Below are 58691 nucleotides of genomic sequence, written 5' to 3'. Positions count from 1 at the left end.
GTCTATGGCTTCCAGCAAGGTGGGGCAGTATAAGGATTCACTGTCACAGTCACCAACTTGCCAGGTCATCATTTGACTTACTGAGTTGAGGAGGAACCAAGGGTTCTTTTTTTTCATCATTTGCATGTTGTGACCCCTGAACTGAGAGTCTCTAGCCACTGAGCTAGAGGCTACTTGGGTATTATCCAGTAATGAGCTCTATTTACTTCGTGTGTCACTGACAGGGGTAAAATGAAATATAAAGGAGTCTATTATTTAAAAATTGCAATATCAATGTTCTTTGAAGGAACTCAGGAATGTACTTATTAATGAGATTAGAATGTAGATTAAAAGAACGTCTGTATATCCATCCAAGGAACATGTGTTAATCCCTTGAAGCATTGCTGTGGAAGGATTTAACAGGATCATCTTTGTAACCCACTTTACTTCAGAGGCAAGAAAGATCACTCTATGTTACAACAAGCAAACCTTTCCCTCCTCACCCCAGCCTGGCTCCGCCCGCAGTCTGAGCGCTCTGAAGCCAGTTCTTGGCTGGTTCTGTTGGCCTGGGAGAGGCAGGTATGGTCAGTTTGCCCTGTGGGTATGGAGTGTGCAGGGAGGGAAGAGAGAGAAGAGCCACCCAAGCTCTGATGGCTGCAGAGAGATCCAAAGCCCGGTGACACTAGAACTTTTGCTTCTTAGAATTTTTTTAGAGAAAAAGGCAAAGTTATGTGTTTTTATAAACTTTTTCTTATATTATAGATTTCGAAACTTTTATACATTTTGTTACCAAAGATTTTTAGTTCAGTGCTTCAACTTTTCTTACATGAATTTTTTTTTTTATAATTTTATTTATTTATTTAGTTTTTTCCCCCAAAGCCGCAGTAGATAGTTGCATGTCATAGCTGCACATCCTTCCAGCTGCTGTATGTGGGACATGGCCTCAGCCTGGCCGGAGAAGCGGTGCGTCGGTGCGCGCCTGGGATCCGAACCCGGGCCACCAGCAGCGGAGCGCACGCACCTAACCGCCAAGCCATGGGGCCGGCCCTCTTACATGAATTTTTAAATATGAAAAAATTTAAACATTAAAAAATAGAATGAATGGTACATTGAACCCTTGTGTACTGATCACCCAGATTTAACAATTACCAAGATTTTGCCTCAGTTACTTTATGTAATCCCGTTTCCTTTTTTTTTTGGCTAAAGTATTTAAGAGAAAATTCAAGATAGCATGTCATTTTAGCCCTATATCCTTTGGTAAACATCTCTAGAAAATATGGTCATTTTCTTTCTTTTTTTTTTTTCTGAGGAGATCAGCCCTGTGCTAACATCTGCCAATCCTCCTCTTTTTTTGCTGAGGAAGACTGGCCCTGGGCTAACATCCATGCCCATCTTCCTCCACTTTATATGGGATGCCGCCACAGCATGGCTTGCCAAGCGGTGCCTCGGTGTGTGCCTGGGATCCGAACCGGCGAACCCCGGGCCGCTGCAGCGGAACGCGTGCGCACTTAACCACTTGCACCACCGGGCTAGCCCTGGTCATTTTCTTGTATAAACCAGAATACCATTATCACACCTAACAAAATAAACCATGATTCCTTGGTATCACCTAATACTCGGGCAAAATCAGATTGCCCTGAAGGTCAAGAATGTCTCTGGACAGTAATTTTGTTCTAATCAGCATCTACATGAAGTCCACCCATCACATCTGGTTGCCATGTCTCTTTAATCTTTCAATCTAGAGCAAGCAAGCTCCCCTCACCTCCCCCCTTTTCCCCATGTCATTGAATTATTGTAATAACTGGGTCAAGTGTCCTGTAGAGTATTCCACCTTCAGGATCTGTTTGTTTGCTCCCTTGTGGTGTCATTTAACTTGTTTCACTGTATCTTGAATGGAACCTTTCCCCCTACTTTGAATGTAAGTCTGAGAGGCTAAACTTGTTGGCTGTTCACATATACCACATGTAGCACAGAGGAGAAAGCAGAACATGGCTTGTAATTGCAGTGGTGAAGACCTGAGAATGCCGCTACTAATTAGCATCTACATGAGGGTTTGACGTAAGGTCCATGTGAAGGGGTGTTGCATCTGCTGGAACTCACAGACTTTACTATAGAGAATCAGAGATCCCATATCAGAAGTCTATGGAAGTACTCATTGTGGTAAATTCCAACAGAATGAATTCCCAAACTTGTTTCAAGCAACTGACATTTCAACTTAAAAGAGGCATTGTCAAAGTTGGAGGCCTCCAAATTCCCTGCTGTTCTAAATCTTTGCGTGATGAAAGTGGTTGCTCTGATGTGGTAAGCTTCGGTTTCCCTCCATTTTCTTTCTAAGTGGTCACTGGAGTAGAGAGGAGTTAAATGTACATGACCTATGACCCCTTGCATGATGTCTGTAGATAACAAACCAGGGCCACACATTTCAGTGTCTTTTTCTAAAATGAAGTTGATGAAAGTTCTGAAAATGATGGTTACTTTCTGACATTGATAGGATTTAGGAAATATTTAGATAAATAGAATAAGCATGGTTCTTTAAGTTTTTGCTCTAGACAAAAAGCAGCAGCATATATGTTGTATTTGGACACGAACCTGACCTCCATTAGTGTATGAAGTATTGGACTACTTGTGTTAGTATGGAGCAGTCTATATACTTTCTAATCCAGCATTCAAAAAGTACTAGTTGAACTCTATAACTTTCAGTTTTGTAAAATTTCCTGCAAAAAAGCAAGAGCTGTAATAGGGTTTGGCTATAATATATGAGTTTTGTGTTTCAGTGCCAGTTACTTGGGACTAGTAAGGGAATGACACTTGGCCAGAAGACCTGAGCCACCAAGCTGCCGTGCTGCTGACTGCTGACTTTCCCTGGCTGTGTGCGGCTGAGGTAGTGCTGCCCAAGTTGGGCAGTGTGAGTTGCGGCTGAAAGGGCAGAAGAGGTGGCGCTTTGGCTTCTCATCCCAGGATGCCTGTCCTGCCCACCTGTCCATGAGAAGATATGGATGATTTCAGTAGGTCCTGGATAAGCTCGTCACCTCTGATTCCACTCACCAGATGGACTTCCATTCCCAGTCTAGATGTCTTCATCAGTGACTTCAGAAACCACATTACCTGTGGTTGGCTGTGCTGATATAGTACACTAAGAACAACTGGGCTCTTCTCTGCTGCTTCCAACTGGCCATCTTTCCTCATCCCTTATGCATCAGGAAAGGATTCTTTGCATTCTTAATCTCCTCTCCATTTCTCCCCGAAAGCATACTTTGGTGCTTAAAAAGGGAAGGCATAGATGTGTACTGCTTGGTTTCCTGGAGGTGGAATCCCACTATGCTTGCTACTTGAGTGAGCATAAGGATCCCTAATGCCATTCATTTATATATTCATATAGCACTTCTATATGCCCCAACGGGATTAGGCACATTGGTCTATTGGGGCAGGTGGAAACAGAGATGTAGAACTGATTCAGACTCTCTCTGAGCAGCTCCTCCAGGAGGCCACTGTGGAGATGTTGGGCGGGAGCTCAGAAGGCATTGGGGGGCATATGACCAGAGGAGGCAGTAGGAGGTATAGGAGAGGCTGATCCCTGAAGGGGAGAATGTAGAGTGAGAAGATGAGGCTAAAGTTTGAATCTTGGGGACATTAATCAAAGTGATGCTTAAAGCTTTGCTGTTGATGATTTTAAATGGAGAAATTGAGTAAATAAGATATTTCCCGGGTCGGTATATTGGTTGCCTAAAGAGTATTTTCTCACCAGGAATGGTCATATACACTTGTTTTAGAATACCAGGGACTGCGGAGGTGGTGGGATGGTTACCTCTTTTTCTTAGGGCCTAAGAACTTAAGTTTCCAGGAATTGGACCAATTTAGCTACTAAACGAAATTCAACACGGGGCTACCCAGATCCTTCTGTTTTGATTTGCCTTGAAAGCTAAAGAGTTTAGGAAAAGGAGAGTGAGGAGACTATATTAATCCCAGGAATTGAACAGAGCAAAAATCTCTGTTGCTCTTGTACTTAAAACATCTCTACCACATGGGCTTATCCTTTACACTCTATTTAGGGGTTCATATGTGCAAACATTCCCTGCCCCCAGTTAGCCAGTGCTGGGGTGGGTAACCTTCTCTGCTCCTCCTGTTTCTTGTATTCTAGCACCACACTCATCAAAATCATTCCTTGTTGGGGGCTGGCCCAGTGGCGCAGTGGTTAAGTTCGCGTGCTCCACTCCCGTGGCCCGGGGTTTGCAGGTTCCGATCCTGGGTGTAGGTGTGTGCACCACTTATCAAACCATACTGTGGCGGCGTCCCATATAAAGTAGAGGAATATGAGCACGGATGTTAGCCCAAGGCCAGTCTTCCTCAGCAAAAAAAAGAGGATAATTAGCAACAGATGTTAGCTCAGGGCTGATCTGCCTCCCCCCCCCCCCCCCCAAAATCTTTCCTTGTCCTTCCGGGTGTTTCCAGCGCTGTGACCTGGATGTGCGCTCTTGCTCTTAGAACCCCAGGGAACTTTGCTTTCCCCTCTTCTATGACCCTTAGCTTATTCTAACACATTATTATGGGCCTTTATCTGTCAGATGGGGATACTTCTTGAAGAAGGCTTTTGTCTGGCCTGTCGCTGGTGTCTCCCAGCTTTACCTGGAGCTTCATAATTGCTGGTGCTCCTAGCACTTGCGGAACTGGGGTGCTCAGTCTCCTTGGAGAGAGAGGATCTTCGGATAGACTAGCTGAGGAACTCTCCCCTCAGGGGCCTAAAGGCCAGTAACGTACTGGAATGTCCAGGAGTGACCTCATAAAGCAAGGATTCTCTTCGTGGACACTGCTCTGCAGCCTCTTGGAATCTAGTTGCCCAAGAAATCCCTAAGCAGAGATTTTCTGTTGGATGATAAAAGCAAGGAATAAAAGTTGAACATTTGGAAAATGTCTCAACACTTTCATCACCAGAACCAAACGAGAGTCATTTCTAGTTCGCTGTTAGATAATGCATCGGAGATGTTCTGTGCAAGATTCAGGAAACTTCAGTAAATATTCTCTATTTCTATTGCTTGTTAAGAAATGTGAAAGTGGCAGTTTGGGGGCAGGGTGCCAGTGTTCTCTTAGCCTCCTCCCACAAGTTCTCATCCACTTCCCAGAACAGGGTGCACATCCTTGATAATCTAGTTTCTCTGACTAATGAGGTTGGTGAAGCCTCAGCCGAACATTTTGCTTCTTCAGCTTTAATATCACGACTGACTGGTTAAATCAGACATTCAGACATGCTGCTATGTGACCTGTAGACTGAGTGACTAGATTGACTCCATTTTGTCCTTTTTGATTAGCCACTGTGTGAGATCATTTGAAGGCTTTTTTTTTTTGATAATAGATCCCATCTCAAATCAGATAATGAAAATTACACATCTTGTTTTTATGGATTATAAAAGTATATACATTCTGTATTTTTTTACTGTTATGAGAATATGTTCATTTGTTACATATAATGGAAAAAAAGTTATACATACTCTGAGAAACATTGCAAAACATAAATATAAATAAACAGGAAAAAGAATCACCTATAACCTCACCATCCATAGGGAGACACTTATCAACAGTTTGGCAAATTTTCTGCCGAGTTTTTTCCTACCCGTTTTTGCACAGTTGAGATAATTTTGAGTTGAGAATTTTGTATCTTGTTTTGTTTTTATGTTTTGCTCTCCGGTGGATCATAAACATTTTTCTAAATCATGAAAGATGCATAGACATATTTTAGTATCTATATAATATTCCATAAGATGGATATACCGTAATTTATTTAACCAGTCCTTTTTGTTAGATTTTTAAATTGTTTCCAAGTTCTCACTCTGTAAATAATCTGGATAAACATGTTTGGCCAAAGTCACATTTCAGATTGTATTCTCTTGGGGTAGATTCCTTGGGTCAGAGGATATGAACAGTTTTAAGGCTTTTCAGAAAAGTTGGTCAATTTACATTCTCCAGGCAGTTTATGAGAATGCCCTGTCATACTACACTTTTGCCAGCATTAAATATTGTAATGTGTAAGTCTTTGCTAATTATATAAGCAAAAATAATGGTTTTACTTAATTTGCATCTTCCTGATTCATACTGCTACTGAACATTTTGGGGGAAGTTCATTGCTGTTTGTGTTTCTTTCATGAGTTGACTGTGTGTTTGCCCATTTTTTCTTAGGGTGTTCAGTTTTTTATCATTCATTTGTAAGAACATGTATGGGTGATTACTTGATTATTATCAGTTTTCCTTACTAGGGTGACAATATAGTCATGTGCTACATAATGATGTTTTGTTCAGTATGGACCGCATATATGATGGTGGTCCCGTAAGATTAGTACCATATAGCCTAGGTGTGTAGTAGGCTATGCCACCTAGATTTGTGTAAGTACTGTAGGGGAGGAAGAAATTTTCCTCTACCCTTCTAGTTTCTTCTTGCTGGTTTAAGAATTAAATTGACATGAGACAGATTAACAGGAGAAAAACAAAAGTCTAATAATGTGTATACATGGGAGAAACCCAGGAAAACCAAGTAACTTGACAACATGGCCGAAGCCCTCACCTTAAATACTATCCTCAGCTAAAGACGAAAGAAGATGGTTGGGGTGGGGAGAGTCAGGAACTTCAAAGGGAAGGTAGGCAATTCACAGGTGGGTGAAAAGGAGCAAACGTTTGGAAAACAAATGTTTGGCCACACAGAGGCAGAAGAACACAGAAGGGAGCCCAACAAACAGGCTTTTCTAGGTTCCTCCCTGTCTACCACCTAGTTCATGTTATGCTAAAGTGATAGCTCACTTCCTGAGGCAGGTTTCTTTTTAATCTGAATTCATTTAGGCAGTCAAGGGGGACATAAAACAAACTTTCTCAGTCTTTGTTTCTTAAAAATAATCGGCCTAAAATAATTCTTATGTTAAAGAGATACATTTTAGAGTGGCAAATTTTGTTCCTTTTCAGTACACTCTGTGATGTTTGCACAACAACGAAATTGCTTAAGGCTGCATTTCTTAGAACGTATCCCTGTCCTTAAGTGACGCATGACTATATTTAGTTTTGCTCACATTATATCCCCAGTGCTTACTGTATTGCCCAGCATGTAGTAGACGCTCAGTAAAAACTTGTTGAATGAGTATATGAGTTGACTAGTAGTCACTTAAAAATTTGTTGAATGAGTAACTGAAGATGATGCTTTGTTTTGCTTATGAAAACAAAGTGGTGACTATTTTTCAGAGGCCTAGGGAGAAGGACCAGTAACTGAGTGGGGACAGACCATCAGTGATCACCATAAATATTTCAGTGGTCATTTAGTTAGCATTTCATTGCAATTTTAAAGTATATGTACATTCACAGGAGGGGGAAAGCAGACCTTAGTCCCTACAAAAAAATACACATTGTTTTGGGATCTAGCTGTGTTGTAAGATAATCATACCTCTTATTCAACTTTTCGACAGGAGGAAAGATACTCAGTGTCAGGCATTTGTGAAGAGAATCGTAATGAGCCGTCTCTTTAAGATAATTATGATTAGCACTATTTCAATGAATGCGTTTTCTCTGGTCTTGTGGACTGATTATAAAACAAGATACAAATTGTTCACACTTTATGAGGTAAGTAGACAAAACAGGTCCATTTTCTTCTGTTTCATCTGTTTTGTTTCTGAAAATGTTATAAGATTTTCAAGGCATTTTGTTCAAGAAAGTTTTCTGTAGAAAAATTCTAAAGACTTTTAAAATATACTCTTAAAATCTGAGAAGATGGCGGCAGCAGTAGCAGTGGTGACTTGGGTTTTCTTTTTCTTTTTTTTTTGTGATGTGTTTTTCTTTTCTTTTTTTGGGGAAGATCAGCCCTGAGCTAACATCTGCCAATCCTCCTCTTTTTGCTGAGGAAGACTGGCCCTGGGCTAACATCCGTGCCCATCTTCCTCCACTTTATATGGGACACCGCCACAGCATGGCTTGACAAGTGGTGCATCGGTGCGCGCCCGGGATCCGAACTGGTGAACCTGGGCCGCCGCAGTGGAGCGAGCGCACTTAACCGCTTGCGCCACCGGGCCAGCCCCGTGTGACATGTTTTTTTAATCTCCCTGAATCCCCTCTTAAAAAAAGACAGAGCAACTAGATAGCAAAACCAAAAACCTGTGGGCAGCATTCACGTCAAAACTAGTTAACAAGGTATCCTTACTGACAGCCACAACTGCGTAGTATTAGCCTCTGTGGGAGAGGAAGCAAAGGGAAGTCAACAGCTATTCACTGGAAAGTATGATGGGCTGATGTGAGAACAGCAGTTGATACCGGGAAGGGTGTTGCCTAATACTGGGTTAGTGCAAGAGGGTCCTGGTAGTTTCTGAAGAGGCTAGAATAGTCCAGACCCTATGAACTTTCAGAACTGGTTAGCTAGGGCTCCCTTCAAGGACGAGGCCTCACACTTAGGAGAAGTACTAGAAGTGGAATAAAAATTGAGCAGGTTTGAGACCCAGGGATGAAGAAAGAGAAAGTCCAGATAAAATTAGAGAAGGGAAACAGAGCCAAGAAACCTCAAAAATCAAGCTACTGGATTTTAAAACACAACACAGAAACAGAAGAGGGAGTTATGTGAAGTTAGAACCACACTTTCTAAAAGTTCAGGAAAACTAATTTCAAATAAAAAAAAGTACAATAGAAAAAGAGTATAAGAAAAAAAGAGAATAACGTGGAGAATAATATCCCTGGTAGATAATGAAAGCCCACCACAAAGAGATGTCCAATAAACAGATAAAAACTGTAGCATATTATTTCAATACAAAGTAAATGTTTACGAGAATGATACAAGATAGGAAAGAACAGAAGTGAGATGACAAAATTCAGGAAAGAATTAAAAGAAAAATCATTTGAAAAATGGAGACTAAACTAGACTAAGAGCAATTAAATAGAACAGATAATAGCTTATGAGAAATATAGGATTAAATGAGGAAATTTTAAAACATTAATAAGAAATGAAGAGATAAAAAGGATTCAAGAGAAAATTATGAATATTGAAGATGAGGAAAAAAGATCCAACGTAAGGATAATAGGAGTCCCTGAATTGGAAACAAAAACAAAGTAAAGGAACAGAACAAAACTCTAAAATATATAATCTAAGAAAAGTTACCTGAAATAAAAGTACTGAAATGATATATTGAAAGAGCACACGTTACATACCTGAAAATATGGACTTAGAGCAACAAACACCAAAACATATTCTGGTCAAATTATTAGACTTAAAAGGAAAGAGGGATGGATGAAACTGTAAGCATCTAGGCAAAGTGGCTTATAAGGAAAAGAAAATTAGTTATTATCAGACTTTTCTATGGAAATGCTTTATGCTAAAAGAAAATGGGGTAACATTTTTAAGATACTTCAGGAAAGAAAATGTGAACCAAAAATTCTAGATCCAGCAAAACTGACTTTCAAGTATAAAGGGCAAAGGCAAACTGTCATCAACACTAAAAAACTTGGGTAATATTGTTCCCATGAGCCCTTTTTAGGAATCTAGTGAAGACTAAGTTTCAGCCAACCAAAATGACTAGAGAAGCATCAACATTAGGACTGATGATGAGCATTAAAAATGTAATTATTTGTAGAACTAATACTAATTTTGGGTTAACAAGGAGAGCATATAGCATATAATGAATATATCCTCTGAAAAAGAAGATAGAGTATGACTAAAAAATGGAGAATGAGGAAAGTCAAGGAAAAAAGTTTTTAAACCATTTTCAGAAATCAGTGTAGTAATGATACTATTAGTAGTGTAATTCTGAGACTGTTGTGTGTGTAGTACAGGATAAAGCAGATATGGGTACTATGGGACAGTTTAATTCTGTTCTCTTCTGTGTTCTTGAGAACCAGGATACTCATGGAAGAAAGGAGATATAGAGGTAATATAGACAAAGTTAAGTAAAAAACCCTGTAGTTCTGCATTTAAATTGCAAGTATCAGTAAACTACTAAGATATTTTATCTTTATCCATTGAAAGACCTAGAACATTGACCAACTTAGCAATTATTCATTCTTAATGCCCATAATGTTGAAATACCATTTCTCACTAAAAGAAAACTAGAGATTCTTAGAGAAATGGCTTATTGCAGGTCTAGGGCAGAAAATATACCAGATGAGCCAGGAATATCTTCTCATACACATAGCAAGGAAGCTACCAAAGACTGGGGTCATGTGAAAAAGACATAGGAGACAACTTGAAGAGGCTCCTACTGGCCAAAGATTGGACAGTTTCAGCTTCAATAAGGATAATAATTACAGTGGATTGAAACTCATCAAGTAATCCATAAGTTTATAATGATACCAAAAAATGACACTAGTTGATCACTTTTGGAAGGCGAAAAGAAACTAATCCTTTATCTCAAAACCTGCTGAATTAAAGGAAAGAATCAAGCATTACTGACCTTTCTTATATGAACTGTATTACTGAGTAACCACATAGTAGGTAAGGGGAAACATCTCTATTGAAGTGTCCCAGTTAATAAATGAAAAAGCAGTGATAGAATTAGAATATCACCATTTTTTAATCCCCAGTGAATTACTGGATCTAGGCTTTGAGCATCAATGGCTGCTACCATCATAAAAAGAGAGACAACCAGACATTGTGTGCCTCCCATGAAAGAACAGAACCTGTAATCTTGCCAAGGAGATCAAACCTGAATCTGATCAAGTCTTTAGATCCAGCTGCCTATTTCTAGGAAATAGAAGACAGAGGAACACGCTGAGCTGCACCATGAGTGTGCAGTCAACAGAATTCAGACTGGGAAATTCTACAAGTCAAACTGCCTGAATTCATCAACAAATAAATTGTAAGGAAAGAATAAAAGGCATGGGAGATTTAAAAGACGTATCAAAAAATATATTATAAAAGTTCAAGACTAAAATATTAGTTCTAGGGATGCATACATGGGTTTCTATCTTTAGAGAAATGAAAGGAAGTGATTATTACAAAAGTCAGGATAGGGGTTAATTTTGGAGAAAGGGAGGGAGTTGTGATTGGGATAGGGCACATGGACGGGCTTCTAGAATAGCTGATAAAGTTCTTCTTGACCTAGGTGGGAATTACAGGGATGTTGGCCTTATAACAATTCATTAGGCTATATATTTGTTTGTGTGGCTGTATAAGTGTATTTTATTGTACAATAAAAGGGTTTAAAATGTACTCTGTCTTCATTCAAAAAATTTCCTTCTGGGTGGCGAAAAGGTTTGGCATCAACAAAATGTGTGTCAGAGGTGGTGGAGGTGGTGAATATCCTAATCAATGCCTGAAATGTGCAAAGTCCAATTGGCATCACTGCTGTAAACATGGTGGTATAGCAGTGCATTCCACACCAGCATTCTGCAGAGTTTGGTCATGGACTGTAAAACATCATGTTAGGTATAGAACTTGCTAGGACTCAGGGAAAGAGACAGGTTGAGAAATCTGAATCTTCTGATTGCCCTCCAGAGGCTAAGTGGGTCCCTAAACATGCCTCCTGTAAGGACACTGGTTTGCAAGCCTGGGGGAAGTTCTGTGCTATGGAAAGACTTTAGTGTCATGCAGTTCAAGCTCCAGTTCTCCTACCTTCTTACTAGCTGTGAGAGTTTGGGCAAGTTGCTTAACCTCTATGTGGTTCAGCAGCAACATTGTAAAATGATGTTATTAATATACACCTTACAGGGTGGCTGTGAGGTCATTGAAAATATACATATGAGAGCCCCTGGATGACTATGAAACTCTGAGAAATTATTAACACTTGTGGGGATCCCAGTGAAGGTACCAGGAAAGACTGGAGAAGGCCCTGATCTCTCACCTCCTTTTAACCTTGAGGCTCTGTGAAAGCAGGAAGTGAAGGCTAAGGCAGACTTGTAAAGTGCTGAAGCATTAAACACATGCCTCAACACACACAGCCCCTTGGCAAAGGCTGGGAGGCTTATTGGTTTCAGGCATTTAAGGAAATATCTGTCTAATCATTAACAGACCATTAAGCTACCTGAGCAGAAACTTTGGTGGCCACACTTGAGAAAGAATACAGACTTTACTGAATTCATTCAGGAAAATCACTTAAAAAAAAAAAAATGGCAACAACAACAAAACCCTGGGCGGTGTGTGTGTGTGTGTGTGTGTGTGTGTGTCAGGATCTGACTTCCAGAGTTCCAATGTTACATAATTAAAAAAAAATTTTTTTAATTTGTTTATTTTTCCCCCCAAAGCCCCAGTAGATAGTTGTATGTCATAGTTGCACACCCTTCTAGTTGCTGTATGTGGGACGCGGCCTCAGCATGGCCGGAGAAGCGATGCGTCGGTGCGCGCCCGGGATCCGAACCCGGGCCACCAGTAGCGGAGCGCATGCACTTACCCGCTAAGCCACGGGGCTGGCCCTTATATAATTTTAAATGTCTAGTTTTCAACAAAAAAAAAATTCATGAGATGTGCAAAGAAACAAGAACATATGGCCCCTACACAAGAAAAAAAGCCATCAATAGGAACTGGCTCTGAGGAAGCCTATCTGTTGGACTTAATAGACAAAGATTTTAAACCAGCTATTATAAATATGTTCAAAGAACTAAAGAAAATCATATCTAAACAACTAAAAGAAAGTATGAGAACAATGTCTCACCACATAGAGAATATGAAAAAAGAGAAATTATTTAAAAGAGCCAAATAGACATTCTGTAGTTGAAAAGTAAAATAATTGGAATGAAAAAAAAAATCTACTAGAGGAATTCAACAGCAGATTTGAGCTAGTGGAAGAAAGAATCAATGAACAGGAAGATAGGTCAATTGAGATTCTCCAGTGTGAGGAACAGAAAGAAAAAAGAATAAATAAAAATGAACAGAGACTTGTGGGACATCATCAAACATACAAACATGCATGTAAGAGGTATCCCAGAAGGAGAGAAGAGAAAGGGCAGAAAGAATATGTGGAGATATAATGGCCAAAATCTCCTCAAATTTGATGAAAAACATTAATCTGCACATCCAAGGAGATCAATGAACTCTAAGTAGGATAAACTCAGAGATCTGCACCTAGAAACATCATAACAAAACTACTGAAAGAGAAAGAGAGAATTTGAGAGTACCAATAGGGAAGCATTTCATCACATACAAGGGACCCTCAATAAAATTAACAGCTGATTTCTCACCAGAAACCACAGGGGCCAGAAGGCAGTGGGATGTCATATTCCAAGTGCTGAAAGAAAAAGACTGTCAACCAAGAATTTTACGTCCAGAAAATTTATCGTTAATAAATGAAGGAGAGGAGTGATGTCAGTGAAAATGGCAGAGTAGGTAGCTACAAGTGTTCATCCGTCCACAGAAACACCCAAAAAAGGGGCAAAAACAGTCAGAACTCTGGAAAATAGCCAAAGGTTTACAGTAACTGAGTGAACACTGGATCAAGAAAGAGACAACTTTAAAAAGATAGGAAAGTTTTGCAGCAATTTTACTTGCTCTTGACCCACCTGCCTCCCCAGCATGGTGATGGTCCTGAAGACAGCAGCCCACATTCCCAGTGTGGGACCCTGGTCCCTGGGTCCAGAAGCAGCAGAGCAGACCTTGTTCTTAAAGAATTGTGTTTATCTGTTTTGACCTGTCTGAGGGCTGCTTGAAGGACTGATTCAAGGCTATTGTCTTTGTCTTGCCTAACTTGGAACTTTCTCAGGGCAGAAAGATGGCTACACAGAGGGCATTTCTCAAAAATATTGAAAGGCAAATGAATAACCCATTGGCACCTGGGGCAAAAAAAAAAAAAAAAAAAAAAAGTTGAGGCAAACAATAGAAATGCTGAAAGACTAGGAGGAAAAGCCAGGGAGAGAGATGCTTTGGAAAATGAGGGCACTTAAGAGCTCCCATGTATATGGGAGGATTTAGAAAGCAGTACATTCCCACGGCAGGACACATGCTTAGAAAAGACCTGAGAAGATCCCAAGCTTTCATCTCTGGCTGATCTTTAGGCTCAGTGCAAGCAGGAAGTAAAGGCTAAGGTAGAGTTGTAAACGGCCTGGCTAAGCATTGAAAGACTACCCCAACACAAAGCCAATCTCCAAAGACTAGGAGAGTTTTTCTTCCCCCCCGCCTCCACTTACTCCCTGTCTCCTTTCTTTTTGCTTGAGGCATTTAGGAAAATGTCAAAACACTAGCTGACCAAAAACTAAAAGAAAAGAGACTTCAGAGACCACACTTGACAACGAATACAGTCTTTACAAAAATAATTCTGAGAAGTCACTAAACAAACAAACAAACTACTACTAACCACAGAAAGCAACAAAAACAAATCCTGAGGAGAGGGAAGAATCTGATTTCCAGAGTTACCACATTATAGTATTTTAAATGTCCAGTTTTCAAAAAAATATTATGAAGCATGCAAAGAAATAAGAGAGTATGGCTTTTACACAGGAGAAATGAACAGAAACTGTCTCTGAGGAAGCACAGACATTGGAATTACTAGACAAGGACTTTAAGTCAGCTGTCTTAAAATACTTAGACAGCTAAAGGAAACCATGGGCAAAGAGCTAAAGGAAACCAGAAGAACAATGTCTTAACAAACAATAAAGTGATAAAAATTATAAAAAGGAACCAAACAGAAATTCTGGAGCTGAAAATGCAATAACTGAAATGAAAAATTCACTAGAGGCTTCAAGAGCAGATTTGAGCAGGCAGAAGAAATAATCAGTAACTTGAGGATAGATCAACTGAATCCATTTAGTCTGAGGAGCAGAAATGAAAAAGAATGAAGAAAAATAAAGAGTCAGAGACCTGTGAGACACCATTAAGTGTATCAACATACACATAATAGGACTTCTAGAAGGAGAGGAGAGAGAGAGAAAGAGGCAAAAAGATATTTGAAGAAATAATGGCCCCAAACTTCCTAAATTTGATAAAGAATATACACATCCAAGAATCTCAGTGAACTCTAAGAAGGAGAAACATAAAGAGATCCACACTGAGACACACTATAATCAAGCTGTCAAAAGCCAAAGGTAAAGAGAGAATCTTGAAAGCAGCAAGAAAGAAGCAACTTGTCACATACAAGGAATCCTCAATAAGATTAGCAGCTGATTTCTCCTCAGAAACTGTGGGGAATAGAAGGCAGTGAAATGACATATTTAAAGTACTGAAAGAAAAATACCATCAACTAAGAATTCTATATTCAGCAAAAGTACCCTTCAAAAATGAAGGAGAAATTAACATATTCCCAGATAAACAAAAGCTGAAAGAGTCTGCAGCTAGTAGACCTGCCTTACCGGAAATGCTAAAGATAGTCTTTTAAGTGGAAATGAAACTAGATGGTAACTTGAAGCCATATGAAGAAATAAAGAACCCTAATAAGAGTAACTACGTAGGTAAATATAAAAGCCAATACTATCGTATTTTTCTTGTGTAACTCCTTTTTTTCTATATGGTTTAAAATACAAATGCATGAAACAATAATTAGAGATAGTTAATGGGCATTCAATGTATAAAGATGTATTTTGTGAAAACAAAAACATAAAAGGGGAGGGATGGAGCTATTTAGGGGCAGAATTGTTATATACTGTTGAAGCTAAAGTTGTATTAATTAAAAATAGATTACTGTAAATTTAAGAGGTTAATTGTAATCCCAAGGGTAACTACCAAGAAAATAACTAGAAAATATACAGAAAAAGAAATACGAAAGAAATCAAAATGGTACACTACAAAAAAATCAAACACAAAAGAAAGCAGTAATGGAAGAATTAAGGAATGAAAAAAATGTGACATGTAAAAAACAGATAGTGGGGCTGGACCGGTGACGTAGTGGTTAAATGCGCGTGCTCCACTTTGGCAGCCCGGGGTTCTCAGGTTTGGATCCTGGGCACACACCAACACACTGCTTGTCAAGCCATGCTGTGGTGGTGTCCCATATAAAGTAGAGGAAGATGAAGATGGGCACAGATGTTAGCCCAGGGCCAATCTTCCTCAGCAAAAAAAAAAAAAAAAAAGATTATTGGCATCAGATGTTAGCTCAGGGCTAATCTTTCTCACCAAAAAAACAAACAAAAAAACCCCCAAAACAAATAGCAAAATGGCAGAAGTATTTTCTTCCTTATCATTAATTACTTTAAAGGTAAATGGATTAAACTCTCCAATTAAGATAGAAAGGATTATTAAAAAAATCCAAATATATGCTGTCTATAAGAGATTTGCTTTAGATCCAAAAATACAAATAAGTTGAAAGTGAAAGAATGGAAAAAGATATTCCATGCAAATAGAAACCAAAGGAGAGCTGGGGTGGCTATACTAATATCAGACAAAATAGACATTAAGGCTAAAACTGTTACAAGGACAAAGAAGGACGTTATATGTTGACACAAGAGTCATCAAGAAGAAATAATAGTTTTTATCAAGTGCATATAGAGCTTTCTCCAGGATAGACCATATGTTAGGCCACAAAACAAGTCTCAACAAATTAAGAAATATTGGAATCATACAAAGTATCTTTGACAATAATGGAATGAAACTAGAAATCAATAACAGCAGGAAAATTGGAAAAATTTCAAATATATGGAAATTAAACAACACACTCTTAAACAATAAAAGAAGAAATCACAAGGGAGATTAGAAAATACTTTAAGACAAATGAAAATGAAAATACAACATAATAAAACATAGGACGCAGCAGAAGCAGTGCTCAGAGGGAAATTTATACCTATAAATGCCTGCATTAGAAAAAAAGAAAGATCTCAAATTAATAATCTAACTTGACACCTTAAGGAACTAGAAAAAGCAGATAAAACTAAACCTAAAGTTAGCAGAAGGAAGGAAATAAAAAAGATTAGAATGAGATAAACAAAATATATAATACAGAAACAATGGAGAAAATCAACAAAATCAAAATTTTGTTCTTCGAAAAGATCAACAAAATTGACAAGTCTTTAGCTAGATTGATTAAGAAAAATAAGAGAAGACTCAAATGATTAATACCAGAAATGAAAGTTGGGACATTACTACAGACCTTATAGAAATAAAACGGGTTATAGGAGAATACTATAAACAATTGTAGGCCAACAAATTAGATAACCTAGATGAAATGGACAAATTCGTAGAAACACACCAACTACCAAACTGACTCAGGAAGAAATAGAAAACAGACCTATTGGAACAGACCTATAACAAGTAAAGAGATTGAATCACTAATCAAAAACCTCCCAACAAAGAAATGCCAGGGACCAGATGGCTTCACTGGTTAATTCTAAAAGAAGAATGAACAACAATCCTTCTCAAACTCTTCCGAAAAATGGAAGAGGAGGCAATACTTTAGAATTCATTCCGTGAGGCCAGCATTACCCTGAAACCAAAGCCAGACAAAGACATCGCAAGAAAAGAAAACCACAAATAATCCTTATGAGTATAGATGCAAAAATCCTCATTGAGATACTAACAAACCGAATCCAGCAGCATACTTAAAAGGATTATCCACCATGACCAAGTGGGATTTATCCCGGGAATGCAAGGGTGGTTCAACATATGAAAATCAATCAATGTAACACACCGATAGAATGAAGGAAAAAATCTACACAATTGCCTCGGTTGATGCTGAAAAAGCATTTGACAAAATCCAACACTCTTTCATGATTAAAAAAGAAAACAAACTAGAAATAGAAGGGAAATTCTTTAGCCTGATAAAGGATATTTATGAAAAAATCCACAGCTAACATCATACTCAATGGTGAAAGACTAAAAGTCTTTCCCCTACGATCAGGAACAAGACAAAGATGCCTGCTTTCACCATTATTCAACATTGTACTGGAAGTTCTAGCCAGAGCAATTAGTCAAGAAAAAGAAATAAAAGCTATGCAAATTAGAATGGAAGAAGTGAAATGATCTTTATTTGCAGATGACTTGATCTTATATACACACAAAATCCTAAAGAATACACACACACACACACACACACACACACAAAACTATTATAGCTATTAAACAAATTCAGCAAAGTTGCAGGATACAAGATCAACAACAAAAATCAGTTGTATTTTTATACACTAACAATGAACAACCTGAAATGGAAACTAAGAAAATTCTGTTTACAATAGCATCCAAAGTAATATTATACCTAGGAATAAATTTAACTAAGGAGATGAAAGATGTGTATGCTGAAAATTATAAAACATTGCTGAAAGAAATTAAGTAAGACCTAAATAAATGGAAAGACATCCTGTATTCCTGGATTAGAAGACTTGTTAAGAAGACTTTCCGAAGAGATCTACAAATTCAATGGAATCCCTATCAAAATTTCAACAGGGCTGGTCCCATGGCTTAGCGGTTAGGTGCGCACGCTCTGCTGCTGGCGGCCCGGGTTCAGATCCCGGGCACGCACCGACGCACCGCTTCTCTGGTCATGCTGAGGCCGTGTCCCACATACAGCAACTAGAAGGATGTGCAGCTATGACTACAACTACCTACTGGGGCTTTGGGGGAAAAAAAAATAAAATTTAAAAAAAAAAAATTTCAACAGCCTTTTTTTTTTTTTTTTTAAGAAATTGAAAAGCAGAGCCTCAACTTCATTTAGGTGTGCAAAGGGCTGTGACTAGCCAAAACAATATTGAAAATGAAGAACAAAGTTGGAGAACTTGCACTTTCTGACTTACAAGTTACCCCAAAGATACAGTAATCAAAACTGTGGTACTAGCATAAGGATAGACGTAGACCTATGGAATAGAATTGAAACTCTAGAGATAAATCCAAATGTCTATAGCCAATTGATTTTTGACAAGGGTGCAAAGACAATTCAGTAGGGGAAATAATAATCTCTTCATCAAATAGTGCTGGGACAACTTTATATCCACATGCAAAAGAGTTCAAGTTGGACCCCTACCTCACACCATATACAAAAATTAACTCAAAATGGATCAACATCCTAAATATAGAAGCTAGAACTGTTAGAAGAATACATAGGGGTAAATCTTCATGACTTTGGGTTTGGCAATAGATTCTTAGATATGATACCCAAAGCACAAGCAACAAAAGAAAAAATAGATAAATTGGACTTCATCAAAATTAAAAACATTTGTGAATAAGGACACTATAAAGAGAGTGAAAAGATCACCCACACAATGGGAGAAAATATTTGCAAATCATTTATCTGATAAGGGATAAGTATCTGGACTACACAAAGAACTTCTACAACTCAACAACAAAACAAACAACCCAATTCGAACATGGGAAAAGGACTTGAATAGACATTTCTGCAAAGAAGATATACAAATAACTAATAAGCACATGAAAAGTTGTTCAACATCACTAGTTATTATAATGAGAAATACAAATCAAAACCACAATGAGATACAATTTCACACCCATTAGGATAGCTACTATAAAAACAAAAAACCATAAAATGGAAAATAACAAGTGTGGGTGAAGATGTGGAGAAATTAGAACACTTGTGTATTGCTGGTGGGAATGTAAAATCATGCAGCTACTGTAGAAAACAGTTTGGCAGCTCCTCAAAAAGTTAAACATAGAATTACCATACGATCCAGCAGTTCCACTTCCGGGTGTATACCCAAAAGAATTGAAAGCAGGGACTCAGATACTTGTATATCCATGTTCATAGCAGCATTATTCACAATAGCCAAAAGGTGGAAGCAACCCAAGTGTCCCTTGACAGATGAATAGATAAAGAAAATGTGGTATATACCTAAAATAGAATATTATTTGGCCTTAAAAAAGAAAGAAATTCTGGGGCTGGCCGGTGGTGTAGCAGTTAAGTGTGCATGCTCTGCTTCAGCGGCCCAGGGTTCATGGGTTCAGATCCCGGGCACACACTGATGCACTGCTTGTCAAGCCATGCTGTGGCAGCATCCCATATAAAGTAGAGGGAGATGGGCACAGATTTTAGCCCAGGGCCAGTCTTCCTCAGAAAGAAGAGGAGGATTGGCATCGGATGTTGGCTTAGGGCTAAACTTCCACACCAAAAAAAAAAAAAAAAAAAAAAAGAATGAAATTCTGATACATGCTATAATGTGGAGGAACCTTGAAAACATTAGGCTAAGTGAAATAAACCAGACACAAAGGGCAAATATTGTATATTTTCACTTATATGAAGTACCTAGAATAGGCAAATTCATACAGACAGAAAGTAGAATAGAGTTTACTAGGAGCTGGGGGGAGAGAAGAATGGGAAGTTATTGTTTATTGAGTAGAGTTTCCGTTAGGGATGATGCAATAGTTCTGGAAATGGATAGTGGTGATGGGTGCACAATATTGTGAATGTACTTAATTCCACTGAATTAATTGTACGCCTAAAAATGATTAAAATGATAAATTTTATGTTATGTATATTTTACCACAATAAAAAAAACAAAGGTAATAAATACTAAAAACTAAAAAATCCACTACGGAATTCTGTAATTTAAAATGATGAATTTTATGGTATGTGAATTATATTTCAATTAAAAAAATTGACGTTTTGGAAAAGAGCAATAGAATAAAATCAAAAAGAGGGAAAAAGGAAGGAAAAGAAGGAAAATATAAAGAAGGAAATAGTAAAGATAAGAGCAAAAATTAATGAAATAGAAAACAAAGATTCAATAGAAAGAATCGAAAAGCCCAGAGTTAGATCTTAGAAAATAATTATAAAATAACTTTCTTCATGAGACAATCAGGATAAATAGAAGCCCTGAATCATGTTAGGACTTAAAAAGAGAAATTACAGATACAGTAGATATCAGAAATCTAATATTTTTATGCCAATAAATTTGAAAACCTAGCTGAAATAAGATAATTTTCTAGGAAAAAAATTCACAAAACTGACTCTTAATAAAAAAGCAAAAACCTGAAATAATCTTTGTATGTCCATATATAATGGCTATGAAGTCCATATATAATGGCTATTGTGAAAATGGCGTTAATGGCTACAAAGTGTTGATCTAGTAGTTAAAAATTTCTATCTCCCCAAACAAAGAAGCCTGGACTAGATGGTTTTATATTTGTGGAAGATATATTTCTAGACATATAAAATGCTTCCAGTGATTAGATAAATGTGTATATCTGCCCTGCCCACAGACAGTTCATTTTGTGAAGCTAGTATAACTTTTCTGCCAAAACTAGACAAGGACAGTATGAAAAAGCAAAATTACACCCAACTTTATGAACTTGGACACAAAAATCCCAAAGAGAATATTAGGAAACCAAATTTAAAAACATATGAAAAAGATAATATACCATTGCCAAGTTGGGTTTTTCTAGGAATGCAAGTATTTGAAAAGTCTGCACATTTTATTAACCAGCTTAAAATATTAAAGAAGAAAAAACCCCACAAGATCATTTCAAGAGATGCAGGAAAAAAAAGTTTATCATGAATACCCTTCATGTTAAAAACTTAGCAAACTAGGAATAGAAGGATTTATTTTTAACCTGATTAAGGGTATCTATGGAAAACCTATATCAAAATTCACGCTCGGTAGTGAAACTTGAGCAGTATTCACTTTACAGTAGTATTCCAATTATTATTGATAAGATTTGTATTTGTGTCTTAGCCAAGGTATAATAGCAGAAAAAGAAATAAAAAGCATTAAGAATTAGAAAGAAAGTTTTAAAAAACTGTCATTATTCACAAGTAATATAATTTCTGCATAGAAATCTCAAAAAAATCTGAAAAAATTATTAATAAAGTTAATACTAATTAATAAAGTTAACAAAAATAATTAAGTCCAGCAAGTTTGCTGGATATTTGATTAATAAATGAAATTAATTGTATTTACTATATCAGCAACAAAAATGATAGCACTTCTTGGGGCCGGCCCCGTGGCTTAGCGGTTAAATGCGTGCGCTCCACTGCTGGCAGACCAGGTTTGGATCCCAGGCGCGCACCGACGCACTGCTTGTCCGGCCATGCTGAGGTGGCGTCCCACATAAGCAACTAGCAGGATGTGCAACTATGACATACAACTATCTGCTGGGGCTTTGGGGAGAAAAAGGGGAAAAAGAAAGGAGGAGGATTGGCAATAGATGTTAGCTCAGAGCCGGTCTTCCTCAGCAAAAGCGGAGGATTGGCATGGATGTTAGCTCAGGGCTGATCTTCCTCACACACACACAAAAAAGCACTTCTAATAACAAAATATAAAAAGTACTTAGAGGCAAATCTAATAAAAGATTTGTTTGATCTTTAAGGAGAAAAAAAGATGTGTAAAAGTCATTAAAGAGGACATAAAGAAATGGAAAGATATATCAGATCATGAATAGAAAGGCTCAGTGTCTTAAAGATGCAATCTCCCCCAATTAATCTATAAAATCAATGCAATTCCAATAAGAAGTTTGGCAGGATTTTTTATGGGTTGTCAAAAGCTGATGCTAAAACTTAGATAAAAGAATGAAAGACAGGGGGCCGGCCCGGTGGCATAGTGGTTGGGTGCGCGCACTCTGCTGCGGGGGCCCGAGGGTTCACAGTTTCAGATCCTGGGCGTGCACCGACTCACCGCTTGTCAAGCCATGCTGTGGCAGCGTCCCATATAAAGTAGAGGAAGATGGGCACGGATGTTGGCTGGCAGCCGGTCTTCCTCAGCAGAAAGAGGAGGATTGGCATCTGATGTTAGCTCAGGGCTGATCTTCCTCACAAAAAAAAAAAAAAAAAAAGAATGAAAGAGAAAAATCAAGATAATTTTGAAAGTTAATAGGGGAGAAGACTTGATTTACCAGATAATAAGACTTTCCATGAAGCTCTAATGATTAAGGCAGGATGATGATGCATGGATAGACAGACAGACCAATGGAACAGGATAGAGTGCTCAGACACAGACCCTGGCTTGTATGGAACCCTGGTGCATGTCAGATGAGTGGTGAAAGGGTAGATTCTTTATTAAATGCTACTAGGACGACTGGTTGTGCAACTGAGAAAAAATACAGTTGGATCTCTACCTCACAGTGTGCACAGCTGGATTAACGACCTAACTGAAAAGGTGAAACTTTAAAATGTTTAGAAGAAAATATAGAATATATGATCTCAGGAGGGAAAGGTTTCTTAAGATACAAAAATACATAAACTATGAGGAAAAAGTTTGGTTAATTTGATTCCATTAAAATTTTTAACTTCTATTCATCAAAAGATCATTAAAGGGGCCGGCCTGGTGGCGCAGGGGTTGAGCACGCCTGCTCTGCTGTGGCGGCCCGGGGTTCGCAGGTTCGGATCCCTGGCGTGCACTGACTCACTGCTTGTTAAGCCATGCTGTGGCGGCATCCCATATAAAGTAGAGGAAGATGGGCACGGATGTTAGCCCAGGGGCAGTCTTCCTCAAGAAAAAAGGAGAGGATTGGCATCGGATGTTAGCTCAGGGCTAGTCCTCCTCACAAAAAAATTTAAAAAAAAGGTCATTAAAGAGATGAAAAGATAAATCAGTGTAGGAGAAGATATTTGCAACACATATCGCAGGTAAAGGATTAAGGTTCAAAATATTTGAAATATCGATTGCCTTCCAAATCAATAAGAAAAACACAAACAATTCAGCAGAAAATTTGGCAATTTACAATTTAAACATATAAGATGCCCAACTTCATTAATAATTCAAGAAATGACAATTAAAATTAAAAATAAGATGATACAATTTCATATTCATCAGACTGACAAAAATTAAGCCCGACAGTAGGAAGTGTTGGTAAGGATGTAACACAATAGGAACAGGACTGATCTTAAAGTAAACTGGTACAATAGCTTCAGAAAACAATTTGGCAATATCCAATGAAGTTGAAGATGCTCATATCTCACAACCCAGTAATTCCACTCCTACGTATATAATAGAGAAACTTTACACGTGCACAAGAAAACACAAGAATTGTTCAAACGTTTTGTATTATTATACTGTTTGCAGTAGTAAAAAATTATAAACAAACTAAATATCACTCAACAGGTAACTGAATAAACTGTAGTATTTTCATAAGTGGAATTGCTCAATAGTGGTGAAAACAATAGACTAAGTTTGCACATATCAACGTGGATGAATATCATAGACATAATTTTAAATGAAACAACAAATTGCTGAAGAATACTTTAGTGTATATACTATTTATGTAATGTGTAAAAAATGCAAAACAATACCATGTATTTTTAGGGATCCATATGTGATAAAAATATAAAATACATGAGAGTGACATACTCTAGATTTATAATAGGATTACCTTTGTGGCAAGGGAAGGAGATTCGACTCTGCCTGTCATGGTAATATTTTATTTCTTAAACTGGGTAGTAGTATATGATTGTTTATTTTATTATTCTTTGTGCCTTTTTGTGTATCTTAGATGTTACATAGTAGTTAAAAAAATAGAAGTGTATGTAAATGATTGCCTTGTGGAGAACACAAATATAACTATACAGGACAAATAAAAACACCAGCTGCGCTAACGTTATCTAAAAGGATAAATGTGGCTTGAGTTACAATTTCTAGTGACAGCATCTGACATATATTTAAAAGGTGGTGTATGTATCTCAAAAGCCTTTCTATTTCCCTCCAGAAACTCTCTCTAGCCCTCCTTCAACCCAGCCCAAACTCATCTCAGTTAAAGGCACCACGGTTTACCCAGTTGCTCTGCCTGAAACACTAGAGTCTTCCTTGCCTTCTCTCTTCCCTATGCATCCTGAGTCTATCAGCAAGTCCTGTCATCACTGCCTACAAAATACATCCGGAATCTGGCCTCTTCTCTTCAACTCCACACTACTCTCCAATCCAATCCAATCTAACCTCATCTCTTGCCTGGATGACTGCTAGAAATAATTCTACTACTATTGCCTTCTCCTCTGTAACCAGCCTCCAGGTTGCTATTCTTGCTAGCTTCCCCACAGTCTCTTTTTCCACCAAGATCTCTTAAAAATGTAAATCAGTTCATGTCACTCCCTGGCTCAGAATCCTCCAACACTGAGGTTAAAATTCAAAGCTCTCACCAGGCTGCAAGCCCCTCCCTACAAGGCCCACCTCTCTAGCTACATCTCCTGCCCTGCTCTCCCCTGCTGTCTAGCCATGCTGACTTTGCGGTTCTTTGAGCAACCCCTTTCTTGCTGTAGGGCCATTGGACTTGCCATTGGGAAGCATTCTCCCAGTTTATTATGGCTCCATTCACCACCTTTCCTAAAATAGCTGCCACGACTGCCCCTCCCCCACCAGACCAGTCCCTATGGCCCCTTTAACTGTTTCATTTTCCTTCCTATTAGATGTTATGTTATATATGTATTTGTTTAAGCATGTATTTCTGTCTCCTCTACAGATTGTAAGCTTCCTGGGAGCCGAGCATTTTCTGTCTTATTCATTGTTGCATTTCCCAGGGCTTAAAATGGTGCTTGCTTGGCGCTTGGTAGATGGTGAATCAAAGCTTCTTCAATGAATGAATGCATTGATGATAAGGAAAACTTAGATGACTCAAAAGTAGCTTTTGGTAAAAACAAAGCCACTGGAGTTGTAGATGCATGAGAAGAATTTGAATAAGATTGTTTCATAAGGTATAAAAATGGAAAAACAGCAGAATATTCTTCAGAAACAGATTAGTTAACGGATTTTAAGTGTATGTGATTAATAGAGTAAATATAGGTAGTTATTTGAGTATTTAATCTATATTCCTAAAAGTGTGGATATTCAGGTTGGCCAGAAAACTCTTGGGATCTTCTATTGGGAAAACATATGTTGAGTTGCCTTATACTGGGGCCTAGATAGTCATTCTGTCAGTCAGTCAGTCAGTCATTCCCAAGCACTCTGGGTCAAACCTAGCCCCAGGCTTAGGGCCACAGGGTAGGGAAGACACAGAAGGAGAAGGGAATCAGGCACGCTGTGTGTCCGCTGTGTGCCAGGGACTCTGCCTGATTTGTCTCTCAGGTGGGTGACTTAGGAACACTCTCCCCCCAATAATACGCACACCTGATTGAGTGGCCCAGGCAGGGAGAGGGCCAGGACTATAGGGCTCTGCAGCTTGATCTGACCCTCCAAACCTTGCCACCCCTGCAGGTCTCAGAGCTCATTTTTGTGTCCATCTATAGCTCCGAGTTCTGCATGAAGCTCTACGTGGACCCCATCAACTACTGGAAGGATGGCTACAACCTGCTAGATGTGATCATTATCATCACTGTCTTCATTCCCTACAGTCTCCACAAGATCAAGGGCAAGCACTACCCCTACCTCCACATTGCTGATGGCATACAGTCCCTGCGCATTCTCAAGCTCATCACCTATAGCCGTGGCATCCGGGTGAGGAACCTGGGGGTGTTCTGGTGCTGGTGCAGGCGATGGGGCCCATCTGCCCACCAGCCCCTGATGAAATAATAATTCTCCTACTATCATCCAGTTATTGAGTTCTACTGTGTAGCAGGTTGATCTTTACCAATATTATCTCATTTAATCTTAAAACAGTCGTAGGAAAGTATTATTAGCTCCATTTTATGGATGAAGAAATTGAGACCCAAGGTCACTTGGCAGTTAGATGCCAGAGCTGAGATTTGAAAGGTGTGTCCGACTCCAGGGGCCATCTGAAATTTTCCTCTGTTCTGTGCTGCAAAGTGACTGATTTTCTTATGGCACAGACTCTTTGAAATACATGCCCAGGAGTCTCCAGCTTTTTGGTGGCCCTGGCCACTCACTGCTTTCCCTAAACAGCTAAATATCTGCTGCTCCTCTGGATGGAAATAGTCTCATTACTTTGTTCAGGCAGCTCTGGGAATACTGCTCCTGCTGAGAAGTCTTCCTGGGTTGCTGGAATTCATGGGGTTACGAACCTCAGAGCTGACCCAACTGTGCCCCGAGCATTCATCCTGGACACAGTATGTTTGCCCTGGCTCTGCACCCAGTATCCATGCTTCTCCAGGAAGGGGTTGGTTTGGATTTATTTGACCAGTCAGGGTGTGTCAGCCTGTTCTGTTGAGAGACTGCCCTTAGCCCGCCTGCGTATCTGTCTGTCTAGGGCCTAGGCCTGACACTCAGGGAGCCCCAGTCCTGGGTGGAGAAGATAAGGAGAATGTTAAAGAGCTCCCCCTGCCACAGACCCCATTCATTTATTTCTTGCTGTCATGTAGTCACATACCTGTGTGTGTGTCCCCTCCCAGTAGTCCAGCCTTCGTTCTCCTTTTCTTCATGACGAGGCTCCTGGAAAGAGATGTCTGTACTCTCGGTCCCCCTTCCTTATCTGTCATGTGTACCCTGGCTTCTTCTCTCTACTCCAAAGTAATTAGCCTCTCTGAGGTTGCCAACAGCCCCCTTGTCACCAAGTCCACTGGCCATTTCCCTCGGTACCCTTGTCACTGCTTTCTCCTGGTTTTCCTCCGGCCTCTTGTGCGTGCTTTCTCTGGTGCGTGTTTTCTATGCCTGGCCCATAAGTGTTGTTTTCTCAGGACTATGTCCTGAGTTCTCTTCTCTTCTCTTCTCGCTCTGCATATTTTCGTTGGGTGATCTTTCTACTTTTCAGGGGTCTTTACCGGCCACGTCTCTCTCTTTCACCTTCAGACCCAACTGCCTCCTGGACATCTCATGTGCTCCTCAAACTCAACATATCTCAACTGGAAGTCATCACTCTCCCCACCCCCACCCTCAAATCCCCAAACCTGACTCCTCCTCCTATATTTTGTCTTTGGTGAAGACCCCCACCCCCATTCAACTGCCAAGTGATAAATTGGAGTGTCAGCTTTGACTCCTCTTTCTCAAAGTCCTATTGCATGGCCTCCTAAATAGTTATTGACTTGTCCACATGTTTTCACCCCCCACAGCTATCATCTTTTTTCCATCACCATCCACCTGTATGTGGATTCCCGCAATGGCTTCCCACGCTACTGAGAGCCCTGGAGCAGAAATACCTCAGCAGCTGGGAGGAATCTCTAAAGTGTCCATCAAATCATGGCACCCTTCATTTTAAAGTTGAAAGTGGCTCCCCTTGTTTGTAGGCTAGAGACAGACCCTATAATGTTTCTAGAAGGGAGGAAGGGGAGTGTCTGAGGTGCTGGGCATTGGAGTTGATGTTAGAGAGGGATGAGAGGAAGGCAGGTGGACAGGAAAGAAGACTGGAGGTCCCTGGGAGGTACGTGCCAGGTGGCGGGTACCTCAGAGTGAGGGAGTGATCAGATGGTGGAAAGTGTAGCTTAGTTTTTCCAGGTGTTTGGCACCAAGGGAACAGGGGCCTAAAGTGGTGCAAGGGTCACTGGAGATGAGGAAGTCAAGGGATGAAGAGGCCTAGGGGACGGTCAGTATTCCATAGAGATACTGAAGGCCCCCAGGATAATAGCAGGATGGGGTGGAGCCCAGAAGCAGAGATTCCAAGATGTGAGGAGGAGTGGGAAGCTGGAAGGTTAGCCCTGCCCAGAAACAGGGGCTTTTGCCCGTAGAGGCAGGGACTTCGAGGATAAGGCAGAGAGTGGCCTCCTGAATCAGGTCAAGGGGATAGACAGCCTCCCTTGAGACGGCTGCTGAGGAGTGATATCCTCAGTCAAGAAACGATGTTCAGGTGAGGCCAGGAGAGGGATCACCATGGAATGAACCTGCACGAAACCTGTGGAAGTCATGCAAGGAAGGAGGTGATGGCAGTGGGCTGAAGGAAAGGAAGCCCAGGGCTGTGCAGGGAGGAGGGAAGCAGAAAGGATTGGTGGCAGGAGGGTTTTCCATCTTGGGAGTAAGGGGAAGGGTGGTGACCCGGAATGGCGCCTTGTGAGGCTGAGGGCACTAGTTGCCTGCTGAGTGCTCATCTTGGCATGTCGTGGCAGCCTGGTCAAAGGCTAAGGCCTGAAGGTGCCTGAGGCTTAGGGCTTGGCAGGGAGAGCCCATCCTTCCAGCCCAGGGATCCAGTGAAGGGAGCACAGCCCTCCCCACTGGCCAAGGTCTATCCCAGAGCTCAGCCTGGCTTTGCTTGGTGACTGCAGGCCTCTGCCCAGCCTTTGGTCCTTGTAGACATGCACAGGGACCCATGGGCATGCAGACACAATGTGCGTCTAGACATGTGTCCTATGTTTGACCTCAGTTTTCTGTCATTAAGCAGACTCTTGTATCCAAAAGTTGTTCCCTGGGGACCACCAGGCCCTCTGGCTGTGGCTCTTCTGTAGCCTTTGAGATGTCATTGGACCCCAGATCCCTAGGGGCACAAAAGTGACTCTGGGTTACACGCCCTCTGGATACTGGCCTGCCCAGCTGGCCAGGGAGGGCTGGAGGTGCCAAAGGTGGGCACCTGTACCTCTGTACTAATTTATACTTGTTGAGTCTAAATGAGGGTTTAACAGAGCAAGCAGCCTCAGTGCCCAGAGCTGGGACTCTGGCACATTCTTGGCTCCCACCTCCCGATGAATTAAAATGACACTCTGTCTTCTACCTTGTGGCCATAAACCTGCACCTCAATGAGGAAATCATCCCTTGTTGTTTTGCACACAGAGAAGTTCTATTAGCTGGGCACCTGAGGGCCACACTGCCCCTGTTCATCTGCCTTTCAGCCTGAAGAACGACCTTCAGATGCTAGGCTGTAGTGGGAGCACCAGCCTCGCCCTTCTCTCTGCCTCCCCCTCCTTGGGGCTCATTACTTTCTCACATCAGAGCAGCTAGGCTTGGCACCTGCCCTGCCTGGAGGTCCTCTCTATACCCAGAATGCCCCAGGGCCAGGAGGACAGCTGTGGTTTGACCCAGAGCCCAGGAGAGCTGAACTGGGGTTAGGAATTGCTTTCCCAAGGAATTTGGGAGTTCAAAGTCAGGCACCTACTTGGGGCCAGGCTGTAGACCTGGAAAGCCCAGGACTTCCTCAGGAAAGGAGCTACCGGCCTATGGGGATCTGGGCAACCACCCTGGGGACTGGATTTCTGCACCTTCCAGACTCTAGACTAATGGGGCCTGCCTGGCTTGTGCTTGAAGAATGTGGCCAAGGCCAGCGGTAGGGAGTCAGGCCCACATGGGCTTTTGGAGAGTGTGACCTCTTCTCCACTGCTGTTCTCAAGGCTGCTCAGCTTTGACCGTAGGTAGCGCTGGGCCTGCAGGCTGGCCTGGAAGTGGGAGACCCAGCCTAGGCTGCTCCCCCACTCTTCTGCAGTGCCTCAGGTTCCAGCACTCAGCGCTTCCCCCTTCCCCACCTCACCTGCAGACTGCATCCCATTGCAGCATTTCTCGTGAGGACTTACCTCTTCAGTCTCAGTAGTTCTTGAGAAAGAAGTTCTGTCCCTGTCTCACAGGGAGGGAAGGCAGTTTTTTACATTTTAGCCCTTTTGGAATTAATTTCAAAACACTGATTTTCTTCCTCCATGGAGAGGAGGGAGGCATCTGGCATGCACTCACCCCTGCACGCAGCTGCCCAAGCAGTCCACATGCAGGGCAGCCCCAGTGCTCTTGGGTTGTCTCTCTGCTCCCCAAATTACCCCAAACTGCCAAAACCTCGCTGTCCTCTGTCCCAGCTCTTTCCTAGTGTTAAGCCAATAAATGGTTTCTTGGCTTAGAAACAGGGACTTCAGTGGTTGAGGGTGGTGGCACAAGGGAAAGGACTTGGGAGTTGGTCCCAGCTCTGCCATTGTACTAGAGTGTGAACCTGCCAAGCCATTCTGCTTCTCTGAGCCTCTGATCCCTCATCTTGAAATGGGAAGAATGATCACACTTACCTACCTTGAAGTTACATCTATGACAGCATCGAGGTAGGCGAACAGGTATTGAGCACCTACTACATGCAAGACTCCAGGGCATGAAGAATGAACAATGAGGAGCCATTCACTGTGCTCCCCAGGAGTGGGCAATGCAATGGGAGATAAGACAAAAGCCCATTTCACAGGGCGGAGACTGAGGTCTCAAAATGGAGACTTGCCTGTGAAACAGGGCCCAGAAACAATGGGAAGCCACATTCCTCTCAGCCCTCTTCATTTCCACTCCCAGGGTGGCTCCCCTTCTCCTCCTGGGCCTAGAAGAGCATTCAGGGCTGGCCCTCAGCTGAGAAGCAGGAGCAGGGGCACCTTGGGACAATTACAAAGCCAGGCTGGGATTCAAGTGGAGTGCTTAGTGGTGCTGATGGGGAGACTGCCCCAGACCTAAGGCAGCAAGCACCATCTGACCATAGGTGACTGAGAGTGGAGGCCAGGCATTGGTATTATTAAACTTGTCCAGCCCTCAATCTGGGCCAGATCTCCTCCTCTCATCTCCCCTCCTTCCTTTCTCCAACTATTTATTGAGCATCCACCACGTGCCAGGCATGGCACTGGATGCTGGGGACAGCTGTGGTCTGGGTAGACTGGACTCTGTCCTTTGAGCCCCACCGGTCTGGCAGGCTTGCGTAGCTCCAGTGCCTCTGCCTTGCAGACGCTCATCACTGCCGTGGGGCAGACAGCCTACACCGTGGCCTCCGTACTCATCCTGCTCTTCGTCCTGATGTACATCTTCGCTATCTTGGGCTTCTGCCTATTTGGAGCTCCAGACAGGGGTGACCTGAATAACTGGGGGAACCTGGCTGTGGCCTTCTTTACTCTCTTCAGCTTGGCCACGGTACTGTGTTTGGGAACAGTGGTGGGGGAAGGGGCCTTAAGAAGGGACTGCCAGCTGGAGTGAGTGTGTGGACATGCTGGGCCTCACATGGGGCCTTCCCCGTGTTCATTTACTTAGCTGTGCCAGGGAAGCTGAGGGCTGGCCTCCCAGGACTAAGCAGAGGCCAGTGCCCTGGCCAGGGGTCTGTCTCTGCCTTTAATTTTGTGACTCCCTAGAGCATTTCCATTTGTCCAACAGGGTTATAAAAATTTCAAGAGTTCTCAAAAGATAATTCATTTGGATTAAGTTTAATTCAGAAGTGAAACCCGTGTCACAAAGCCTTTTTGGGAACAGGCTGTCACAAATCCACCCAGAATAAGTCAGCAAAGCCCAAGGCTAGAAATATAGACTCTGTTGGACGCTAGAAAGACTGGGGTCTTTCCAAAGGAGGGCCTAGCAGAGAGGCAGTGTCTTGTTGGGGAGGATGGGAGGCCTTTTGGAGAAGAGTCCCCAGGGCACCTTGGCCAGAAGTACCCCCACCCAGTGGTGCCCTTCATCCCCAGGCCCCCATGTATGGACTGGAGTCAGTGGATTGGGGAGTGTTGGGGGGCTGATGTGAAGGCAGAGCCAGCTTTCTCCTCAGTGAGATTGGGGCTCCCCTAGGGTAGGTGAGAAGGAGACCTATCCCACAGGGCCTTGGCACTTGCCTTACCCTCCCCTGCCCAAGCAGGTTGATGGCTGGACAGATCTGCAGCAGCAGCTGGACGACCGGAATTTTGCTCTGAGCCGGACATTCACCATCATCTTCATCTTGCTTGCCTCCTTCGTCTTCCTCAGCATGTTCGTGGGTGTGATGATCATCCACACTGAGGTGAAGCTGCGCTTGTAAGGATCGGGGTCGGGTTAGGTGTGGTAGGTGGAGCTGTGGGCCAAGTCTCCAGGGAGGACCCTGAGCTCTGCCTCTCCTAAAGTGGAGGGGAGGTGGCCAGATGGGACCATCCCTACCCCAGACCAACTCTTCTCTCTGAGCCGGTGCATTTCCCTGCCTCATGTTGGTGGCGAGCATGACAGGGCCTTGGGATGTCACTGTAGCTTCAGTTGGCAGCTTGAGTTGGGGGCTGGCCCTGTGTGTGGGGTGTGGTCCTCCTGCTAAGGGGCTTGAGCAGCAGTGCAAGGCTAGCGAAGATGGATGTGCAGTGAGAGCCCACACCTTACCTCCATCCTCCCACCCTCTAGGACTCCATCAAAAAGTTTAAGCGGGAGCTGATGGTGGAGAGGCACGTGACACTCATGGAAGAGAAGCAGGTGATTCTGAAGCGGCAACAGGAGGAGGTCAGCAGGCTGATGCAGACACGGGTAGGTGATCTCGGCAGGCAGGTGGACCAGCAGATAGATGGACAGTCAGGGCTGAAGGAATGGCCGGGAAGAAGAGCCTTGGGGCCCATGTAGAGGACAGGTGCCTCAGGCATCTGTGGCCTTAGGTAAGGTAGGTACCTACCCCCTGTATTTTCCAGGCAGGCTTTATTCTGTGCATTTTTGTGTTTCTCCAGACCTCTCAGAGTATTGAGTGCTGTGATTATAATATCTGCCTCCTTCATGGGCAAAACTCCACTGCCGGGCCCTTTGCCTGGAGCACTCTTGTTACTGAGCCCTCACTGGGTGCCAGGCAGGCACGGCCCCCATCCACTGCATGGGTGAGGCCAGAGAGGCCCTGACAGGTGTTGCTAACCTCAGGTTTCCTAAACTGGAACAAGAATGAGCACAACAGGCTGGAGATTTTCTGTCAAGTATGATACAACTGTGACGGCCTGGGGGAGAGTCTGCTCTTTTTCGTCTAAGTGCTCTGAGCTCCCCGGGCCAAGTCCTGAACCGCTGCCCCTCTCTCCCCATGCGGTCGATACATCCTTCCTCAGCCTCTTCTCTGAGGTGGAGACATCTGTCTGTCTTGACTGTGCCCCAGGTTTGTCCAAGGCAGGGTGAGGCTACGCTGAGCCATGCTCAGGCTCTCACCAGATCCTTCCTGTGTCACCTGTCCTCATGTGAGTGATGGTGGCTCACAAGGCTGCCTCAGTCAGGGGGTTCCAGGCTCAGCAAGGGTCAGGGTGAACCTGTGATTAGGCTCAGGACTCATCCTGGGGCCAGGGTCAGCCTCTGCCTGGGCCCCTTGTGGAGGGTCCCCAGGCATCTGTGCATCTTGGGTGTCACCTTCTCCTCATCCTTTCTCTCTTTATGCTTCCCTCTCTAGAAAAATGTTGACTACAAAAGTTTCAGTGAGCTGGTGGAGATTTTCAAGAAGACCCTGCGGCACACTGACCCCATGGTCTTGGATGATTTTGGCACTAGCCTACCCTTCATCGACGTCTACTTGTCCACTCTAGACAACCAGGACACTACGATCTACAAGTCAGTCCCAGCCCCGCCAACCCTGGCCCAAAATAGACCAGGCCCTTCCTAGTCCCTGGGCTTCCTCGAGGGTGGGACCATGTCCGGTGCTCTGGGAGAGTAAGGGGGGCGACGGGCGATGTGCAGAGTGGGTAGAGCAAGGCCCTTCTTGGGGGTGCAGGATTCCACATATGCACAGAGGCTGGGCTGCTGTGTGGACATGCCTGTGGCTGGGGAGACTCTGCTCCCCTGTCCCTCCCCAGCCCACCCTGACTCGTATTTAAATCCTGACTCTTTCGACTCACCAGGCCCCTCCGCACTGACGCCTTTTCAGAGGGCAGAGGAAAGAGCACTGGCTGGCGAGTCAGGAGCTGAGGCTCCTGGTCTGATTCTGCCACTACCTTCCTCTGTGACTCTGGGCAAATCTCTGCTCCTTTCCCCTCTGACACCTGAGGGGCTGCTGAGCTGATTCTGTGAAAATAATGTATGTGAAGCTCTGAGCTTGGCCTGGGCCAGGGCTGTGCTCAGTGTAAGTTCGCTGGGTTATAACTGGCCATTACCGAGCAGGAAGGGGAGGCGCGTGGGCACTAAGGAGCCACAGTGGTCTCTTGAACAAGGAAGGATATGATCAGCCTGGCTTCTCGACAGAACCCCCCTGGAGGGCTTCATGACTGGAGGAACTAAAAGGAGGGGATCACAGAAAGCCCACTTTTGGCCTAAGAGTGGGCCAGGCAGTGTCTGGGCCCCTCCACACAGTCACCCACTCAGAGCCCGGAAGTTTGTTGTCTCCAACCTGACACATGCGGTGAAATAACTGACTCCAGGGGCCACAGGTAGAGTGGCAGACCTGGATTCTAGCCCAGCCTGATCTGGCTCTGAAGCCCTTCCTCTTCCTTGACCCCACACCTGCCAGATGTGGTGAATGCGCAGGTGCCAGTGTGCAGTGGGCAGGGCCAGGGTGGCTCGGAGCCCAGTCCTGAGCTCAGGCCCCTCTGCTCCACTTCCAGGCTTCAAGAGCTGTACTACGAGATCGTGCATGTGCTGAGCCTGATGCTCGAAGACTTGCCCCAGAAGGAGCAGTCCCAGTCCTCAGAAAAGGTCGATGAGAAGTAGCTGGACATGGGTATCCAGGCATTGAGAGCCTTGCAGACTGTGACAGGCCCCCCCAATAAACGCAGGCTTTCTGAGTTGGCTTTACATGGTCACTGTGATTGTGGCGTTTTCCCACCTTTGGGGGTTGGGCCTAGGTGGGTGCCTGTGAAGTCTGATTCCCCTGACACCCTCCCCACTCCACCACATGACACAGCCAGACCTGGGGAGTGGGGAGAGGGAGGCTCAAGACTCACCCTGGCCAGAGGCCACATCCAGGGGCCACACTGTCTCTCTCCTCCCTTGATCCCAGCGGCAAGGACCCACTGGGCTCCTGGGGAAGCCACATGAGGACTCCAGACCATCAGGCCTCCAGCATTCCCATCAGAGTGTATGGCTCCTTTGAGCTGGTGTGGCCTACTTCCCTCTTGGAGCCTCTGGTGGGCTCATCTATGGGGGTGTCCCCACGCCTGGCAGAGCCACATCTGTCTCTGTGGGCCCACTGCTGTGGGGACCCCACTTTGGAAGTCTACTCTGCTTTCCCCTGGGCTCACAGTGGTCATGGTGCCCCAAGAGGTGCAGCAAGGATTCTGGTGGGCTGGTCTGGAGGAGTGGCCTCCTGGCAATGCCCGGGCACCTCATATGGGGGCCAGAGGAGGGGCAGCATCAGGTGCTTGGGGCTGCTTCCCCACCCTTACAGTTAGTCAGCACTCTTCACTTAAAAGGTGGCATTTTCTGTGTCGTTTCTGGCCAGATGACTGCCAGAGGTGCCAACGTCCTGGCACCACCCGGGTCTAGCCATGATGGAGCCATCTGAAGGCCTAGGTAGGGTAGGGTGGCTGACACCCCTTGCTCCCAATTGTCCAGGCCAGAGGCCCTGCAGTGCCCCTCGGCTCCCATTGCTGGGAAGTATTCTTGAGGCCTGTCACCTTGGTGGCGCCGTCTCAGAGAGAGAGGGGAGGTCTGGGTTGAGATGGGATGGGAGACAGCACCTATAGCTGAGTGCAGAAAGGCCCCAGACCCGCACTGGGAGTCAGGCCAGCAGAGTACACACGAGGTAGAGTTGAGAGTGGCTGGACAGAAGGGTCCCATGGGTGGGCCCATTGGCTCCAGGCCTGGGTGACGGCACCCCTGAGGCCACAGGACAAGGGCAGGTGGAAGCCTTTACTCATGGTTTCATTCATAAATTCAACTATTTACTGAGCTCTGCTGTGCACTAGGGGTTCTGTGATGAGAAACCCACAGTCCAGTCCTGGCCCTCTGGGTGCTCATGGTTGTGTAGGCAAGAGAGTAATCCAGCCAGACTGGATGAGAGAAAATTTCCTTAAGGAAGTGACAATAATTGAATGCAGAGAGCACGTGTCTTCTAAGATACTCAAATCATTTCCATTTGCAAATGTTCACACTCTCAGGACCAAATTGAGAATTATGTAGACAATGCCAAGAAGGATTGCTCTGGAGAGTAGACCCATTGCCATGCTGTGGGGGAGCCCTCTGAGGGCAGGGCATGTAGCCTAGCTGCTTTGTGGAGTGAGTGGAGAGAACTTTGTGCTGATGCCCTCGGAGGTGGGACTGAAGTAAGCAGGGTGTCTGTGCCCTTTATAGCAGGGGGAGAAGCTCAGGGCCTTGTGTATCCAGTGCCTATCCATGAAGGTTGGGGGCTTCCAGGGTTGCTCTGGTGGGTGCAGCCCAGTCAGCAGGGCAGGCAGGCTGGCCTTAGGCAACGGCTCCAATTCAAGGTTGGCGCAAAGCAGACGTTGCCATCGGCTCACACCACGCGTGCCAGCATTGCTCAGGGGAATAGGGAAACACATTTGCTTCTTGCACCAGGAGTCTTGGGAATCGCTCTAGGCATTTAGGAGTGAACAAAAGATTTTAAAATTTGCCTCAGGGAGGCAAGTTAGAAAGTACCATGGTTTTGGAGTGAGGAGACCTGAATTCCTTCATCAGGTGACTGTGGGCAAGGTGTCCATCTTTCAAAAACCTCGGTTATTTCCTCTGAGAAATAGGCTGATAAAACTGACCAGCTATAAGGATCAAATAAAATACACAATGAGAGTGTGAAAAAAGATGTAGTCAACTTATGGTTTGTGCTTCCTGGCTGTCAGCTCTACCTCTGCTGGGCGGCCAGCTGCAGTGGCCTGTGTCACTGTCTCACCCATCAGCAGGTCAGGGGTGAGAGGGACTGGACCAACGTCAAGGTAGTGGGGAGGATGGTATGGAGCTGAGGACAGGAAGCAGAGATCCGTAACCTGCAAGGAAGTGGGCGGTGAAGGGGTCTCCAGGTGAAGCTGGTGCAGGATGGGCAGACAGCGTGTTGGACCTGGAAGGCCTGAGTCCCAGGCCCAGCAGGGAAGCCCCTGGTGTGGGCCACTGGGCTGTGGTGTGAGAGGGCAAGCTGCCTTTAAGGGTATAAGCAGAAGGCTGTCACAGAGCAGAGTACTGGGAGAGGGTGACGTGTAGAGGGCTGGCCCGGCACCGCTGGCAGAACAAGCCAATGGATATTTGGCGCAAAGTCCCAGAGCAGCGTTTCTATTTGGCTCTATTTGCCTGCAGAGCAAACACTGGCAGATTGGAATTCCCACTTGGGCTCTCACCAAGTCAAACAGGCTTGGCCAAGACTTTCAATTGATTTGCTTGGGACAGAAGTGGCTCTGCTTGCCCAGGCCTGGCTGTGGACAGCAGGACCCTTCTCCTGACGCCCCAACCCTGGGATCCTGCAGAACTGTCCCCAGATGGCTCACTCATCTCCATGCTGCCAGCCTGGTAGTTTGAGGGCTGCAGGGGACCTGGGCCTAAGTCTTCTGGTCACACCCAGCCCCCCCCAGCTCTTGTGGGAAGGATCTGGAATGGGAGGCTGAAGGTGTTTGGAAGGTGGTGGATTTTTTTTTAACTGCTTGTTGATTCCTCCAGCAGGAAGCTGTCCCTGTATTATGGTGATCCAGGCAGCAACTGAGACCATCAGCTCTCCTATTTACTCCAACAGCCCCTGGAAGTCCAGTACTGAGACGCTGGATACTGCACACTTTGATTTTTCTTCAAATGTGGGTGAGACAGGACACCTCCTGAAACAAACTGCCCTTCACAGGTCAGGCTCTGCTCTCAGCGGTGTCTCTACCTGTTTTAGTCTCTGTCCCTGGCCCCCAACTCCCTGGGCCTGCTCCCACAGACTCTCAAGAGAGAAGATGGCTTTGAGTTCCTCACGAGGCTCCTCAGGAAGGAGAGGGGATTGTTGCTAAGTCTAGTCACAGGGGTTGGGAAATGGGGAGAAAGGAGTTAAATGTGATGGAGCAGATGTACCAACACATGAGTGCCCCCTTCTTCCCCATTCTCTGCCACCACGAATTTTGTCTGTGTGTGATCGGCCACACGCCTCCCCTTCCCCGAGTTCTAACTTTGGTTTGACTTTAGGCTTCATGGGATGCGGCACGGGGAGACGGGGGAAAGCCAGGACTAGAGAGCTGGAAGGAAGGGGAGCATTCGTGCTCTCTTGGCGGGGTGGAAAATTAGGGTAATGGGCAAACAGAGAGAAAACTGCGAGACCAGCAAGGCCTGCTGATCCCCACAGCAAGGAGTCGGACGGGGGCTGAGGGAGTGAAAGCTGAGGGCCGGAATCAGAGGCTTCTGGACTGAGGCTCTGACACAGCCGGAGTGTGAGGCCTGGAAGAGGGAGAGATGGGGACGACCAGTGTGCCTGTGGGGGAGAACTGGATCCTCGCTGACGTTCTTCGAGAGAGGCAACTAATGACGGGAATTATTTAAAGATGATTTTCTTTTTTTTTTTTATTGCTGAACCTTGCCTTTTAAAGATGGAACCCCATGAATAGATTCAACCACGTGGAGTCTGGATTATATTTGGGTGACATAAAGATCATCCTGTGTAACAGACACCTCTCAGGCTAAAACTGGGAAATGTTAAGACGGCCTTACAAACCATTGACCGAGCCCCCAGCTGGGATTGGAGGCCTCTAGGTGAAGGACTAGAGGGTCGTGGCACCAAGTGTGACTGGCTTTTTGTAAAATGACACTGAAGTCTCAAAAGGAAGTGTGGCAGATGCCGGGGGGATGAAGAGTCTGTTCTAAAACTCTTGGGCAACTGGGGATTGACCCCAACCTGCCCCACAGTTCAGCACAACTGGCTCTTGACTCCCACCTTCCCGGGTGGGGCCTTGATGCCTGGGACTGGGGCCTGAGATAAAAAGCCCTCTCCAAAACTTGCTGCTGGATCAGACAAGGAGGAGTCCAAGCAGAAGTCAGGCCCAGGCTCCAAAGGGATAGATTGCTCTCTTTCCTGACTGTGGAAATACCGCTTTCTGTTTCATCAGTATTTCTGTTTACAAGGTTCTTGCACATACATGATTTGAATCTCATAACAGCACTCAGGTATTTTCATTATTCCCATTAAACAGGTGGTAAAACTGAGGTTCAAAGAGTTGATGTAACCTACCCCAGGCTGTACAACTAAGGGGGAGGGACCAGGATTCACCACCAAGAGTATCTGGCACTTTAACTGCTCTGCTATAATGTTGTGCAACAATCTTCTAAGGAATTGTTATCCCCATTTTATAGGTGGGCAAGCCGGCACTCAGAGAGACTGTCACTGGGCCAAGATTGTCATTAAAGAGCAGAGTCAGTATTTGAATGCAGGCCACACACGTATTCCTCTGCTCTACTGCCTCACAGCAACCTTGTTGTTTCTTCGCAAAGCTATTTTTTTAACGTTAAAAATCAAGCCATGATTCTTTTCTGAGCAGGGCCTGACTCTGGGAGGAGGAAGGGTGGTCCTGCAGACAGGCCTCGGTTTCCCGGTTCCCTGGCACTTGCTTGCTGCCTGGTTGAGCCTCTGAAGTCTGCTGGCCCAGAGTCTCCTGGCTTGGCCCTGGGAGCCCTGGGAGCTCCAGAAATGGAGAGGATGGCAGGAAGCAATCAGTGTGTGTGATGGGGTGGTGCCTGTGGTGCCTAATTAGGAAATTACAGCCTGGGCAGAAGAGGGGTTTGGCTTAGAGGTCACCCTTCCCTGGGTTTCAGTAAAGCAGGCCCACAGAGAGGCTTGGCCGGCAGAGGGGATGTGCTGTGCAGGCGTGAGCTCAGCAGGCAGGATGAGCCAGCCTTGTCAGTGCTGTGCAGAGCTGTCCTCGCACCCAGAAGGTTGTCCTCTTGGGTGGTGATGTCGTAGTCCATCATTTCTGGCCCTCTGCCTGCTCCTGCACCCACTGACAACTCAGCAGCGAGGGTGGAGGCTGTGGGCATCCCGAGGGGGCACTTGGGATGCTCTTGGCTCAGGTAGGTGGCTTTTTACCTGACTCTTGAATGAGCAGGTGGAAAAGGAGTGAAAGGCTTGTCAGGTGGGAAAAGCCAGCTGCAGAACTGTGCAGACATGACAACATCTGTATTAAAAGAAAAAAGGAGAAATAAATAAAACCACACACACAAAGTGGCAGTGAGATATTTTTTCTGTTTCAGGTGGCAAAGATGATAGACAAAACCTAGTATTGGCCAGGGTATGGAGAATGGCACCCTTGTCCACTTCTGGCAGTGCAAAGAGGTGTGGCCTTCTCATATGGCAATGTGGAGTAAGTTTCATGTACCTGTTCCTCTGGCCCAGCGGTTCTGCTTCTTGAAATTATCCTAAGGAGCCAAAGGACAAATGCACCAAGATGCATGGATAAGGATGTGGCCTCTTATATAGAAACTGTGGCCTCTTATAGTAGAAACACAACAAAAGAAAACAGGGAATTACCTAAATGCCTGTGGGTGAGGAAACTGGTGAAATTATTATGAATCCATACATGTGGTGCTTAAAAATAGTGATTTGTTGATAAGAATAGATGTTCTTGATATTATATTGAGTGAAAAAAGCGGCTTCTAGGGCAACGTGTGATGTGATGCTCATTATGTACTAGTGAATGAGCATGTATAATGTATGTGCACATACACACGTGTGTGCTGAGAGATGCTTGCAAGGATAATCATATAAACAGTGTTTGGTCGTCTTGACTTTCGTCCTCACACTTTTCTGAACTTTTTGATTTTTAAGAATGAATATGTATTTTATAATCAGGAAAAACAACACAATTTTCACCATGAAGAAAACGTTAAGCAGTGTGTGTATGCGCGCACCTGCACCTGTGGTGGGTGGAAGGGCATTGCAGGCAGAAGGAACCACATGCACCAAGGAAAGAGGGCAGGAGCTTGCAGAGGGTTTAGGGAGCGCTGAGAAGTTGCTGTGGCTCCAGCTTGCAGTGTGGGGTGGGCCATGGGGGGATTGGGGATGTAGATTGGGGCCAGATCCCGAGGACCTGGAGTGCTCAGATTGGCAGTTTGGAAGCAGGGCAGTGACCTAGCCAGGTTTGATTCCTGCTGCCTCTCTGAGAGTGGCTGTATCCCCCTCACCTGGCATTTAAGGCCCCCCAATATATCTCACCCTATATCTCCCAGGGCTCCCCTTTGCCTGGCTCAGTCTCATCTCCACTCCTGCACACCCATTCCAAACCTGCTTGTTCTTCAAGGCTCAGTGCCAGGCCCCCTCTAACAGGAAGCCTTCCCAGATTGCTCTGGTTAGCTTTGATTTCTCCTTTCTCCTCCTCTCATCTTTGACTTTTCATACCTGACTTTAAATCAGACCTTAATTCCTCTACCCATAGATATTTCTTCTCCCAGCATCATCTGGGGAGGGCCGTGGACTGAGAAGTCATGCTCTAACACCTGGATGCCAGTGCTGGACTGCCTGAGACATGCCAGCTTTAGAGTCCTGATGGGGGAGGGAGCAAGTGAGCAGCAGAGACCCAGGAGTTATTTTGAGCCTATTATGTCACAGGCACAGGGCCAAACACTGTATCTATCTCTTCACATTTCTCCCTGTTTTACAGATGTGGAAATGGAAGCTCAGAGGGGTTATGTGGCACTCAGTGGGGGTGGCGCTGTGAGTTGACCCAGGTTCTGTCTAACTCCAAAGCCCATGCCCTTAACCTCTGTGATCTACTCATCTTGGGCCCTCATCCTCCTGAACGTTGGCTGGGCTGGGCCTGCGGTGGGAACTTCCTGTGCCTTGCTGCCCCAGGCCCAGTGGAAATGGACTTCAGGGTGGGCAGGCGATACCATCTCACTCACCCAGTGGTAGCTCCTGACCCAGTGGAGGGTGTGGGGCAGTGTAGCATCCCTGCTGAGGCCTGGGAGTGCCATTATCCCCAGTGAAGTAAAGTGAGATATTTCCCTGTGGGGCCAGCTGGAAGGGGCACTGTGGGGGAACCTGGAGGGAAGGGAGGCTGGGCAGGTTGACCAAGAAAGAGCTTCCCCACTCAGAGATTCTCCAGCGATAGGAGGTCAGTGAGAGGATAAAGGGCAATTTTGCACCTCTGAAGCACCAGCTCACCTGAAAACCTTACACACTGGTCACATCCAGGATCTCTTCAAACCCTGACAGCAAACCCTGAGGGGCAAGCTGGCAGGTCCAGTGTCTATCTGACAGAGGGGAAACTCGGGATCCGTGAAGAAAAGGCCAGGCCCCAGGGAGGAGCCCAGCCCAGGGGTGAGAATCCAGAGGGGCCCTGGCCTCCCCCAGGCACCTCCGCCAGCCTAACTCCATGGGTGTCACTGCCTTGATGGGCTGGGCGAGTCTCTGTGAGCCTGGGGGCTGCTGGGGGTGGCCTCAGTGGCCCCACGCTGGGCCCTGGACTGTGGGAGAGTCGAGAAGCTTTGGAGGAGTGGGCACCAAGCTTGGGAGAAGCCAAGAGTTCCCCATGAATTGTGTGTCCCATACTCAGTACCAGCCTTAGTGACTCAATAGGAGTGCCAGCTTGGGGGATGGAGGAGGGGTCCTTGACCACACTGTGTGTGTGTTTGTATCTTTTGTGTAAATGTATGCTTTATTAGATCAGGTTTACCCAAAGGGGGAGAGAGGTGTGTGCATGAAAAGGCTGGAGTAAGGGTGGGGATGAGCATCCATCCCAGTGTGTCCTGGAAAGTTCCCAGATAGGCCACAGGCGGGAACAGTTTGGGGAAACCCTTGTCGGGCCCGCCACAGTCTGGCAAGCAGCAAAGTGGCCAGGCGCTTTGTGGCTGCAATGTCTTGGAGGCTTTGCCAAGCACTTTCCGTGAAGTCACTGGGACGTTAAGCCCTTGGTTCAATTAAATGGGTTAATATGCTTTGTCTGATTCTGATGAATAATAATAATATAATGTGATAATAGCAATAATGGTGCTATTAGCTGTGATTATCACACGTGCCTGCACTGTTCCAGGCACGGAGGGGAGGTGCCGCACACATTCCCGCACACTCGGGCCTCATTTTCCACTCATAAAACCCCATTCTTCAAAGCCTTTCCAGCCCAACTCCCTATATCCATTTTCAGGACAAATTACTAACACTTAAAAAAATTGGTCCATTTTGCATGAAGGCCAAGTCCAAATTACTGTTACTTTCTCCTTTATGTTCTGAAATTTGATAAAGGGTAGGGGTGGAGAGCTGAGGGGGACACGGGGGATGGAGAGAAGAGGAGAGAAGGGACAGGGGGAAGGGAGAAAACAGTGTGAACGAAGAAGAAAAAACAAGCCTTGTTTCAGTAAAAATGTATTTCTGGAATGATGTTTCAGTTTACTCAAGCAGAAAAATTAGAAATGGTGTGCTTATTAAACAGGCTAAGTAAGCATGGTTATTTTTAGTAGTGTAGTAAAACCTCGGTAATTTGGACCTCTTTAATAAAGATTCCATGATCACGCTGGCTGGCAGGCACACTGCGTGCATGTGTGTGTGCGTGCGCGCGTGTGTGTGAAGGCAAGGTAGGAGTGCAAATGGGTTGCTGAGTTGGAGGACTGGGAGGGAGGGGAGGGGGTGGCACAGCGAAGGGACTAGGGGAAGAGGGAGGGACTCCCTGCTCATGACAGCTGTTTTTAAACTCTGAGCTCTCTTTGCTCAGCAATAAAAGATTATTACCAATTATTCTTCTCTCTGAACATTCCTCTTGGCTACTAATTTGACATTTGATTAAAGAAGAATGTATTTGAAAACAAAAATTTCATTTCTGTAAAAGTTTACTTGACACCTGTCACACTGGCCTGCCCCCCAATGAGGCTGAATCCGGAGGGCTGACCCATCATCCCAGGCAGGTGGTGACTGACACCTCTGGGGTGAGGACAGGGACCTGGGCGAAGGCCACTCCCTGTCCTGCAGATCACAGTCTTTGTAGTTTTAAAATAATATTTATTGTTTCATTTCATCATTACTAAAGTAATACAGCGTCAGTGCAAAAAACTTGGAAAAGATATGAAAAAAATCCCTCATTTCCACCCTACAAAGGTAGCTGGTGTTAACACTTTGTGCACATCCAGAAATTTATCTGTGCGTATATAAGATCAGAAATGGCACTGCGCTTATATACTGCTTTGTAGCCTGCCTCATTTAGTTTTTTGACAGAGAAGCTCAGTTAAAGAAAAAAAAAAAGGCAGTGGCAAACCTGTTATTTAATTTTATGCTAACCGCCCAGTCGCTCTGCCTTGGCCACAGAGTAGACACTCAGTAGGGGAAGTGTCCTTAATGGGGTCCCACTGCTATGCTTCACTGAGGGGTGGAGAATGGGGTGAGGGCCACGTAGGGGTCAGCTGTCCCTGAGGCCTCAAAGGGGCTGTCAGTTGAAGAAGGCTGCAGGGAAAGGTTTTCCAACAAGCAGCAGACCAGCTCTGGTCGTGGGCTCAGCACTGGGCCCTGGGCACCAGGCTCTGAATGCCTCTCTGGATAAGGTAGGGGCTTAAACACAGATACACTTTTTAAAAAAAGTTGTGGCAAAATACATATAACACGAAAGCTACCATTTTACCCTTTTTAAAGCATATAGTTCAATGACGTTAAGTATATTCACATTGTTGTGCAACCATCACCACCATCCATCTCCAGAACTTTTTCGTCATCCCAAAATAAAGCTCTGTACCCGTTAAAGAATAACTCCCTATTTCCCTCTCCCCCCTGCTGCTGGCAACCACCATCCTATTTTCTGTCTATATGAATTTGCCTATTCTAGGTATTTCATGTAAGTGGAATCACCATAGTTGTCCTTTTGTGTCTGGCTTATTTCATTTAGTATAATGTCTTCAAGGTTCATCCAAGTTGTAGCCTGTGTCAGAACCCCCTTCCGTTTTAAGGCTGAATAGTATTCCATTGGACATATGCCACATTTTGTTTATTCATCTGTTGGTGGACACTTGAGTTGCTCCCACCTTCTGGCTATTGTGAATAATGCTGCTATGAACATGGGTGTACAAATATCTGTTCAAGTCCCTGCTTTTGTTTCTTTTGGGTATATACCCAGAAATGGAATTTCTGGATCATATAGTAATTCTAAGTTTAATTTTTTAGGAATTACCATACTGTTTTCCACAGCGCTGCACCATTTTACATTCCTACCAGCAACGCACAAGTGTTCCAATTTCTCCACATCTTCACCAACATTGCTATTTTCTGTTTTTTTGGTAACAGCCATCCTAGTGGGTGTGTAGTGGTATCTCATTGTGGTTTTGATTTGCATTCCCTAATGACTAGTGATGCTGAGCATCTTTTCATGTGCTTATTGGCCATTTGTGTCTCTTTGGAGAAATGTCTGTTCAAGTCCTTTGCCCATTTTTGAATGGGTTTTGTTGTTGTTGTTGTTGTTCCGATACACTTTTAAAAGCAGTGCCAAGAGCTGCCTGTGCTGAGAGGGAGGAGTGAGTGAGTAAAGAAGGAAGAGAGAGGAGAGAAAGGAGTGGGGAGAGGGAGGAAGGGCCAAGACATGTTTCGTGGAGTGAGGGGTAAGGGAAGGCAGCCCCTCAATTCTTTTATTCAGCAAATATTTATAGAGCACCAACTGTGTGCAGACACTTCTCCAGGTGTTGCTGTCTACACCTGTTTGCCTCTACGTTCTGGCTCTCTGTCACCGCAGCGACCCTGCCCAGCTGCCAGTGCCAGGCCCTCTCACAGTAGTTAAGCCGCCAGCTCTGCAGTCAGACAGGCTAGGATCTGAGTCCCTAAAGCTGTGTGCCTTTGGACAGGTTGCACGATGTCCCTGAGCCTTAGCATCCTCATCTATAAAATGAGGCTAATAAGAGAAATAAAACATGCGTGGTGGGCCGGCCCCGTGGCTTAGCGGTTAAGTGCGTGCGCTCCGCTGTTGGCGGCCCGGGTTCGGATCCCGGGCGAGCACCGACACACTGCTTCTCCGGCCATGCTGAGGCTGCGTCCCACATACAGCAACTAGAATGGATGTGCAACTATGACATACAACTATCTACTGGGGCTTTGGGGGAAAAATAAATAAATAAAATCTTTAAAAAAAAAAAATGCGTGGTGCACAGCAGTGGATGGCACAGAGTGGGACATGTGACCACGTGACCAAGATAGCCAGAGCGGCTGTCATCCTCCACGAAGGCTGTCCTGCCCTCTGCCTCCACCTCACTCCCAATACAGCTTCCTGCCCCTTGACCTGCTCCTCTGCAGTGTCCTGATTCATGGGAATGCAGGCCCTCCAACCTGGCTGGGCTCTGGTGGCTGCATCTCCTGGGTGCCCTATAGTCACTCGATAGGTGGACACCTACTCTGGGCAACACCAGCCAAGTGGGAGACAAGGTCCAGGGCTCTGCAAAGCCCATACAGGATTGTGAAGAATGGGGTTCCCGTGGTGAGGGGGCCAAGAAGGCAGGGCAGCAAGGGCTGGGAGGAGGCCTGGGAGGGTTTCTGGAGGGAGGCAGGCTGGAAGCACCTATCTAGGAAATGAGAAGCTTGTAACACTGAATGAGACAGGAGTTCGGCTTTAATGGTTTGATATTCTAGGGCCCTGCCTTTACCAGAAAGCTTCTCTGTGCCCCTGTCTGCCCACCCCATTTTGCTGCACCCACCCCAGGGCTTCCTCCATCCCCGCTGTCACCCCTGCCCTCTGCTGCTCTCCCACACAGCCGAGTGAGCTCGGTGAGACATATCCCGGGGCCTGGGGCCTCTTCTTTCTCTCTCCCAGAGCACAGCTGAGCCCAGCCAGTTGGAACGATTAAAATTGTTTATTTCCTCGCTCCCACTTCCCCACCCCCACCCAAATCAAATGTGATTGACATCAGGAGAGTGTATAGTGCAGTGGATGGAAGCGTGGGCCCTGGTCAGAGGGCCTGAGTGCAGTGTGCCATCTCGGGCGAGCCGCGATTCTCTCTTCTCTCTGAGCTTCAGTTTCTTCCAGAGTAAGAATAACAAGCCCCTCCCTTCTGTGAGGAGCAAAAGCCATAATTCTTATAAAATGCTTGCGTGGGGCCTAGCGCTCAGTAAGGACCTGATATTAGCTATTGATAAGAAGATATAAAAAAAAGGGTTCAGGCTTCTTCATCCCATGTTTCAGGGAGCCCTCAGAGGAGAATTCTGGGATGAGTGCCCCCTCTGCTCCCGTTGCTCATCTCTCAGAATACTGATGGCCCTTCTGCCTCTCCCCAGGCCCAGCGGACAGCAGGGATTGGGCCCGATTCCTCTGGGTCTTCCAGGATCTGGACCACAGAACAACAGTTTGGGTTACTGAGGGCCCCTGGTTCCCGGGGTGGGATGGACTGGGGAAGGTTGGGCGCAGTGGGGAAGTCAGTAGGACTGTCAATCACGACACATTCATAACGCCCAGCAAAGCTGGAGGGAAAACCAAGTTGGGTCCCAAATGACATTTTCAGAAATACCTGTTGGGAAACTTAGAGAAGCCCTATTAATGCAGAATGTGGGATACAGGGCCCTCAAGAGGAGAGGCAGGACATCCCACTTTGATAATAATACTGTCAATAATAACCATTCATCGAGCACTTACTATATGCCAGCACCGCCACTAACACTTTATGTGCATGATCTCATTTAATCCTTTAAACAACTGTGTGAGGTGATTCTTGTTATTTCCTTTTTCAGAAGAGGAAACAGAGGCTCAGAGACGCTAATTAAGTCTCTTGCCCAAGGCAACTCAGAGATGGAGCCAGAACTCAAACCCTTGCTCTCAAAGACCACAGCAGAAGGTTCCAGTGGATGCCAGAGCCACATAACTGGCCCAGGAGATGGGGAGGTCTTTGGGCATAAAACGCTCACTCTCATTTCCCAGACTGGCCCTCTCGGTGACTGAGGCCCCGCTGCTATCTCAAGAGGGAGCAGCAGGCTGAAGCCTGTGGAGCTGAAGGGCCACACACCGCCACCTCCAGGGCCTAGACTCCCTGGGCAGCGCCCCTGCGGAGGCAGATCTTCCAGCTGTGACTCCCCCTCCCCCTCCAGATGACTCTGGTAGCCGGGCTCAGGGATGCTGTGGCCCAGAGGGAGGCCTGAGCTGGGCTGGGGCCATAAAGCTAGGAGAGGTGACTCAGTTCCTCCCCCTCGATGACCAGACCCCCCAGGGGTTGTGCACAGTGGCTCATCTCACTTTCCCCTCGTGCCCCACAGTGCCTGTAAAGTGCTGGGCACCAGCCTCTTGCCCACCTGTCCCTAATTCATGGCCTCTCTAAACACAGAGCAGCCCATTAGGGTTCACTTCGTCAGGACCAGGTAAGAACAAATCTGCTCTTTTATTTCCTGGGGGCTAGTCCTGTGTTATCCGGCAGAAATTATGATCTCTTCAAGGTCAAAACCACCCCCCTCCCGTTGTCCATGGTGCTTGGCATGGGGCAGGCCGGTGCATAAGGTAGAGAGTAGGCACTGACTGGGTTTGAATCCCCTCCGTCACTTGTACTGTGTGACCTTGGGCAAGTGATCTGACCTCTTTAAGCCTCAGGGGCCTCATCAGGGAAAGAGGATAATGAGGACCCTTCCTCATAGGGTCATTGTGCAAGTAAAGGGACTCATCAATGAGGAGTATACACTGAATGCAGGGCCCTGGACCCGGAATGGGCTCAGTAAACGAGAACACTTGCCACCTCCTTAGAACAGCCTTGCCTGACCACCCTGTTCATCGCAGGACTCTTCAGTTTTTCTTACTCATAGCACCCTGTTCTTCTTCTTCAAAAGCACTCAACCCAGTCTGTAATCGTACACGTGTTTGTTTACTTGTCCATGAGAGCAGGGACTGTGTCTGGTTTCCACTGCTCTGTCCCTAGCAGCAGGGCAGGAACACAGTAAATGTTGACTGAATGAATGACACCCCCTCCCCAGTCTTCTTCAGGCAGAGCAGGGCTAGGACTTTCTGCCTTTTCTCAGAGGACTTGGCTTTCAGAGCCCCATATATCCCTCAGCCCTCCTCCAGAGATGATCCTGCAGCTGATGCAGCTGGAAGGGGCTGGGGACTATCTGCAGCCACAGAATAGCAGAGTGGGGTCCAAGGCTGGGTCTTCCACTCACCTTGTTGGCCATGGTACTTGACGGATGACGGGGTCATTCTGGGACTGCTTCTGTCCTTCCATTCATCTGCAGATGTTTGGCCTGCAGCCCCACAGTCACACTGAGTCTCCACCAGAGATCCTCGTCAGCCCCCCTCTCACCTGAGGCCGGGCCTGACTCTCAGGAGAGGCCTCTCTGCCATCCTCTTCCCTCCAGTCCCACCTCCTTCTAGGTCTCCCCTGCCTCCTGCCCTCAACTGAGACCAGGGCCCCCTGGCCTTGGCAGATGTGTGAGGCTGGTGGAGGCACTCTGAGTCCAGATGTGATTGTGTTTATGTTTCCAGAAACTGAGGGGTCGGAGCTCTGGACTGGAGCCGTTGGGGGAGGGGTGGTCTGGCTCCAGCCCCCTGCCCCAGCCTTCCCTCCCCCACACCTCCCTCCTCCAGCCTGTGTATCTGGCCCTGTCCTTCTTAGAACCCCACACTCCAAGTCCTACAGCATCAGGCTGGGCCATCCTCCAGGAAGGACCCTTCCTCACTCCTCATCTGAAGGTGAGAAGACCAGTGGAAAGATGCTTGGCTTTGGAATCTAAAGACTATTGATTCAGTGTGAGTTTGGCCCAGCTGCATAGTGTAGTGGAGCCTTGGTTCCATCTTCTGTGTAATAGGGACAACACTTCTGACCTCAGAGGCAGTGTTGACCTGGTTTGAGAATGTGTGCACGGGGCTCTCCAGCTATTAGTTCATGACTAAGCCCATGGCTGTGCCCTACTCCCAGCTAGGGCTTGCCTGGGTCCATCTCCAGGGCACTGCCAATCCCCATCACAAGGTGATGCTAACGCAGAATACCAACCCCTCCTAACTCCCCCGCTGCAGCTGCAAACATTTTGTTTTGCCATTAGAATAAGGGAAGCAGAATTTTACAGGCAGTTTACGGGCTGGTCTTGTTCAGTAGTTTCCAAAAGCTGGGGGAGGGTGGGGCCAGCCGGGGCCCCTGATAAGTTAGGATGCAAGAGAAGTGAGAAGTGAGTTCTGTGTGATGGACACTTTCTCCAGCACAGCCGTATGCCCCTGGGTGGGATTTGGGCTTCTAAAAGCGCAGGGAGGCCCTGGCTAGACTCGGGCAGATGCAGGCCCCTCAGTCCTCCTGGAATAGCTACGGCAGGGTTCCAAGGTAGGGGTACCGGGCCCACAGGAAAAAAGGCGACCCCAGGCCTAAAGAGTCTCTCGGCGGACCCCACCCCAACGCTCCGGGCGGACAAGGGCCGCGCAGTACGCTGAGGGCCTGGAGGGTCACCGCAGACCCAGCCTGGGGAGAGCCTGCAGAATGCAGCAGCCGGGAAGGAGAGGGGTCCCGGCTAGGGCGGTCCGCGCAGCGCCAAGAGCATGTGGCTCAGCGGATGAGCCCCAGGCGGGCGCTGATCCGGAGCTCGCAGCGCCTCACGGCGCCTTCACGAGAGCCGAGCTAAACAGATCAGGAATGGTGGCGGGGAAGTGGGGGCAGCGGTCCCCGGCAGGGACGGCCCCGGCTCTTCTCTACTACCCGCAGGGCCCGTGGTGGCGCAGTTCCCTTTCTACCCGCCTCCCTTCTGGGCCGAAGGAAGCAGTCAGGGCTCGGCAGTGGTTAGCACGCTCGTACTATGGTTTTAATAGACGTACATGGACAAGTCGATATAGACAGATTTATAATTCTATACAGTCAGTCCGACATACACAGGGACGCTGTAAACAGGGGCGCGGGCCGGAGAGCGGGTGTGCAAAGTGGGCGCGGCGCGGGGCCCTGGCCGCGCCCCGACCTCTCCCGGCTCGAATCTTGCACGGCAGGCGGTGAGGGGGGTGCTCTTGGCCGGGACAAGGGGCCATCTCCTAGGCCGGGAGCGGAGCAGAGGGCCCGCGCCTGCGGCGAGGCTCGGGTTCTGGGGTGCTCGGAGACGAGCCCTCCGCATCCTCCCGCCTCGTCCGCACCGCCAGCTGCAGCTCCGTGGCCTTAAAATAGGACTTCGGGGCGCGGGGCGGGCGAGGGCTCTTCGCGGCGCGCCGGGACCTCAGTGCGGCTCCGCGGCGAGTCCCCGATCCCAGGCAGGGCGCCGTCATCCCCGGCCCAACGCCCCCTCCAACCTGGCTCCGAATCAAGCTAAGGTACGCTCGGCCGGGTCCAGCTCGGAGGGGGCATCCTGGTTCGCACCGGGCCGGGCCAAGCTGGCCCGGGCTCCACGCTCCAGTTCGCAGGTGCGGCCCCTCAGTCCGGGTCCGGCGCGGCGGGACGCGGGCTACGAGGGCGTCCTCTGCGGGCTGCCGGCCTCGGCGCTCGCCTCCCGCGCCGCGTTCCCCCCGCGGAGTGGCCCGCGGCGCCCGACGGAGCGAACACACACCACCCGCGCCATCCCGAGGGAAATTGCAACTCATCCGTTTTTTCGCGGCACTTTTCTCCGACGTTTTTTTGTTTTGTTTTGTCTCGTTTTGGAGGGCAGAGTAGGGTCCAGAAAAGCAAACAGAAAACCAACCCGGAGCGGGGGAGGTGAGGAGGCGGGGGCTGCGCAGGCGCGAGGTCCGCGGCGAGCCCAGGCCCTGCGTGCGTCCTCCACGCCCGCCCCGCCCCGGCCGTGCCGGCCGCCGGCCCGCGTGGCCCGGCCAGGCGGTCAGCTGTTGTACTGGCACGCATTGAGGCCCGAGGCCGGGCCCTGCAGGCCGCCGTAGCCGAACGACGAGTGTTGCTTCGACTTAAGCCGCAGGCTGGCTAGGCTCGAGTTGCACGTGTCCCGGTAGACGCTGTAGGGCGAGGCGGGGGTGCCGTACGGGCAGGCGCCCGGGGACATGGCCGAGTTAAGCGAGGAGCCGGTGAGGTTGTTGATGTTGTTGAGGCCCGAGTTGGGCATGCCGGGCACGGCGCCCGGGCCCATGCTCGACGGCATGGTCATGGAGGAGATGGAGCTGGGGGCCGAGAACATGGACTGCGACGACAGCGGGCTCATGGAGTTGAAGAAGGTGAAGCTCTTGGTGGAGAGCGGCGCTGGCGCCAGGCTCTTGGCGGCCCAGTTGTTGTAGGAGTAGCCGGCGGCGTACACGTCCTCGTAGGGCTGCACCAAGCCGCTGAACTGCGGCACGTAGCCGCCCTTGCACAGGTCCAGCTGCTGGTTACGCTCGCGCTTCCGCCACTTGGCTCGCCGGTTCTTGAACCAGACCTGGGGGAGGGGACAGGAGAAGGGTCAGCGCTGCCGACGGCGGGAAAGCCCCTCCACCTCGACCCCTAGCCCTCCGCCCGCGTCCTTCTCTCCGAATATCGTTTATTTTTTTCGATATTTCCGCTCCTGCCTTCTCTCCTTAATGGTTCCTTTCCTGTCCCCAGAATATATTAGTCTTTTCCTTTTTCTGATCTTTATCCTCTTCCCCAAGTTAAATCCGTTTTCTTCTCCTAATACGGATCCTCTTTTGTTTTAACAAATATTCGTTTTCTTTCTTCCTTTCTCAACCAGTCCATCCTCTGCCTTCTCCCCCAAACGGGTCCCCATCTAAGTATTCCGTCCTTTTTCTTCTCCCTCGAATACAAAAGGTATTTTTCTTCCCTGAAACATAGGATCCTCCGACTCCCCTCATTCTTGAGTCTATTTTTCATTCCTCAAATACTCTATTTCCATCTTTATTGGCAATATTTGACATTCTCATTTCTACCCCAAATGTTTATTTTCGTTGGGTCTACCCCGCTATCTGAACTGCTTGCTTCTTCCTTAGTCCATTTTCTTCCTTATCCCCCATTTTTGATCCTTTTGATTCTTCCCCCCAAGATTTAGTTTTTTCCTTCTTTCCAAATATCTGACCTTCCCTATTTCTTTTAAATAGTTGATTCTTTATTTTTCCCAAATACCTGATCCTTTTGCTTCTCCCTTATTTAATTTCTTTCCTGCTACCTAAATATATGCCAAATATGTTTCTCTGCAAATATTCAATTTCCTTTCACTTCTTACTAGTTTCTCTCTAATCTCCCCCTCTACTTTCTCCCAGAAAATTTAGTAAGAACTTCTTTTCCAACTCCGGGTCCTTGCCGATCCTCACCTATCCTGGCACTGCATGTCCTCTGCCCTCCTCAGCACTCCTCCAGCCCTGGGCTGGGTTTCCCGAGCTAGCTTGCCGGACCACTGTGTCTCAGCCTTTTCCAGTTCCCAGCACTGACAAGGCCTGATTCCACCCTCACCCCACCCCTACCACCATAAAACCGGGCAGGATTAGTGAGTTCAGGATTACTGAGTGCTGTCTTCACTCTATGTCCCACCGGGCGGGCTAGCCGGACTGGGGAGGGGTGAGGGCCGGGGTTATAGCAGGGAGTCTGTGGGCCAGGTGGGACTTTGGTTTGGCTTGGGACATGCTTCCAATATCTGATTAAATATTTGTGCACCCAGAGAAGAAATGATTCTCTTGCTGCTCTGGCAGGAAAGCCTTGCTTTTACAGGGAACCAAAGGGTTTGAGGAGAGGGAGGGTGCTGTCTCGTCTTGGGTTGGAGACCTTACATCTCCAAAGGGACTGTGCCTGAGGGTCACTAGTCCACCAGATCTGCCCTCCCTGCAACCCCCCACATGACCCCAGCCCTACAGGAAAGGGCATTAGGGAAAGGGTCCAGCTACTGACTGGCTGAATGACTGGGGACCAATCAGGTGGAGAATATCCTGAGATTTTGGAGAAGCCAGCTGTGGATGGGACCACTGCCCCGGAAAGTTTTGAGACCCCCAAACCCGAGGCACCTTTCAGGCCTCTCCCCGGCTGCCAGGCAGGACCTGCCTTTCCCTTTCGTTTTCAGGGGAAGGCGCCAGCAGCTCCGAGGTCCCCAGCGTCGGGGAATCCTCTGCGCAGTCTAAGGTGGCAACATCGAGTGGGCCCTGGGTCCTACAGGGCACAGGAAAGCCCTGTGGGGCCACAGGTCTTTGAGCTGGGGCTGCAGTAGAGCCTGACAATCAGGTAGGATGCGGGTCAGAGGGATCCGAGGTGGCAGCAGCCGAGGGACGCTAGCGGCCAAAGGGTTTAGCCGCAGCCGAGTGGCCCGGGACCTAAGGTGGAATCTCCTCCGGTGGAGGGAGGGAGAAGGTCTGAGTGGTGACAAAGTGTGAAAGTCTGAGCTCAGGTCTAATCTTTGCAGGGCTGCGGCAGAGGCAGCCGGTAGCCCTGTGCGCGGCTCCCCTTAGGCGCGCGCCCCGCGCTCACCCTCACGCGAGGCTCGGTGAGGTTGGTCCACACGGCGATCTCCTCCCTCATGCTCATGTCGGGGTAGCGGTTCCTCTGGAACGTGGCCTCCAGCTCTTGCAACTGCTGGCTTGTGAAGTGCGTGCGTTGCCGCCGCTGCTTCTTCTTCTTGGCAGGGTCCTCCGCACCACCGCAGCCCGCGCCGCCCGCACCGCTGTCCTCGGGCCCCTTGGGTTCCCCGCTGCGCTCCTTCTCTGAAGCAGGCAGGACGGGGAGCCGGTCACGTCGGGCTTATGCCCTTTTGCACCCCGTCCCGGCTCCACCGAAGCGCCCGCCATCGGCGCTGGCGGCCCTCCCGCCAGGGGCCCTGGAATTGTCCCCACTGGAAAGAGCCTGCCGAGTGCCTGGTCGTCAGTGGTCACCTTTGGTCAGGGGTGCTCCAGAGATGAGCCCAGCAGCTGGAGCCGCGGGCCTGGGTTCCCGGCTGGGCAGGGCCTGCTCTCGCAGCTCCGCAGCTCCGCTCAGGCCCGAGCCCTACTGCTGAGGTCACCCGCAAATGTACGATTTTTTGCGGGCTCTTGGGGGTCTAAATCTAAGGCGATCTCCGCTTTTCTGAACTAGGATCAGCTCTTTCTATCCTGAAGCTAGCAGGTCGGTGGAGCAAGAGCCAGGCAGTGACCTGCAGCCCCTCCTCTCTCTACTCCCCAGGGCTGTGTGGGAGCCCCACTGGGCTGCCACGGCGCAGCCGGCTTCTCTGCCTTTGCTCCAGGCCTCAAGTCCCAAGGCCTAGAAAAATCCCTCCGGCGGCAGCCCAGACCCACAGACTCTGTCTAGGTGACCTGGGATTCTAGCCTCTCTCTCTTTGAAGCTACACAAAGCATACCCATAGAAACATTGAAACATAAAGAAAAAGAATTTAAAATCAAAACACAGAAGCCCAGAGAAGCCCAGAGCTCTATGCCTAAAAGCACAGGAATGGTCACAAACTCTTAAAAATAGGCAGGTAGGAACACAGAGCAAATGCAAATTAAGAAGCCAGAAACCGTACAAACACACAGCTAACTACGGTGCTGTACGTGCATAAACTTCAGGCAGACACAGGCATTTATTTCTCTGGGATTAAAAAAAAAATCAATGTACTGTTGTGGATAGATTTTTTAACCCTTTCCCAATAATGCCCTTTTAGAGATAATTTTTAAATATAGGGAAATACAACACTATAGTTAGATAAACTCCCAAAATAACACGGCTATAAATGGATTTTGAGAAAATCCCGGAGAAACGCGCCATTTTGGATTGACTTGTAAAAATCTCCCGAAGAATAATGTTGCACGTAGATATTATAAATTCCAGAGAAATATACCTGGTATAGTAATTCTTTCTATATCGAAAAATACAGTTAAAATTTTAAATTTATCCTCATAGGTTTGGTTTTAAGAAGAAATCTCGATATATTTCTCTAGGTTTTAAAAATAAAAACCAACCAAAGGCCTCGCTTAAAACTTATGAAAACAAAAGTACAGTCCAGCGTCGATTGTTTTTTAACCAAGCAAACAGAACTTCTTAGAGAAAGTCACTTAGGGATGCAAAACAGAAACAAATAGAGATTAAAAACGCGTAGAGAAGCACTCAGTGGTGGATTAAGAAATGAAGGCAGAAGAGGCGCCCACGGCCCGGGGAGTGGGGAGCTCGGCGGCTACGCCGAGTTAGGACGGCGAGCGCGGGAGCGGTTCGGAGACCGGGGAGGCCGGGCCGGGGATTAGCGGCCCCACTGCCCGCGCCGCCCACCCGCTGGCCCAGCTCGCGACCGGGGGAAAAAGCTCGCATAGAAAGGCAGCGCGGGGGGAGACGTGCCCGACCCGAGTCGGGGCCCTGGCTGGGCGGCCTGGAGGCTCCGGGCTTCGGCGGCGCACGTGGGGCTGGGAGACCTCGGTTAGGGGGTCCTGCCCAGAGCAGGGCCGCGCCCCTTGGTCCTGTCTCAGGCTTCCTTATACTTGAGGTGGTTTTTCTTCCCCCCAGTTTGCTTTTCTGACTTTTCCAGCCACCCCTGCTCTTCGGTCTCTCCCCTCAATCTGTCGCCCACTATCTGTCGGGGTGTCTGTCCCCTCTCTGTCTCTCTGGGCACTTTCTCTCGCCTGCCATTCCATTACCTTCTCGAACTTCTCCTATCCTTCGGTCTGAGCGGCCCCTCGGCACCCAATTGCGCAAACCTAACTTTTTTTTCCCCTGTTCTATTTGCTCCTGATCAAGAGGGACTGTCAGTCCGACCCTCTGGTTGTAGGTTCGTGCCTCTGCCGGTCTCGGTGCGTGGGGACCAAGTGGAAGTGCCTTCGTAAAGCACTAAATTTCCGCTTCGTAAAGCGTGTAAATTTCCGCGTTTAGCGTCGGATCGAAAATGAGAAAAGGAAAGGTCCTGACGCTCCTGGGGCGTAGGGGGAGCCTGATTGTGCGGCGCGGGGAGCCAGGCCTTGCTCCCGGCTCCCCGCGCCCTGCGCCCGGGCAGGCTCTGTGCGCGCCTTGCGGGGAGCCTCGCTTACCTGGCAGCTCCGTGTCCGACGACTCGCTGGCGGAGTTCTCGAGTGGCTCGCGGGGGTCGGTGGCGCGGGCCAGGTGGAAGGCCGGCCCCATGTCGTGCGGCGGTGGCGGCGGCGGCGGCCGGAGCCCCTCCGGCAGCCGCTCCAGGCTCATGCCCCCCTTGAAGGCGTCCATGGAGGCGCGGACCGCGGCGGGCGCTCCAGGGGCCGGGGCTGGGCGCACCCGGCCGCCCTGGCTGCGACCTGCGGACACAAGAGCGCAGCGCCTAAGCAGCTGCCCCCCAGGGCTGCCCGCGGCCGCAAAGACGCCGCGCCGGCCCCATGGACCGCCTGGGGCTGCGGGGCCAGGCGGGCGGCAGCGGCAGCGGTTTCTCGCGACCGGGCGCCCGGCTTCGCGCTCCGCGCTGCGCTGCGCCGCTCGGGCCTCAGCCGCCCGCCCGGCCCCGGCTCCGGCTCCGGTTCCCGATTCGGAGCCGGTTTCTAAGGCTCCGGACGGCGCCAGCAGAGTCTGTCTTAAAGCGACAGCGCGCACCGCCAGGTTCCAGCAATCCCCGCGCCAGGGGTGGTGAGTGGGGTGGGCCTGGGTGGGAGGGGGCTGGGGAGGAGGGAGCGAGCGAGCGAGCGAGGGAGCGCGGGCGGAATCCAGCCCCGAGCCGCCCGCGCCGCCGCGCCCTCTTTGCCGCCCTCCCTCCCTCCCTCATTGCCTCGCCCGCGCCCTCCCCCTCCGCAGCCACCTTCCCGCCGCCTCCCCGCCCCCCCGCCCCCCCGCGGCCTCGCCGCGCCTCTCCCTCCTTTCCCGGTGACACACCGAGTTCTCCCTCCGCGGCACAAAAGAAACGCATCTGGCCTGCAAGTCCCGCGCGGCTCGTGCCCACCTCAAGCCCCAAATGACTTGTTTCGCTCAGAATCAACTCCTGTCTGGGCCGCCTCGAAGTCCCCAGTCCCCGGTGAGAACAGCCCAGGATGAGTGAACGTTCACCGAGCAGGATCGCACCGAGCGGGCGCCTCCGAGCCAGCGCCAGGGCGGGGGCAGAGCCCGGGGCCCGTTCTGGCGGCTCCCAGCCGAGTCCTCGTCGAGGGGCCGCAGGCCCCTCCTTCCTCGGCCTCTTCTCCCGGGACCTGAGCCCGGCTGAGTGACAGCAGCCTGCGCTCTAATGGGCCCCCGGATGCTGCCTCCTAATTAGCTTGGACCCTCTCCCCCAAGGCTGCTTCTCAGGCCTCCCCTCAGCACCACAGTCAATTTTCCGGGATTGGGATAGAACTGATGGCTTCTAATCAGACGAAACGTTTCTGTTGGCTCCAGGCCGCTGGCGAGTGCAGCAGGAGACCCCAAGAGCCCAGCCAGGCCCCACAACCTCTTCTGTAGGGCTCTCTCCCCTTGTTTTGCACCTTCAGTGGTCAGGCCCAATCTCAGGCAGGCCCTGGCAGCCACAGGGTGGGCCTCTGCCCCCTTCAGGGCAGGTTTGCAGCCGCTGGGGACTCTGTTTGGCTTCCCAAGCTGTAGGCATAGACCTGGCAGGCCAGGTGACTGCAGTTTCCCAACCGTGGGCCTGCAGCCCAGGAAACCTATGGTCTTGGAGCTTCTCTCTCATACAGTGGTAGCTAAGCTGCAGCACAGTGGGCCCTCCACCGGCACAGGCAATGACGGTCCCCTCCCCACCACTAAGAATGATCCCCTCCTTGAATCCTCCTACTTCAGTGAAGTTTGTTGAAGGATTTTGCTCAACAATTGTTAACTGGCCCTGAGACCTCAGAGTCTCGAGCAAATAGGTGACAGCTGGGGTAGTAGGGTGCGGCCCTGACCTGTTCCTCTGACCATAGCTGGACCCCAGGCTGCCCTCTGCTCCTCACCTGCTGACCAGCTCCACCAGACAGGAGCAGTGCTGGGCAGGACAA

General features: G+C 47.4%; 2 protein-coding genes across 4 annotated transcripts; one reads left to right on the top strand and one right to left on the bottom strand.

Moving 5' to 3' along the window:
* The first annotated feature begins 4654 nt into the window (after positions 1-4654).
* CATSPER3 (cation channel sperm associated 3) lies at positions 4655-34896 on the top strand. 3 transcript variants are annotated; one of them, XM_004420182.3, is made up of 8 exons: positions 4655-4985; positions 7416-7569; positions 25897-26136; positions 31183-31365; positions 32075-32215; positions 32581-32700; positions 33590-33747; positions 34734-34896. In XM_004420182.3, the coding sequence occupies exons 1-8, from the start codon at positions 4885-4887 to the stop codon at positions 34837-34839; spliced, it is 1203 nt and encodes a 400-aa protein (XP_004420239.1). In that variant the 5' UTR covers positions 4655-4884; the 3' UTR covers positions 34840-34896. The 3 variants fall into 3 exon arrangements, with proteins under 3 accessions (XP_004420239.1, XP_087286427.1, XP_014651397.1); XM_087430301.1 differs by having other exon boundaries at positions 32072-32215; XM_014795911.2 differs by lacking the exon at positions 4655-4985 and having other exon boundaries at positions 7369-7569.
* A 16820-nt stretch (positions 34897-51716) lies between these two features.
* On the bottom strand, positions 51717-57020 carry PITX1 (paired like homeodomain 1). The gene is made up of 3 exons (XM_004420180.2): positions 56799-57020; positions 54283-54515; positions 51717-52273 (listed from the first exon to the last, which is right to left on the bottom strand). Exons 1-3 carry the CDS (start codon positions 56968-56970, stop codon positions 51731-51733), a joined length of 948 nt encoding a protein of 315 aa, XP_004420237.1. The 5' UTR covers positions 56971-57020; the 3' UTR covers positions 51717-51730.
* Positions 57021-58691: the final 1671 nt, after the last annotated feature.

This window comes from Ceratotherium simum, chromosome 4 (genome assembly GCF_057802395.1).
Source record: "Ceratotherium simum simum isolate JZ-2026a chromosome 4, ASM5780239v1, whole genome shotgun sequence".
Taxonomy (NCBI): Eukaryota; Metazoa; Chordata; class Mammalia; order Perissodactyla; family Rhinocerotidae; genus Ceratotherium; species Ceratotherium simum.
Note: the sequence above shows the minus strand (reverse complement) of the source record. Positions and strands in the feature narration are given on the sequence as shown.

Bases quoted from the DNA above. Each gene is read 5' to 3' on its own strand.
- CATSPER3 (XM_087430301.1), top strand. From the start codon at position 4,885: ATGTCTCAACACTTTCATCACCAGAACCAAACGAGAGTCATTTCTAGT. The intron at 7,570-25,896 runs GTAAGTAGACAA...CCACCCCTGCAG, and splicing joins AATTGTTCACACTTTATGAG to GTCTCAGAGCTCATTTTTGT. The intron at 32,216-32,580 runs GTGAAGCTGCGC...CCCACCCTCTAG, and splicing joins TGATGATCATCCACACTGAG to GACTCCATCAAAAAGTTTAA.
- PITX1 (XM_004420180.2), bottom strand. From the start codon at position 56,970: ATGGACGCCTTCAAGGGGGGCATGAGCCTGGAGCGGCTGCCGGAGGGG. The intron at 54,516-56,798 runs GTAAGCGAGGCT...TGCCTGCTTCAG, and splicing joins GTCGGACACGGAGCTGCCAG to AGAAGGAGCGCAGCGGGGAA. The intron at 52,274-54,282 runs GTGAGCGCGGGG...CCCCTCCCCCAG, and splicing joins TCACCGAGCCTCGCGTGAGG to GTCTGGTTCAAGAACCGGCG.